The sequence below is a fragment of the Rousettus aegyptiacus genome, unplaced genomic scaffold, assembly GCF_014176215.1.
Source record: "Rousettus aegyptiacus isolate mRouAeg1 unplaced genomic scaffold, mRouAeg1.p scaffold_m13_p_15, whole genome shotgun sequence".
Classification (NCBI taxonomy): domain Eukaryota; kingdom Metazoa; phylum Chordata; class Mammalia; order Chiroptera; family Pteropodidae; genus Rousettus; species Rousettus aegyptiacus.
In genome coordinates, this window is record NW_023416290.1 from 40,925,815 (window position 1) to 40,997,903 (window position 72,089).

The 72,089-nt window shown below is 36.6% G+C and overlaps 1 long non-coding RNA gene and 1 pseudogene across 2 annotated transcripts; both read left to right on the forward strand.

The window, feature by feature from the left end:
• Window positions 1-27,335: 27,335 nt before the first annotated feature.
• Window positions 27,336-52,371, forward strand: LOC107517845. Of its 2 annotated transcripts, XR_001598671.2 has the most exons (4): window positions 27,336-27,445; window positions 38,382-38,561; window positions 40,868-41,135; window positions 51,317-52,371. It is a non-coding gene; the product is annotated as an uncharacterized LOC107517845 (long non-coding RNA). The 2 variants fall into 2 exon arrangements; XR_001598670.2 differs by lacking the exon at window positions 51,317-52,371 and having other exon boundaries at window positions 40,868-45,216.
• Window positions 52,372-57,813: 5,442 nt separating this feature from the next.
• On the forward strand, window positions 57,814-57,922 carry LOC118612289 (annotated as a pseudogene).
• Window positions 57,923-72,089: the final 14,167 nt, after the last annotated feature.

A 72,089-nucleotide genomic window follows, 5' to 3' on the forward strand; every position in this document is an offset into this window, starting at 1 on the left:
ATTAAATTTTATTTAATTCTCAGACATATATCTTAAATAGTAAAATGGAGTGCGTTTGTATATCATCATCATTGAATTTAAAAAACTAACTTTTGAGATGACCTTCATCCATTTCTTATTATTTACTGAGTATCTCTTTGAACTAGATATTGTTAGGTACTAGTCACTAAATGGTTAACTGACTCCAGCCTTGCTCTTAGTGTTGTGATGTGGTTTGAGAGAAAAAATGATAGGTAATCATAATAAATATGCTATGTAGGAGAAACAGAGTCAAGAAAAATATAACCATTTGAGTCCCAGAAACCCAAAGGAAGCCAGCACAGTGTGAAAGGGAACCCTCCAACCTACTTTGAGAGTTAGTTTTGGCTCCCGGAAGAAATGATATTTAAACTGAGATCTGAAATACAAGCAGGAGTTGCTAGCTTCATGTAAGAGGGCCTTATATACCCCAGTCTGTTGTTCTGGTTATTATTATTGTTATTATTTTCAATCTCTGTGGGTGAGTACTAACAGGTAGTTTTTGTCTTTTCTCAGAAGGCACACATAAGCGTAATGGGGAAAGAGTTTAGCCCAATGGACAGAAGTCAGGCAGGAGCCCCAAAGGCCAAACTCCTCGATTAGGACATTTGCTTAGCAGTCCAGCAGCATCTTGATCCCTTTCCTTTGAAAAGAAAATGCTTATGAAAAGCTTTTCGAGCCCCACATCCTGCCACTTAGGGATGTGGTTCAGCAGGTTTGCATTAGACTCATGTTCCTGCACCCAGTGGATTATGGGAGGAAAGCAGAAGAATTGTTATGGAGGAAAATATACTCCGATGTGGCTATGCTGCTAACGAAGACCAACAGAAAACACATGAACACCTTTGAACACGGAGGAGGTCCTTTGTGGTCTCACCTAAAGGGTGGTCTCATAATCTATGAACATCTCTTTCTGGGCCTTCGGGCTCACTATGAGCTGAGGTTACAAAGCTATGTCAATTGGCCTCACAGTGCAGTCCACTTAATTGGCTGTGAGAAGGTAGGCCCCAGGTCAGAGGAAGAGGTGGCCTGGATGTGCATGGCCTGCTATAGCTGTCTGCTGTACCTGGGTACCTTGTTCCACTGTCAGAATGAGCTCCTGATCTTGGCCATCAAGGACATGGCAGAGAGGTATTATTACAGAGCCCTGTCAGAGGCCCCACACATGGAAACGCCCTTCGATCAGTCTGGAGCTCTCAGAGGGAGTAAGTACTGGGACATTGAAGCCATGTACTTCCACCGGCACCGCCTCCACTCAGAGTGCCTTTTAAAAGAGCATCTTCCAACCTCAAATGACTCCGATCATGCAGGGAAAAGGTACAGCCATCTGAAAAGGCATCAGGGGAAGAAGCTGTCTCCCAGCCAGAGGTGATGTTGGGAAAACAAAAGGCTGTTAGTTAGCTTCCTCTACCTTCAGAGCCTCTTTGAGCCTCAGAGGAAATTCAGAGTGACCAAGTTGATGACCCCATGCCAGTTAGTCCTGGAAGACTTTCCTCTGTCTCTCCTATGGTCATGCCCATCTGACTTGAGCCAGGCCTCCACAGAGGGGAAGCCCCCAAGAGGCTATTTGGTTCTCCCAGACCTTCTCATCTTCCATGGTGGTTCTTTGCCTCATGAGTATGAACAACCTGAGGAAAACAGGCTCAAAAAAGCACAGGCCAGTGATCATCCTCACCTTGACCCTTTTCTCTTATTTAATTCAACACATGAATATCCGAATCCAGGCTGAGCTCTAGAAAGGGAAGCTGACTCCAGAGATGGCCAATACCAGTGATAATAGACACCAATGGAAGGTAGAGACCGAGACACAAGAAAACTTTGCAGCTCCCTGTCTTGGGCCCTGGCACAGCAAATCTCAGAAAAGCCATAGGTCATCTTATGTATCTAGTGAGAGTTATGTTTCATAAGTGAGTTTTCATTCTTGCTGTGACTCAGATGAGACAGATGAAGATGAAAATACATCCTCAAGCTCATGGGTCTACTCATAAACAAGTAATGAAACTTCTTATTCAGATACAACCGATGAAGAGAGAGCAGTTCTCTGAATTCAGAAGCAATGGCAGAGAGGGGCCAAATGCATATTTAGAGTTGTCTATCTCAGGGATAAGCTGAAGACATGTAAACCTCCCAGTAGTCTCCCAGAGCTCTTGAAAACAACTTTTTCCGCTAACGGCAGCCTCATAGAGACAAAACCTCCACACAAAACATGGCTGACACTTGGTTCCTGCCATCAGGCATAGCATCCTCATGCCTCCAGCTGAGCTGAGCCCTGCCTCCAGTAACACACCAGGCAGAGGACAATGTGAGTAGCTTTCCCGAGATAGAGCCCCCCCTGGCTCCTGCTTGGGGCAGAATGCCTCCATTAGCTAGTCTTGCAGTAATCTCCAGACTATTCAAAAAAACTTGCAGATCTTCTCTGCAGAGGGGCTGATACCCACCATCAAGGTGATGCTGACTGGCTCCACACCAACCACAGCCTCCTCATCTCATGTTGGTGGAGTCCACTTAGCCGGTGTGACCACCTGTCTGTCATCGAACCTGCTGCCCTCAGTGGGACACCTAAAGGAACCAGATCTAAGCCTGTCCTACCATCTCCATGATTTGCTGCAGAGCTCTAAGGCACAAATATCCCCAGGTCCCCGCAACTCTCTGAGGATGTTGTCCTGTGCCAGCCCTCTCTGCAAGGTTCCCAATGGAGAGTGGGCTTGGAGCAGGACCCACCTCCACTCAACTCCCAGGACGAAGCTGCTGTGTGCATCAGTTTCCACAGAAGCTCTAGCCACTTTGACACCACACTTCCTGGGTATTTCCTGAGGTTTGACTCCAACTTGGGGGTCTTTGTGAGCACTTTGTGTGCTTACAGGACCAGAAAGCTTGCCTCAATGGTTTCTAGAGAGAACTTCAAGAATCAGCTTTTCCAAAGACATAATTCAGCTCTGGATTCGGTGTGAGGTAGAACAACCGGAGAAGACACTCAGGGTCTCCAGATTCAGTTGGCTCTGACCCTTTACCTGCTCCCTAACCCCTGGAACCTCTGTGAGCATCTTCCAACCATCCAGTGGCTTGCTGCCAGGGGTAAGTTTTTCCTCATCATTCCCAAGATTGTGGTTGACATATTGGATCTCATGAGGAGGGAAGGTTGCAGAGCTCGGCAGCCATCACCTTCCTAGAGCATGAGCTGAAGAGAGGGAACCAGTCCTTTGTGTCTAAGAGGTTTGCGAGGCTCAAGATGACCAGGCCAGAATCTGATGCCTGGGACCTCCATAACACTTCTGGCTCCTGCAAAGATCTGCCAGACTTGTCCAGGCCAGTACATCTGATCCCAGAGGTGTGTTCACTATCATCGCAGGCATCTATTTGGACAACCCTAGCAATTTTTCATATCCCCCTTAGTTCTGGGACAGCAGTTGAAGCTGGCATGGAAATCAGAACACCTGATGCTTCCACAGAGTGAATAGCAGTCAGCTGACATGGCCACATCTTCCTTCCTCCTTCAGCACTTGTATGTCCGACTCAATATGGTCATCTGTCTTGTCTGTACCGAATGTTCAAAGTAAACATTGTGTTAAATGTATATTTCTATCTACTTTAAATGTATCAGCTTCCAGAGGCCTTTATGTTTCCTTCTTTGTCATCTTGGTTGGATATCATGCTTTTCTATCTGAAAAAAATATCAGGATTAAACTAATTCAGTCTTGGAGTTCTTAAGGCAAAGCAGTAAGTTAAGGAAGCACTTCCAAATTCATGTCATCTCAACGGAACCGCAATTTGCTTAGCTTGATTCTGTGACATGACTTTTACTTTTAAAGCTATTTTATTGTGATGGGACCATGCCGTTTCTAAGGTAGGTCTTTGTCATCTGTGAAAGCTCAACAAATGCAAAGTTATATTTTAGGATTGAGTGAAGGATTTTATTGCAGTTCCTGGTCAAGTCTTTACCTCATTCTATACTTTCTTCAGGTTTCCACTTTTGGCTGGGGGCTAGACCACTATGCTGTGATTTTATTTACTCTCTCTAATGTATGTCAACAATAGCCACAATAGCCACAAGGGTTGGAAACTTTGGTTCTGCTTCACGTCATTTGGGAATAGGTATTTTGTGGCACGACGCTGGTACTTTTTTCCCTCTCTCTGCTCAAAATTTCTAGCCTTGGCTACCATATCATTACCTTTTGCTTTTTTGTCTGGCTCCTAAATGTCTTGGAACTTCTAGTCAATCTCCTACTTAGCATATACTCCAGCAGTAGCTCTTTCCCTGCCATTAGCAGACTTCTAGTGTGTACCTTATAAATACTAGACATAAGTTAAAATGAACTTCACTCAGACTGGCATATGTTAAAAGTATTAACATCAGCCTCCTCCCCTCCACCCATCCCCAGTGTTCTTCCCTGATGAACCATCACGTTTCAAAGCCAAACTTATACTCTCTCAGGATCCCAAGTTCTTGGGACATCGGAGTCCTCCTCTGTCCAGGTGCACTCCTCACCATCTCAGCATCAGATCCGGTCGCTCCTCTTAGAAGCAGAGAAATTCAATTCTGAGCTTCATCCTCGCTCCTGGGCTCTCATTTCTCAGTTGTCCTAAGCTGAGACTTTGTGTGCCAGTTACACTTCCTGCCATTTCTGCTTTTCTATACTTTAAAAATATTTTATTATATTTATTAAAAAAATTTAGCAAACTAAAGACAATAGAAAAAAGAAAAACCCAAAGGTTGCTTCACCCTAACTTTACCACTTTTGTTGTTTTGAGTTATTTATAACTCGTCATGCTTCCTCTGCATACGTGTTTTTCTTATCTGTACTTATAGTCTATAAATATTTTTGCAGTCTGCTTTTCTTTAAATTATAAACACTTTTTATATTATTACACTATCTTCATTATCCCTTTAAGAGTTGCTTTCTATCATTGTTTGCTTAAGCAGTTATCTTTCTTTTCTGATATTTTTGGTACTAATTATTAATAATTATATGATGCAGTTCTTTGTATCTGTTAAGATTAATAGCTTAGGATAGATGACCAGAAATTGATTTACCAAGTTAAAAGGTATAAATATGTACGTATATATGTTTTATATTGCATTACATTTATGTGTGCATATATATGAATGTCTACCTATGCACATAAACATAACTTTTTATGAGACATTGACAGATGGTTTTCCAAGAAAAGAATTTATTTCCAAAAAGAGACTAAGCATTTTATGTAGTTTTATAGCTTATATATTTTCACCAAGTATATTGTGATCATTTTCTTGCATGTTTATTTTTTAAAGATGATTTTTAAAATGACCATCATATGGATATACCATAACTTAACCATTTTTAGACATTTGTTTCTACATTTTTCCTTTAATAAGTAATGTAAGTTTTTGTCTTTGATTATTAGAATAAACTCCTAGAAGTAGAATTGTGAAGGATCAGAGTACATTAAGGCCCCTAATGATACTAAAAATGATACTGAATAATAATGACAATAATGCTAAATCGGTCTCTGAAAAGTAAGAATTCTTACTCCCAAGAAGGTGAGTGTGTGTATTTCACTGCATTTAATTCAGAGAATTTTGCATTTCATTTCTTATTCATTTGATAAGTGAAATTCTCATTGTACCACTGACTGAAGATTAAAATTAATAGCTTTGCATCCATGTTATACATTTCAATTGTTTTGCTCAAGTCCTTCTTCACTTTATAATAGGAATATTTTGTTTTTCTTATTTCTTATTGTTATGATCTGCAGCCACCCGAAAGCACGCGAGAATGCAAATGCAATTGGACCCTAAATACAATTGCCTGAATCAGACAGCTGACTGTCCCTGTGCTGTCCCTCTGTTGTCTTGCTTTCTGCCAGACACAGTGTTATGTTCGCATGAGGGAACAGATAACACTGATGGCTTCGGAAGGGAGATAAAGTAACTCAGAGCATGCAGTGGAGCAAAAGAGAATAAAATAACAAGAACAAATTATTTTTTTAAATGCAAAAAAAAAAAAAATTGATTTTCTTCTGAGAGATGTTTAGTTGCTTTCAAGTGTGAAAATAAATGGGCATTCATCACTGTGGAAGATCTTCCTTCTAGAAGCTTGAATGGGAGGTTCCAAATTACATTCAGGAGCTTGTAGTCTGAAGAATATGAATGAAGTGAGAGCAAATAAATCTAGGGCAGTGCTTACTAACTGCCAACAGAGTAGACATTATAATTGTGTCTCACAGTGGGTTTAGGTTCTTTCAAGCCTAGGACCAGTCCCATTCTCATTCATATCGTTAAAATGGGTCATCTCAAATTTCTTGGCAGTTATGGATGCTATATGGGATGTTCTCTCAGAAAGCAGCAGTGAGAGCAGCAGCTAAACCACTATAGTTCTGCTCATTTAAAAAAGCATTTTTTTTACATTGTTAATATAAGAATGTCCAAACCTGTAGAAAATTTTTATGAGTTTATTAGAGTTGATTTGAGCTAAACAACGAAAACAAGATCTCAACGGTTTGACAAAATGGTTCCCAGAAGACAGTCTGCAGTTTATTTTATACGTTCGGAATTAAGGAGGGAACTAAGGAAGACAACATGAACATGTAAGAGAAAGCAAGGCGGGAAGGAAAATCACTATGATTGGATTACGGGATAATTAACAGGATCATGTGCTCTGTTGAGGGTGGTCAAGCTGCTGAGGGGTCTGAAAAAGAGGCATTTCGAAGGCACGTTAGTCAGATGCACAGATGCAATGGACAGGACTTGCTTCAGGCAAAGACAAGCCTTTTACTAAAGAAATTATATGTCTGGGGCGTGACTACCCCATGATCTGTCCCATTAGAAATTTATGGTCTGATCACCCTGTGAGGTTACTTTCAGTGAGGTTTACTATAGCACCTCCTTTTCGTCTACAACATGCAGGAATCGTTTCTCTGAGAAAGTCTCTTGCTGTGTTCTGTGATATTTCTTTGCTTTCTCTCGTAGGAATTTTGAAACTATATGTGTTCAGCTGACAACCCTGAGCCGGACTTCGGAAAACACTGAGAAGCGCCAGGGGGCTGGTTTGAAGATGCCATTGCCGTGAGTCGTGACACATGTCATTGATGTCTTTTGCATGGCTTGCGGAATCCTGGATACGATCTGAAGAATGCTTAGTCTATGGAACAGCTATGAAGCAAAGAGAAAGAGAGCATATTATTATTAACAATATGATTTTCTTCATATGGTTTACTTAAAGGCTTAGCACCATTGAAGTCTCCCCCTGCCTGTAGAACCACCCAGGCAAAGCCCTTTAATGTAACATGTTAGACTACTTATTTATTTTTTCTATTATCCCAAAAGTGTTTGTCTTCTAAAAGTACCACTGTCTTTCAGCCTAGGCCTGTGGGATTGTGGACAAAATATTGTGTACTAGCAGACATAAATTTCTCTTCTTGTACTTTTATCTTTTCTTCATCATTGTATATAGGAATGTATAAAGGAATGACATACAAAGCAGCTGGTCAATTTTAAACAATATAGTGCCTAAATCTTAGCATGAGGCTCAGCTGAAGAAAATAACTCTTGGAAGATTTATTACCACTTGAGATTCTGATAAGGAGAGCACTCGGTTTAATGCATAGAGTTTATCTCTACCCCATGATCTGTCCCATTAGAAATATTTGGCTATTGCTTAAATGGCTCTGGCCATTTAAGGAAGTGGGTCTTCTAGGAACAATTGCTTTCTAATTCTCTTATTTCCCTAGAAGGTAGGAAGAACTGTATTTTACAGATGAGTGAGGTAAAATGGGTCAAGTTAAGCATCTTTCCCAAAGACTTGCTGCTATTAAGTGACATATCTGAGATTCATTCCAGTATATTTGGCTCCATATCTGTCTCAGGGAGATCAGTCTCACTTATAAGCTCAGCAGGCATAGAGCATCCAATAACTAGGCAGGAAGAGGACATTTCAATGAAGGTCAGTGAGATCCTAGAGAGCAGATTGTGGGACACAGAAATAACCCTCACTCTTCCCTGCCACGCCCCCCCCCCCCCGACTGCCCTGGTGATATGAAAACTTCGCCTTTATCTAAATGCTTCTAGGGAAGAAAAAGTCAGTGGAGGGGAGATATAGCCCTGACAGGGAGTTTCAACTCTGACTTGAGAGGATATTTAACTGAGAAAAAAACTGCTTTAAATTGGAAGACATTGAGTTAATTTACTAGGCAAGTTTTATACTTTGGGTGGAATAGGCAAGTTTTACACTTTGAGTGAATGTTCAGACAATCACTAGAACTAGATATTTCTTTTTTATACTTGAGTTATAGTGTGTAAATTTCAACCTGACTATAAATGTGTGTTATATGTGCTTTCTAGGCAATCAGAAACTTTATTTATTCTGGTTGAATAACATATTTTGACCGTAATACTTTCTTTTATGGATGTAAGACTCCTATTTCCATCTGTCGCCTCTACATATCTGCTGGAATTTTCTGTACACAGTGTCTGAAATTCAGCATGTTTGGAAGCATTTATTATTTCTACCTGAACTAGTCTCTCTTCCTTGTAGTCTTTATCTTGATAAGTGGCATTTGCTAAGTTTGAAATACTGGTTGCATTCTAATTGTCTCTTCTTTCCTTCAACCAAAACATTTAATCAAAAGTACACACACACACACACACTCACACACACATATAGACATTTGTTCCAAGGAAATGGCTTAGCAACTGTGAGGGCTGGCAAGTCCGAAATTTGTAGGACCAGTCTACAGGCCAGAAATTCTTGCGCAGGACTTGATGCTGCCATCTTGAGGCAGAAGTTTTTCTTCCTCAGGGATATTAGTTTTTAAGGCTTTTATGATCTTTCCACTGATTGGATGAAATCCACCTATTATTGAAATAATCTCTTTTGCTTTAGTTGACTAAAGTCCACTGACTGTAAATGCTTACCAAATCTATAAAATACCTCTACAGCAACATTAGACTAGAGTTCCAGTCAATAACTAGATACTATAACCAATAGCTATGCAAAAGTAAACATTATACATATGCAATTTCTCAACAATATTCTGAGTGTATCAGTAAGCACCTCTCAACAACTTACTAAGTTCTCGTTAGTTCCAGAGATTATGTTTGCTGCTGTTGATGCGTGAAAAGTAAGACATATTTCCCGTCCTTGAAGAAATTACCGTTCTGGAATAGAAATTGACATCTAATCAAATGTCTAATAATCACTGAAGTGTGAACAAAGTGTGATGACACTGGAGAAAAGATAGTGATAATGTCATCTAGGGAGTTTGCAAAAGACATTTCTACTCAAAGTATCTCTAAACCTACTGTTTCAATCCCCTGATACTACTGTAATACAAGTTTAAGTTGGGAAATTGTTATATCCTCCTGTTATATCTTTCTACTTACACTTTTGGTCCTAGCTTACTGCCAACCTTACCACCAGAATGATAATGCTTTTATATACCTAATTATGTTTTTCTTGGTTAAAATACCATGACTCTTTGCTGCATATGGAGTCCAAATTCCTTAGTATGGTGTAAAAAATTCAAGACTACATTTTTATCTTAAATGACTATTTCAAATATGTTGTTTATAATTTTCCATTGGATCTTTGTGAATTGGGACTGCACTAAATAGTTCATCTCGAGGATGTCTGTCTTGATTTCACTGCCCACTGTTAGTACTTTCTGGCTCAGGAAATGCTAACACACACCTTTCCAAAGAAGCATCTGAATTTTCCTACTGAAAAGTCATACCCAATGTAAGCATTTTCTTCTTTCCCTGATTAAGTCACTATAACACCTTGTTGAAAAGTGTGGGCTTTGAGCCAGCTGTTCCTGCCCCAGTCACATTAAAGCCAAGATAGTGGATGAGTTTTTGATTTTTAAGAGTCGATTTCCTCACGGAGTTGTCACACATCGTAAATGAGCCAATATGTATAAAGCATTTTGCAGGTTGCTGCTAGGCACATAGTAGTACAAATATAGCTATGAGCCACGCATCTTGATTTATAATTCTACCTAAAAAATCTGAATGGCTTGTTCTCTGTCAAAACTTTCAGGAGATGATCTTAGGCAGAGTAATTCTGGGTGAGCATTTAATTCTGTTTTCAGTATTATAAAGAAACTTCTGCCTCTGACTTGGAATAAAAGAAAATAACTTAAAATCTGATGTCAAATTAGAAAGACTTATGATCATTGAATGAATATTGAATGTTAGAGCTGAAAGGACTCATACAAATGATCTAGGATGATCTCTTCTCTTTAAAAAATAAAACATCTGAGGCCTAGAGAAGTTAAGCAATTTGTCCACAATTAAACAGCTAATGAACAGCAAGTTAGAGAGCTCCAATTTGGCTATTCTTGGAAAAGGAAAATGACACAACTTTTTTTTTCTTCTTTAATCCATTAATGCAGTAGATTTATCTAATAAATAGAGGAAACTATATTTTTCAAATAAATTTAAAAATTGAATTCTATCTATACACTATTTACAATATTAAAGACTTTCAAGAGTGAACAAAATATTTTGCAGAACTTCACTGCTAATTTGTTTTCATTCTTTATTTCCTAATAAGATGGAGGTATATCAAATTGGGTGAATTTATTTGCAACTAGTGGACTCTGATTAATTTATGTGGTACCCAGTTTAAACACTCCCACTCTCTGCTCTCTGGGGGCTAATGTCAGAAACAAAAGCTGGCATTAAACTCAGAGCAGATGTGCAATCACTTCTTCCTCTCTAGCTTGGATTAAGCTTGGTTTTTGGATCACTGTCTTAAAACACAATGACATTCAGAATAAGATGGTTCAAAATCCTGCCTCAAACAGAATGATCCTTCTTATATTTCATTGACTGGAAATTCTGGAGAGCAGACAGATTGGGTAGGCATGTAGTTAATATTATTTCTTTTCTTTGTGTGGAATCGTGTGTGCCGTCTTCATAAGGAAGTCCTTTCTAATGGCATACACCTTGCACATAACATTCCTTTTATGGGTCTGACTCCAATTTCACTTCCATTTTTGGGGTCTATAATACCTATTTCCCAACTGGAGTGTCTATTAATTGTGTATGTTCTTTTTATTCTGAGTCTTCCAGGCAAGTTTAAGCAGGCAGTGAATGCTGGAATGGGTTCCCCAAAGTTTAAACGTGCTAATGGTTCATAGCATCTGTTCAACTTGGTGGAGCACCGTTTTCATTCTAGCTGAGCAGATTCCAAAGAGTCTTCTTACAGTTTTCAGTTTGATTTCTCTGTTGTGATTTGGCTTAACTATTTCTATTTATTACTCTTTAAAAGAGTAAGGGACAACAATTCAACAGTAACAATGTGAGTAGTATTCTGGAGGAGCCACAGAAAGTCATAGAAAAGTCAAAATAATGAGTTGCAAATAGGGCATCATAAAATTAAAGAGTAACTCTATTTTAAGTAGGGATAGAATGAAGATATATTTTAGCCAATTTGAATTTATGAAATAAAGTCACTTTAACATTAGAAGGTTGTTCAAATAATGTAAAAATCAATGAAAGGATCACTCACACTAATAATAAATGTCAAATTTTTGAGAGAAAGATGCTTTTAAGAATTTTTAATGATGTTCTCTTTCAGCAGGAATTATCTTTTTTCTATCTTGATAAAGTGTCTCCAGCCTCTCTCTGGGCTTCTCCTGTAGCAGGAACTCTGGGTCTGAAATGAGATCAGATTTTTAAGTTACTGCTAAGTGAGCATCATTTAGCATTTTCATTCTTCTAAAAGAACTCATCAAGTAATTGCCTTCTAATCGCAGGCAAGCAGGATGGCAAGCAGGATGAGGCATGATGAAGCTAATGAAAATTTAAAGTAGTCTCCATTTTCTGTTGGCTTGGAAAAAGCTTATGGAAGCAATGACACACCCCAGAGAAAATGATGAGCCTTCTAAAATGATTGAACAAAGACATGCAGAAAGCAAGATAAGTCTTCTGGCTCCTCAAACCAAAGCCTTTTCTCAAATTCATGATCCTAGTTTCTGGAATACTTTTTGTTTTTCTTTAGGCTAGGTGGCCTACACAAGACAAATTCAAAGGCAAAAAGTCAAAGATTAAGATCCCTATATCTGCTTGGAACTGATCTTGTCTGTAAGTAGCCACCTGATACAAAGATTTCTATGAAACTTTCACTAGAGCTATCTGCTTTCAGATGCTTTAGCGGGTCTACATATTTCTGAACCCATCCTAGGAGATTTTCCTTAGCTCTAACTTCTAGTCCTGAAAAATACTTAAGTTTATTAAAGAATTAAGGACATTTTCTTAGTTTGGGTTTACCCAAAATCAGATGATGAGGCAGAAAAATAATTTATTATTTTATAATATTATATAGTAGTTCACCGTATTTGGGATATGATCCCAGAAAGCACAAGAGAAGGTGTGGGGAAATTGAGAGGGAGAAGGAGAAAAGCCAGTGAAAAGAGCATGATTAAGTGGCTTACCAGTGTGGACAGCTGATGCTCACTACCTCTGGGTTCTTTTGAGAAGTATGTTGAATATACTTCAATATCGTCTCACCAATGGAAGAAGAAATTGGGTTATTTATCATCAATTCTCATCCTTCATTGGTGCAGTTACGTGGCATTTTGGGCTACTTGGCATTCAAGATGAACAAGCTCTTGTGGCAATGGAGAAAGCCCTTAGAGCTCCATCTCTCATCCTAACCATCTCCCAAGGGCCTACTTTCAAATAATATCACATTTGGGATTAAGTTTCAACATATGAATTTGGGGGTGGGGGTGGGGGTGGGACACAAATATTCAACCTGTAGCATTCTGTCTCTGCCCTCAAAGTTATGCTCTTCTTACATACAAAATACATTAATTTCACTCCAACAATCCCCAAAGTCTTACTCTAAAGTCTAAAGTCCAAAGTCTCATTTTCGATAACATTTAAATCAGAGACATGAGTTATGATTTATCCTGAGGAAAAACTCTTTTCCAGCTGTAAATCTGTGAAACCAAACAAGTTATGTGCTTCCAAAATGCATTGGTGGGACAGACATAAGATTAACATTCCCATTCCAAATGAGAGAAATAGGAAAAAAAGTGTTAAACTGAAACCCAAGGACAAGTCGCAAATGGCCGTTATGAAATAAAATTCAACTGAGTAAATCTGAGACATATTTGGCTTTATTAAGTGATTCATGAATTGAGCAGCTTCCCATCTAGTAAATAGAAAAGGTTTGTAAAAATGGAAGTTTTTTATAGGAAGAAGGGTAAGGCAAGGGAGCTATTAATGAAAGAAAGGAAAATTTTATTTTTAGCCTGGAAGGGACAGCTTTTTTTTTTTTTTTTTTTTTTTTTTTTTTTTTTTTGGTGGGAGGAGGGTGGTTGTGTGGAAAGGGAACAGCAAGGGCTTTATCATTCAGGTTGCCTCTTCTTCCAATGAGGGAAGGGAGTGGGCTCACTTGGCAGATTACTTCATTGGTGTTGAGCAGAAAATTCCAGTCTGGTTGATTAAGATTACATTTCTGAAAGGGGTTGAAAATGCATTTTAATTAGGTATTAAATCTAAGTTTGGTATCATGGGCTTTACCACAAGTGACACCATTTTGGGGCCTGTAATTTTCTCTCTAACACAGCCAACTAGGTTTGCCCAAATGAGGCAACTGCTTAAGCTATAGGCAATCAAATAATATTCTTACTTTGGTTCTGCATCTTCTTTAGAAATAAAGTTTTCCTGTAGCCCCTATCAGTGGGGTGATTCTAACTATCTCTGGTTAGGTGCTTCCGGATTCAAATTGATTTTTGTTCAAATAAACTCAAAAATTTTAATATGTCTCAGTTTATCTTTTAACAAAAGACAGAAGTCACAGGTCCCAAGAAAGTGCAAAACCTAATAGAGCAAATCTCATTTAACCCATAAGCTTCGAAAATAATCCTCTTGACTCAATGTTCTGCCATCCAGACCTACAGAGAATGATGATGCCACTTACACAGCTTGACAGGGGCCATGGCTCTCTACTGGGGCCCTGTGGCTCTCCCAGGTTGGGGTTCCATGCTCACAGCTCTGACAGGTGGTCCTTTCCTTTGAAACCTAGGTAAAGGCAACCATGCCCCCAACCTGTGCACTCTGGACCTTGGATGGAAGTGATAGTGCTGATGATCTCGGAATTGCCTTCAGGGTCATTCTTTCATTGTTTTGAACAGAGCCTGGTTTCTGTTGAGGTGACTGACCCATGCTAATCTCCTTATCAAAAGGTCACTTGGCCACACTCTTAGTGCTGTTCTGTTTTGCCATATACATAGTCTGAGAATTTCCCAAATCTTTAAATTCAAGTTCTTGCTTTTTGATCAACAATTCTATCTTAAACTAATTTTTCCTTTTCTCACATTTCACTATAAGCAGTTGGGAGGAGCCAAGTCACACCTTCAACACTTTGCTTAGAAATCTCTTCAGCTAAATATACTATAGCAGAGCTCACAATTTCTACCTTTTATAGAACACTAGGACGTGAACACGATTCAGCCGAGTTCTTTGCCAGTTTATAACAAGAATTACCTTTCCTCTAGTTTTCACAAATATCTTCCTCATTTCCATCTGAGAATGGCCTAACAATCTATATATTTTTATCAATATTTTGTTAAAGATGACATAGGTATTCTCTAAGTTGAGGCTTTCTCTATAGCTCTTCTGTCTTCTATCTGCACTCTCACCAGAATTGTCCTTAATAGACTATTCCTGACAACATAGACTTTTTCTAACATAAAATTTAAAATTCTACCCGTTAACCAGTTTTGAAGCTGCTCCCACATCGTTAGATATTTTTTAAACAGCACCCTACTTCTTGGTACCAATTTCTGTCTTAGTCCAATCAGGCTGCTGTAAGAGAATACTACGTAGTGGGTGGCTTATAAACATTTCTCATGGTGCTGGAGTCTGAGAAGTACAAGTACAAGGCACCAGCATGGTCATATTCTGATGAGGGCCCTCTTTCTGGTTTATAGCCAGCATCTTTTACCTAGTTCTCACATGGTGAACTAGGCCAGGATCTCTGTCATAAGAATGCTAATTCTGTTAATACAAACTCTACCTCCATGACTTACTTCTTAAAGGCCTCATCTCCTAATACCATTACCTTTGGGGGCTAAGATTTAACATTTGAACTTTGGGGGACATAAACATTCAGACTATAGCAGTGTGCTTGCCCTCCCCTTAATCCCTGTTGTTTTCAAGTCTCCTTCCTCAGGTCTTCTCTCTTTTCAAGCTACAAAATCCCCTGGTAATTTAACCAAAGCTATTGTTTTTGTCATCTGATGACTCTAAGAAATGCATCCAAAGCCCAGATGCTTCCCTGATATCTAGACTTAAACATTCAGCACACTGTTGGATATTTTTATTTTAACGTATCATTGATTCTTCAAAACCGTCAAGTCCCAAGATGAATCAATTATCTTTATTCTCAAACATGCCTTTTTTGGGGGTTCCTTATCTGAGAGAGTGATACCATCTAATTGCCAAAACTGGAGCCATAATGGATTCTTTCCTCTTGTCACCTCCCACATTCCAGGTCACTAATTTCTATGAATTCCATCACAACGGAGTTGGTAACCCCTTACTGACACATTCTTTTTTGCTTTAGTGAAGGGATTGTCATTCAGGCTGTCCCAGGAAGCATAGTCAGCTGGCAGCTCTCTGATTTCATTTGACTTTCTCATCATTCAGAGCCTTCTTATCCTCAGTACTTTACCAAGGCAGTCTGTATCTTTCCTTCAATGAGTGCAGCCATCATCATATCCAAGCTCTAAGGCCATCATAGGAAAGTCAAAGGAAAGTACTCATATTAATAATATTTTATTTCCCCAATCCAACACCCTAACTATTCAAATCCATGCTTCTATTTCTTATGTTAGTTGGGTACTACAGCCTTGTTTGGTGAATAAGCTATTTCTTAACATAGGATATTCTAAATCAGAGTAAAAAGGATTTTGAGGGTATAAAAAATGTAGTTATTATAAGTTATTTGTGACCCTTTAAGAGACTACAAAGCATAAACTTATATAGGATATATTTGTGGTGCTAAAATTTCACGGGGGTTAGGTTGATTAGGGAAAACGTGTCTAAGAAAGTCCTTATGTAGGTGATAAACATTGAGAAACATTGGTCTAGATGCTACAGTATATGAGATGTTAGAAAAAGAGAAGCATCAAGGGTCAAGAACAACCCCAAGGAATTTGGCTCGAACTGCAATATAACATTACCATTTACAGAATCAGAGAATAATGAGGAAAGAGGACATTTCTTAGGAGATCAGAAGTTTAGTTTTAGACATATTAAGTTGGAAGTATCTCAAATAGTGATGTTGAGTATGTGACTGGATATGTGAATCTGGAATTCAGGAGATGGTCTGGACTAGAAATGCCCATTTATAGTCCCACGGATGATACTTAATGTTCAGATACTGGAAGAGATTTCCTAAGAATGAATGTGGATTAAAAAAAAAAAAGCCCTAAGGGCTGAACCCTGTTGTACTACAGCTTTTAGTGTGTAAATGGGAGCTGAGGTTTATGGATTATGAAGAATAAAATGGATTATGAAGAATTATTTAGCAAAATGATTAAAAAATACCATAGTCAAATGTTCCTTGGTCAGACAAATGGGGCCAAAGCCAAAGAAAATTATTATCATTGGTGTTTGGAATGCATAGGGCTTGCAGAGTAGATTTATTAAAAAATTGAATTTTCATGTATATCTGTAAGCTATAATAACTACCTCTGGAAGCCAGTTATAAGAATTAGAAAATGTCTAACTTATTATTTTATCTGAAGAAGAGTTGAATTTTGTTTTATGCTTCACAAAGAACTTGTTTGATGTATATTTCATGAGCCATGGATGAGAGGGAACTTTTCATATTGGAATATATGAAAGCTTCTAATCAAACATTTATGTCAGCAAGAGTTTTCCTTTGTGGAAGAAAGTTAATGTGATAAAAAAGTAAAAAGGGCATAACAATGCCCTGAAGATGCCAATCTATTTCAAACAAGATAGACAACAGGGAGCGGTCCCAGTAATGGACACATCTAGACAGCGGGTTGAAGTCAGGAGCCTGGGCCATCAACATAGCCTTTGAGCATGGCTTTTGCAACAGTAAGGTTATTTCCACTCTCTCAGAGAACGCCGAGCCGTCTGTGACATCTGCTTATAACACAGTACATGTGAGTGGTTGCCTTTAAATCTCTTCAGACACTTTCATATTTCAAACAATAAAGGAAACAATGGAGTTTGGTTTGAATGAATGTAGGATCTAAGATGAGCAATTTCTGAAGGGGAGATAGGTGTTTTAAAACGTGTTCATTTTATTTGGTATAACGTATTTGTTGCCAGCCTCTGTCTTTTCCAGCTGTTCTAGGCTGAGACTCCCGACAACTTCTGGCTATGGACTCATATTCTCCTAGGAATGTGAATTAATTTTCACATGATATGTACATGACTTTAAAACCTCCATCAAGTCTCTCTTTTTCCTGCCCTCCTCCATGTTCTAACTGGCTTATTGGAGATTGGAATAAATCTGACGTCCTAGTAATGACTGCTGGGCTCTTGATTTCAACTTCTTTCCCTCTGTACACTATGACCCCGCCCCCTCCTATGCCCCACTATGCTCTTTTCTGCCCATAGACTTGGGATCTGGGGTGCAAGGGAAGAAATCTGGGTGTCTGAGTAACTCGGAAGGCTAAGCATTGTCACCCATTTCCCCCTTCCCACTTTTTTGGTCCAGTCCCCATGTCTGGGTGTTGACTCATGTTCCTTTCTCATTCTGTCTGAGTCATGCCTCTGCCTGGTGTCCCCTCCTCTCTGGAACTAGAGTCCTGATCTTAATATATATCATTTGACCAGTTGCACCAGTTCCCCTGAGATTGGACCATCCTTCTGCTTGAGGGACCTTAGCTCATATTTATAGATCTCCCACAAATCAGCTATTTCTGCTTGACAATCAAGTGTTCTATCCTACCTTCCCGATTGGAGATCATGGTGCTAATCCATTCCAGAACCTCTGTCGTGAGAGTTGGGTCCTGCGACCCTGTGTCTCGACGGCATGGGCGTCCCCTCTGGAACAGACTGGGAATCTGTTCCGCACGCTCCCTCCCTCTTGTTTAGAGACCAGTGTTGTCCTTATTCCATCTCCCTCCCCATCTCCCCACGGTCCATCTGGCATGTTGTAGGTTTTCAATCCTTAAGTATAACACAATTTCAAATTCCTGTCTGAGGCTCAGGTTTACTTTCACTGAAGTTGTGTCAATTTCATGAGGCTTTCTTAAGTCAGACACTTTTTTTCACTTTTACTTTGTTCTTTACTTAATTTATATTTAGTGAGTATATTCCCATTCAGAGATAAGATACATATTTACTTAGAGTTTCTTCTGTTTTATTTTCTCTCTCTCTATTTTTTTTATTGAGGTAGCTTGCAACATTACATGAATTTTAGATGGACAACATTATAATTCAATATCTATATACACTACAGTATCGCGTTAAGAACATGATAGATCTTGCATGTATCCTCCACAAGGATCGACGCACCTTTCTCTGCACTTTCTTCCAATAGAAGTGAACGATTTTATCTGGTAAATTTAATTTTGTATAACCTTGGTCCTCTTACTGGCTCTGATGTGATTACTTTTCAGAGAGAATTGAAGCTCTCTAAAGACAGCTTGTCTGAATACCTGACTTTATCAAACCACATTCGACCATTACACGATAATATCTTAAGAGTGATATGTAATTTCTTTACAGCCTACTCTCAAAGTTACCTACTTCAAAAGCACGGGTATTCTTGTTATTCCCGGAAGTGAGAAAAAGCTAGCTGTGGGAATACTGTGCCTGTGTTCTCTGATCCCCAGAACCTTTAACATAATAATGATGTTTGCATTTATGTATCCTTTTTTGCATATAAAAATTTTTTTCCACATTTTTTTATTTTGGTAGCAGTTGGCAAAATAAAAGAGTATAAACTTTGGAGTTAGACTTAAATTTTAACTATCCTACCTTCTGTGGACCTAAGTCAAGTTTCTTAATCTGTCTGAGCTCATTTCCTCAATTCAAAAATCCGGGGCGGGGTGGTGGTGGGGTGTTGCTACTTATTTGGAGAAGTTGGGGGAATTAAATCATGTAATGTATGTACTGCTCCTGGCACATAGTAGGCTTTCAATACATCCTGGTTTGATAGTAGTCTTGGAAGATTAAGAGGATTGGAATAATAATCAATATAAATAACTTGCAAGGACATTTTATATGTGTAGTAGGTATTTCCTCCTCACATATTAGTACAAGAGATGTTATTTTGGTTCAATTTATCAAATAAAATTTATCTCTGTGCCTTTACTCTCTGAAAAGGTGAGAAATTAAATCACAGTCATGTGTTTTAATGTCTTCTCACTCCTTGGATTCCAAGTTTGGAGAGGGGAAGAAGGATACTTATATACATATCGAAAGATTTGGGACATGAAATGGCCTTTCCTGTTCTTATAGCTCCTTTTTTTTTTTTTCTGGAAAAGTTACATTCTATTTTTCCCTCTATCACCTACCGAGCTCTGCTACTCTCTGCAGGCTCAGAAGTGTGTTTCTGAGATCTTATTCATCGATCAGACATGGTCACTGAAGTTCTTTGCTGATCAGTTCTTGACTTCCAGAGGTGTCCCACAAGGCATTTCCATAGGGACATTACCTGCCCTCATGGTATCTCTACAAACCCCTAGACTCTACTCCATTTGGGGAAACTTCTCTTCACTGATCTCTTGGCAACAGTTTGCATCTCTGCTTACTCCAAGAGTTTTCACCTCGAATTGAATCTGTGGTGGAACTCTTGTTAAAGCACAGATTTCATTTTGAAATCTCAGATTGTCTGAGATAGTGGAGCCCAGAAGCAGAGTACCAGGTTTAGTTACTTTTGGAGGAAAGAGAAGGAAACAGTAACACTCATTTTTTTGAGGATCCTGTATTTGTGAAAATAGTACATATATTAATACAACAATAAAATCATCTTGCAATGATTTAGTTTTCCCGTCTTGCCTAGGTTGCAAGTTCTTCAGTGACCACAGCATGCTTACTAAAGCAAGAGATAGGCCTTGGCCTCCTACTTTGTTAGGAGCTAGTCCTTCCTAGACTGCAATACTGCTTCGCTGTTGAGGGAGAAGAGGTCCTTCGGTGACTGGTAGTTCTAACCAAAGTCCTCTGGGAAGGTGTTCACTCATCCCTGGTCTCAAAATATCCTACATGTACCTGCCTGACATCTCCCCAGACCTTCTCAGGACTGATCCCATCATGACTCGCTTCTCTCTTCTGACCAGTCATCATTAGAAACTCAGCTGCTCATGTCATGCATCATTGGGACTCATCACTGTACTGCTCCAACAGCCTTCTTCACCCGCCTTCATTGTCTATGGCAATTTTCGCCTCTTCACAGAATTTCTACTATACCTTCTGCTATTAGAAAAATTCCCTTTATCCTCATCCTTTTTTTGTCCATTCCCATTTGCTTTGTCTATTTCTAATAGAAACCTGGCCTTCCCTTCATGCCACTTACTCTCATTCAATCCTTTTAAGTGGAGGATGCGTTTTCTTCTTAACGTTCTTACCCACTTACCTAAAAGTGGGGCCAATATATTTCCCTTTACTCCTCCTTTTTTCCTATTGGTTCCAATAAAATAAAGTCTAGGAAATGTCATCCAATTTTAAGTTGTCACCTAAATCTCATCATTCCAGTCTAGGGGTCATGGGAACAATGAGACTGGAGTCCTTAGTGCTTATTTCATTGGCAGGAAAAGAAAAAGCATCTGTGCTCAGGTTGTCATAGGAGCCGAGCCTGCATTTAGATCAAGAAGTGGTATCATATGTCAAAACAATATTTGGCAAATAAAATGGATTTTGAGTACAAAATGAACCATTTGTGTGTGTGTGTGTGTGTGTGTGTGTACACGCTTTCCATTAGCCTTTCTATCACCTTTGGAAGCAGCTTCTTGAACACTTAGATAAAAAATATTAAATTTTTGATAAATTTACTCTGTTAATTACATAACTTCGTTCACAGGCAAACAAAGCAAACAAAAGGAAAAAAGAAACAAAGCAGGAGAAGATTACAAACAAAGAAAACACATTATATTCTATATGTTCCATACCAAATATTAAGACCATGAGGAGGTCTGGTACCGAAAAGTATATTATTATGAGTGATTGCTATATGCTGAATTTATATTTTGCTAAATGTTGTTTAAGCACAATATCAACATTTCCTTTTTTGAAAACTTGAGCTTACTCTCTGAGTAGCAAAAGAATAATTTCTACAATGCAATTTCAGTAGTGGTTCTGTTTTCTCAGTTGAAAATTTAAAAATTAAAAACATTTTCTTGATTGTTTGATGGGCTACAAAGAAATCTTTTTTTTTTTTTTTTTAACCTTTTCCTATTCTGAGAGGTCATGGTTTTGGTGGATCGATTATTTTCAAGACAGTTCCCTGACAGACACTGGCTTAAGATCTCAGCATGGGTAAAAAGAAGTAGGAGCACACTTTGCCAGCAGATGGAAGCCTGCGGTAATCATCGAAGTCAGGTTCCTGTCGCCAGGCACACATCACCCAGATGATGAAAGTCCCTTTTGTACATCGTGCACCATTTCCAGAAAGCATTAGTTAAAATTGGCTAATCTTTGCTCTGCACGCGTTCTCTCAACCTGATTATGTTATTTTCTTGGAAAAATATGAGGCACTAGGATCAAAACGTTAGACTCAAAATGAGATGTTTTTCATATTCATAATCTTTAGGTCATTGCCACATTCAGAATTTATATTAGATAAAATTTTAAAAGCCCATTTTCAATCCGAGCTGCTCCATTTTCGTCGAATTTCACACCACCATTTCTTATCCCTGTACCAGCTGCCTACAGGAAACACAGAAACTTAATTATTGACAGACTAAATATTTGCATCCTGTGAAAACTAGAATATTCCATAATTTAAGAATTTAGCAAATATTTTCCCTAAAGCCAGATTTTACACTTAGTTTAAGTTGCATTTGAAAATAGCAGTATAATTTTTTCAAACTATAATTGGGATTACTTATGTATTTATTTTGAGGTCAGAACATAAGTTATTAGCTCTTCTTCCTTTTTAAACTGTTTATTTTCTGTCCGCTTTTGCCATTTTTTCTCTCAGGTGCTATAAAATATCAGGTTGCAAATTGCTAAGATGCTACGTACTATTTTCTTTCCATATATGAGTAATTTCTATGTCATGTGGATGTATTCATGAAAGGCCCCCAATTAAGGTTATTCTATGCAAGAAAAATCTCATTTCAGAGTGTTCATGATCAGAGTTTTTTCTCTTGCTTAATCTGCAGTTCTCTGCGAAAGGTAAGCTTGCCTCGCATCTCATTTGGTGTAAACGAGTTAATTCTGTCTTACAGGGCAGATTTCTCTAGGGAACTACAAACTCATATGCTAATACTTTGAGAAATGTAAAATGCTGTGAAAACAGAAAATGTGATTGTTGTATTTTCTGATAGCTTAACTTGCATTTTAAGAATTACTTTTGGGAAGTCCTCCAAGTTATTTTTGTCATGGAAACAACTCTGCTTGATTGACACTTCTTAACGTGGTACTTATGCATCAAAGCAAGGCTGTAGAAGATGGTTTCCATCCCTGAGAGTGGGAGAGGCTGGAGTCTTTTCTATGTTTTCTCTGGTCAGTCCATTTCACAGCAGTGGTGTGAAAAGAGAATGGGCTTAGTGAAAAAAGGCATGAGATTAAGAAACAAGGCAGGGGGCCATTTCCGTTCTGTTGAGCCTCTTTGAGACTCACTTTCCATATCTGTAAATTGAGGATGAATATATTTGTGTCACCACCTTTTGGAATTAACATCATGAATTTTAAAGTGCTGCACGAAATTGGTTATTACTAAGATTTATTTATTTTCGACGTGTTGTTTCTCATCAGAGAACCATGCATCCAAATTACATGGTTTCATAATTACTTTCACTAAACTGCATTTTAGTATTATTTTGTTAGACAAATTTGAGAGATATTACAAGAAAATCAAAACCGTTTTCCATTTGCTTTACTGTAAGAAAGTAAATGAGGAAATTGTTTATATCTCACATAATGTCCTTTTTATTAAGAGGTCCTAGGGAAGTGACACACATTTCTCAGAATATCTGTGTTTCTTTTAAGCACAGGTTTTTATTTTTATTTTTAAGTCATATACTAATTGTGTTTTCCTCTTCATACTAGTTTCTAGGCAACTCTGAGTTAAATCCATGGTTTATATCTAGCAAAGTATATATGACTTTATGATACATATATTTTAATCTCTCCACTGTCTTCAACTTATTTCTGACTATATTTTCCTTTTCTTCATAATTTCCTCAATCTATTCTCTTCCTGTGCCACACGTATTTTGAAAACTATGTGAATTTTGAAACAAAGGGATACACAAATATAAAAATTATTTCTTCTACAAGATAAAACATTTGAAGTAGATAATAATAAATGATAGCATATATTGAATACTTACCATGTGCTAGGCCCTATGATAAGTGCTATATAAATAGTATCTAATTTATTTTTTCACCATGAAAAGAGTGCCGTCTCTTATATTTTACAAATGAAGAAACAGGCTTAGAGAGTTTAATCCAGTTTTCCAATGGCTCTGCATTGGTAAATGGAGGAGGCTGAATTCCAACACAGATTTATTTGACTCCAAAAAGTTCATGCCGATTAGTCGTTATACTCTACTGCCTTTTAATGTTAATTATAAGATGTAACAAATGACTATCATTATTCTTGTAAAATTTTCAAAGCTTTTTGATGTAGTAGAACACTTAATCTTTATCAAGGGTATATATAATTTAAAAAATAGTAGCTGTTTTAAAACTATTATTCACATCTTTGCTTGAAAATTGGATAGAGAAGATCTTTTGCCAAATCTTGTCTTTACTGCCGTGAATGGTATAAAGATCTGTTTTCATATGTGACTTGGTATAATACCCAAGAGAAGTGTATGCCTCTTAATGACATGGAGAAACACATCCAGTAATCCTTTTATAGAACATAGCAAATACTTTCTAGCAATCTTCTGCTATGCTTTGTTCCTTCAAGTTGTACTTTAAATGCCTTTGCAATGCTCTTTCTTTTCATGACCTTCCAATGTTATTACCCATTGCCACATCTTTCAGTTTAGATCTGTTTAAATGGAAAGGTTCTACCCTTTCCTTTGGTATATGGTAACTGCCCTTAAGAGGTCTGTTTCTTTCCAGTTTCATAAATGTGGTTGTAAAAAAGGTTGAGAATATGTAGGCCACCCACAGTTGATAAAAAAAAAAAAAAATGGTTAACAGAGAGATCCTGGCTGGCTGGGGTAGTGGGAAGATGATGTTTGATTTCACAGCAAGGATAGCATTATGGAGCTAATAACTTCTGAACTGGGTTTGTGTAGAGGGGAGTAGGTATCTTGAGGATGGGGTGCTTTTTTCTGGAATGCTTTTTCTTCCCCAGCAAAGCCATGTAGAATCCCTCCTACTGCCTCAGAGCAGGTTTTTCTCAGATGAGAGAAAAGCAGTGTTCAGGAAGCTTGGAAGATACAGTCAAGTTAGAAGAATCAAAGAAGACAAGATCTCCACCATTTTAGTTTTTGTAAAAATCTGTTTAGTAACTAATGGAACTGGAAGCAGCTGGAACTATAAACATATAATTCATAAAAACTGTTAGCTATGATTTTGAGCATTATACTCAGGAAGAATGAAATGCTTTTGCACGTGTGCTATCATTCCGGTACAGATGTATGTGGGACGAAATCAAGATACAACACAAAAGAAGGTCTGTGGAGGATGCTGAATTAGACTATAAAAAACAGGTGATAAGAAGAAAACCAGCAAGAAATTTTTTCCTCAGCCAAAGTTTGCTAGAAGTTTCATTAAATCTTTACTGAAGTAGAATTAGAAGTGAGTTGTACGAATTTGTTTTTATTTTTTATAATCTGTTTTTGTGCAGGGCCATTTTACCTACTGCGTAATATCAGTACAATTCCTAGGACTATAAAGTTTCAGAGGCTCTACAAATATATTCGCCATCTGAACAATTACTTGTTAGCTCTAGAATGTGAAAAAAAAAACCCTTCAAACAAAAAGGAATTAATACTTAATGAAATATTTACAAAGCATAACATTTTATTACTTGGTTAGTTACAACTTAACTCGATTGTTATATCTTAGGATAGAGATTAAATAACAAGACAAAAATAAGATATTGTTTCAAAATAGACTAAATAATGAAAATCCTTTCTAAGACTTTTACAGTAAAATTGTTCTTAATGTGTGATGTGGGTGTTTACAAATATGCTTGATATGATATGCAGGGAGATCTCTAAAATTAAAATTAAAATCAGGAAGGTTGTCATGGAATAATTCAGAAGATGTTTATGTACGTATATATTTAAATTTTCTATTGCTATGTAACAAATGCCACATATTTAGCAGCTTAAAGCAACACATGTTTATTATTTCACAGTTTCCCTGTGTGAGGACTAAGAGCATGAAGTAGGATTCTTTGTTAAAGGTTTAACCAGGTTAGAATCAAGGTGTTGTTTGGGTGGGCTTGTGATCTTGTTTGGGGACTTAATTAATTCAGTTGGTTAAGTCAGAGTCATCATGAGAGTGACAGCCATCATCTTTGTCATATTATGTCATCTAGTCAAGAGAGTAACTTTCTTATATTCTGTTAGTACTGTGGGTTCCACATCTGGCTGTTCCCAGGTCTGGCTGTGATCCAAACTCGCGGCTAGAAATAGGACCCCAGGTTTAGAATGTTACATTAGTGTAGTAGGGCACCTGTGCCTAAAATATGGAAACATAATTCAGCTAATTGTATCACGCATGTGTGGCCGAATACCACTATTGCACTCTGATATGTGGGGAGCCATGCGGTCCCCTAGGGAGTAGAAGGGGAGCACAAGGAGGGGAGCAGAAGAGGAGCAGAAGCAGAAGCGTGCTCTCCACAATAGAACTGCACTGCCTGCAAAAGAATTGCATTCCCCACAATAAACTTGATGCCTTCCATTTAGTTCTCACGCTGGCCTTATGGAGAGTTACCTTTAGGATATGTCTGCCACAATGTTTAAATTTAACTTTTTTTTTTTTTTTTAAGATTTTGTTTTCTAGTATGGGTTTAGTTATTAATTATTTCTTTAGTTGTTTTTATAAAGTTCTGAAATAAACAACTCTTCCACTTATACCAGAGATGGATATTAGAGCTAGTTGGGCATATATTAGATATAGAATTAATGAATTTCAGAGAAGATTCTTTTGACTAGAGAAGAAAAAAGAGATCAAAATTGAGTTCAGAGGAAGATTTGTTCCTGTTAAGTGTGTCTTGTGTCCCCCAAGTACTCGTGCTTTAAGTGTTCCAAGAGATTTCTTGGTAAACTTTAACTGGGAGTTTTGCTGGAGGGCATAGGGCAGGTTCAAAGGGTTAGACTGAGAGTGAAGATGGAGAAAAAGTCATCCGTTAGGACTGAAAGTAATATTACCCATTGGTTATAAGTTTATTCTGATAACCTTGCTGACCACAAATATCTGTCTTACTCCTGCTTATAGCTTCTCTATTTCTGTTTCTTTCATTTTTTCAAATCTCTATCTGTTCCACTTGTCTTTCTTGCTCATAACTTCTCCACAGTTTGGCATTTACTTTTATTATTTTAACATTTTAACTCTTGGCTAAGGTTCATTTCTCATAGTTTATGTCTTAGTCCATTCAGTCTGCTATAATAACATACCAGAAAGTGAGTGGCTTATAAACAACAAACATTAATTTCACAGAGCTCTAGAGGCTTGGAAGTCCAAGATCAAGGCATCGATAGATTTAGTGTCTGGTGAGAGACTGTTTTCTGATTCACAGATGGATGGGTTTATCTTCTTGCTTCGTTCTCATGCAACAGGAGAAAGGAGGGACTTCTCTGCGGCTTCTTTTATAAGAGCATTAATCTCATGATGAGAGCTTTGTCCTCATGACCTGATAACTTACCAGAGGCTCCATCACCAAACGTCGCATTTGGGATTAGATCTCAATATATGAATTTTAAAGTGACACATATATTCTGTCCATAGTGCTGTGTTATTTTATCCTTTCAGAATTATTATTTTCTTACATTAATGTGAGCGTGAGTATGTGTGTGCAGGTGCGTGTGTGTGTATATGCATGTCTATGTAAATATATGCTTGTATGTCTGTGCATAAACTTGATGTATTGTAATTAGATGTCCTTACATTTGTGTGGTTCAGTATGTATGTCTACTGTCACTCGAGATGGAAGAGTAAGGATCACCTGACTCACAGTTGGAGTAAGTGATTCTTGGGAACTGCTTGCCTTTGAAAAGTCTGGAAACTGGGGCAGAGGCTTTATTGGAGAGGTTTTGCCTATCGTTAGGACTTTGCAGATGGAACAGGATTCCCGAGGATGAAGTGAAACCTGGTAAGTCTCAGAAACAATGGGAAGTTTGTGTTCTTAGATGAGATTCTTGTGTTCTTGAAAGCAATGAGGTTTCGAGAGGCAGAAATAGACACCTAACGATGTAGCAAATTTTTAAACTGAAGGTGAGAACAGCTCAAAGGGACAGTCTGTGGGTGGTATTATTAGTTTTGAACCTACCACTTTTGGACTCAAGCTATGAAACAATCCTATATTGATAGCTAGTTTTATTTGCCAGCACCATAAAACATAAAAATGGCTGTATATGTTCATGGCTTCTAGTTACAATTCTTACTCTGAAGAAATAACCTATGTATATTTAGAAAATAGTTGCTTCTCTGTAGGGGTGATTTATACCACAATCATCTGAAGAACTTTCAAATTCAGTATATTTTGGTGTCAAAACAAATAAAGCTACATTTTCAATGGGTGAAAATTTCTGGTCTTCTCCATTTTTTATTTTCTCTTCTACCGGTTATTGCAGATACTTGAAGTAGGCTCCTCAGCTGAAAACTGGTGAATACAGAGTTAGCCACATGGAGCGTTCATATGATTTCTGCCATCTGTCTTTAAATATAACACTCCAGCATGCGTCTCTAAATAACATAACAAGAAAATCTCCACCTGAAATCATTAATCAAGCTTACGTCTACATGTTGATTATGGAAAGGTCAAGAACTAAAGAGGAAATAAGATAATTTATGTGAGGAAAAGATATGAGTATTATAAAAGGAAAAGTGAAAGAAAATAGGTAATTAATTGACTAGCAGGAAGGAGATGGATAATTTCCAAGAATAATATATTCCTCCCACTCTAAAGCTGGAGACCTTAATTTCCTCTCTTTTCTCCATAATTACTGGGAGAACCTCTTCAGAGCTAATACATTTTATTGGTTCAGTTAGAAAATATTCATTACTCTGGACCTACATAAATCTAATTATATTTGTTTTAACTCTTTATTAAAATTTCATATTCTTAGATACCATGCACGTTAAATTACATTATATTTTAAATAAACTTTCACAAATAGGGTAGAATTGCTCTACTTTTGTTGTTAAATTTGTAGTGAATTATAAAAGCTGTAGAATGCATTAAAATTAATTGTATGCATATAGAATTGCCTTTTGAATATATATATATTTAAAAACTAGTTTAATCAAATTAGAGCTAAAAGAAACTTTATGAAATGATTTGAGCAAAAGCAATTTCATCCTAGAACATCATAAAATGAACAGGATTCAAAATTAATTAAGCACCACTCTTACTTGTAGGGAGATTTCTAATTAGAAGTTTCTTCTGAGAGAGTATTACATTTTGTCATCAAATTTCAGTCTTTTAATATGTTCTAGGTATAGACATTCAATTAAAGAAATCCATGTCCAATATCTTCATTTAAGAGAGTAGATTTGTACCTCTCCAACTGAGTGTGATTCTGGAATATCCCCAATTGTGTTTCATTTCCCAAGGGAACATTACAATTTAGCAATTTGCAAGCTAGATAATACTTTTTAAAAGCAAAAGTGCTTCCTCTATACCAATACTTTATCTTTTCAAGACTCTGTAGAGGCTACAAAGGTCAATCTTTATACTACTTAGACTGAAGTTGATAGTTATGTAGAGAACAAACATATTATCTCATTTGAGTTGTCTTCATATTTTGAACCATTTTGTCTGTGACTAGAGAATAAATGCAGAAGCTTAGCTTCACTCAGAAGTTTTATATGACATGAGAGGATATGTAAAACTAAGTTTAATAGCAATACTATTGCTGTTGTTGAAAGAAGAAAATCGTACACATGAAACCATTAGAATTTGACACTGACGATAAATCTAGAGTTGGAAAACTCTAAGTTGTTAGACTGGTGATCTATCAAGACCGGAAGTCAACTATTCAGTGACTAGGTGTCACTGAGAGAAATACTCCTAGCCCTAGGCAATATGGAGGGAAAGATATCTTATGGAAAAGCCCTACATAATGCCAAAAATGAGTCATAAATTGATCAGGAGCAAATGGAAACTTGTGATGAGTTTCTTTACTAAATTAAACTGATTTCTAAAAAAACAAATTTACTTCCTAATATCAAAGTAGTTTTCATAGTTGATAAACTGGGAAACATTAGAATATCATTGGAGAAATACCTGAAATCATCATAGATTAGATAGAACCAATTTAAATAAACTCCATAAATCCCCTCATTGGGCGTTTTCAAAATTTAGAATATTATTATATTTTTTATGTTTGCAGTGAAAATAGTTAAGTGCAGTTTTTTACTGTTTCCCCGAGTATTATAAATTGATGCCACAAAGGTGAGGGGCTGGCCTTTTTCCATTTACAAAAGTTATGAATAGGAATATGTTTTCAATTCTTTGTTTCAATATGGGAGAAGGAGAAATAACTTTGAGTAAATGAAGAGAATTATTATGTTGCTTCAATGAGACAGTAATTATAAAGGGGAAATAAAGATTTTGGGATGAGATTAAATTAGCTATGTGGCTTTACAAGTAACTTGAACACTTTGCTTCTCAATTTCTTTATTCATAAAATAAGAATAATAACACCTCATTAAATAAGTTGTTCTGATGTGCATAAGGTTTGCAAAAATCATTGTGGGAAAATAATAGATTTTTATTATTATTGAGATATCCAATTTTCTTGAGTTTATTGGAGAAAATTAAAGGTGATTCCCCTGGATCCCTTGAAATTATAGACAAAGAAATTTCAGTTGCATCTTATTCTCTGTATGAAAGAAGATGAGCATGGTTGAATTTTACAGTGAGGAATGAAGTTCGGAGCACTTTGCCTTACAGGCATTCTGTTATTTGGGCCATTTTGTCATCTGGCTTGCATTGTGTTTCCCTGTCTGCTAAGCTGGTTGGGCATCGTAGCCTAGCCTTTATCTGTCAGGGAAGTAAAATACAAGGTGAATTCCCAACTTAAAAGAATGATCTTGGGATAAAGTTAATAGATTTATTCTATCTAAGGACATTTTAGAAGCTTCTGGCATAATATGAAAAAGATATAAATAAAATACTGAAAGATGGTACTTTCCATTTCATTTGTCTCAGTGGATACATAAGGCAATGGTAACATAAGAGGAGTGTCTAATTTGCTTTACCATTAAATAAGAAAATCTAAGATTTGGCATGAATTTAAGGGAAAAAGATAGGGGAGGCTGTTTAGCCAGATTTAGTTTCTAGCAGTGGGTCTACCTCAAGATATGGCAAAAGTTTTTTCTTTGTGGTCCAGCGAATACATTAGGAACTAAATGAGAGTTTGGAATCAAACTCCAGTTAACTCTCCTTGTTCATTGGGCATATGAGGTATATGCATCACTGAGGGATGTTTTATGGAAAGATGCTTATTAGTTAAAGACAGATTGTGAATTTGAGATCTTAGGTTCCTTATATCTCTGTATATGTATTTATAAAGATACATTACTTATCTGTAAAATAGGGTTTATAATGTCGACTTAACTTTTTTTCTTACCTTATATAATTGAATGAGACTTGTATGTTGACAAGGTTTTGAAATAATTGATTATCCCATACAAGCCTAAGGTTAATAGCAAGAACTCTTGTGAAAATTGTACAAAGAATAAGATAGAAAGAAGCCCTCGTTTACCATTCCCTAGCCTTCTGCTTATCCCTTTTTGTTTTCTTTTAAAATAAGAGGAATAGGAAATGGATTTATATTAAACATGTTTCTCTTTTTAGAGCTTGCTTTCATTGTGATTTCAGTGACGATAATTCAACTGGAGTTGAAATACAATATGTGTAATTGTTAAAAGCAGGGATTCTGGTGCCAGGCTGTTGAGGTCAAGCCTTGTCTCTGCTGCTTACTTCAGTCTTTGACAAATTATTTAGCATCTCTGCTCCACAGTTTCCTTTATGTCATAGGGGCATAATACTATAGAGTCATTGTGAGGATTAACTTAATTAATTCACGTGTCATACTGAGAATAGTACCTGACACTTCCTAAAATCTCAGAAATTGTCAGCTCTTTTCCTTCTTCTTAATCTTACTACTGGAAAGGTAAACATTTATCTTTCCAGGAAATTTATGACAGCCCCAGGCTGATCAACTGATTTTTGAAGTTATAGGGAGAATGTGGAAAGATATTTGAAATTAGTTGCTTAATATTTGGTGCCTTCTACTCCAGAATCATGGCTTCTGACTCAGAATAAATTATTATTATATTTAATAATAATTATTAATAAATTATTATTATATTTAATGATTAATTCAGTTTTAGCGGGAGGTATAAGAGTTATATTAGAACTTGTTTATGTGATAAACTAAAATCAAATTAATCAAAGGACCTGTCCTAGCAAGAGACTGCAACAGCTAGTGTGGTATTGGATGCTAAAAATGACTCAGGAGTGTAGGACTCCTTGATATTCTTGCTCCGTCTGGTGCCTCAGTCTATTGTGTATTAAGTATGAATTAATCTCTGTAGGAAAGAATTGAGGTTATTAAACATTCTTCCCTTCCATTAGAAAAGTCAGAGCTTTAGCTTCCTTATTGATATTGTGCCTAGCAGAAAGAATTAAAGCTTTAAAATTAAGCAAATCTGTTGCACTTTTTATAGGCAGATTGTACATTGGGAGAGAAGTCCTCCCATACTTCTCTTTTTGTCTTCTCTACCTTCATTCCTCTGATGAGGCATGTGCCTCATAAATACACATAGTTTAAAGACAATAAATACTCAATAAATAAGAAATTTGCATTACTTTGAGTTGTTTATAGAATTAAAACAATATTGTTATTTATTTATTTCACCAATAAATATTTATTGTGGTTACTTTTCTAACCATTAGGATATAGTGGTGAATAACATCAAGGCCCTTACAATGAAATGAAATTGAAGACATAAAGAATGATAATTTCAGAAATTAATCAGGTTTGTGAAAGAAGTTAAACAGGACAATGTGATAAAGAAAATAGGATGAGACAAGAGAGAGACAGATAGATTGGATCTTGTCTTCAAAGAAGAATCCAATAATACAAAAAGATAAAAACTATACAGGCTATATTCTTTGACTACTAAAAGTTAATGACAACTACAAACTGAATTAAAATTAAAGAAAAAAATTCTCTTAAGCCATTAAGGTAACTGCAAGGGCATTTAGGGAAATCAAAATTGTCATTATAGAAAGCAAGAAAGTAATGAAAATAACAAGGTCACGTAAAAGATGCTGCCAAAACTATATTCGGAGGAGTATTCATGACCTTTAAAGCATAGCTACTTAAAAGAAAGAAGAAACAAATTAAAAACCTTGTTCTTTGGCTTACACAAGAAGAATGAAAACAATGCCAAGGTAATTAAATGTGAGGAAAAGATGGTTTTTCAACAAAAGTGTTGAGTTAAAAAAAGATTCTTGATTCACATTTTGTTAACAGCTAAAAAATAACGTAAAGTGGATCATAGACTTAAAGGTAAAACCTAAAAACACAAACTTCTGAAAAAAATAAAATAGCTTCCCAGGTGTTTACAGAAACAAAAACTTATTATACCGTAAAACTTAAATATGTGCAGTTTATTGTATGTCAATTTTACCACAATAAAGCTATGAGAAAACAGTTATGTTGTGAAGATGTAATGTTTGGAGCTGCTGCAGCCATCTTGTAACTATGAGGGCTAGTTTCAAGGCCAAAGTCAATGAGCCAAGAGTGGCCAAGCTAAAAGGAAAGAACCTTGGTTTTTAATAATACTGATGAACCTTGAAATAAATAATCTTGAAAGGAGCCTTTCTCTGTGATCTTAGTATGTGAAATACATATTTGGTTGTCATTTTGAATTTGTATTTTTCCTAGGCCAAAACTTTCTAATTGATTAGAAAATACAAATTGCCCCTGAACTGAACAGGGCATATAAAATTCTTTCCAACCTAGGTTTAACCTATATTTCCAGTCTGATTTCCTTCCCTATCCATGTATTCAAGCCTCTCTAAGCATCAACCAATTGAATTTTTAACCATCCACAGAAGTTAAGAAACCTAGGCTCAAAAAAATATCTCCATCTTTCTTCACCTGGTAAAGTTCTTATTGTTATCCTGAAAATTTAGACATCATGTTTTCTGTACAGACTTCCCTAATGCCCTTAGGAAAAATTCTCTCTCTCTCTCTTTTTTTATTTTAACTCTCTTTTTTTTTGCTGCCATAGAAAATTAGTATCTCCTCAGGTACAGGAGTTTTTCCTTTATATTACATCTGTATTGGCATTTGTATTTACGTGAGCTTTGTCAGGGTGGAGAAACTGTTTTATGATTCTGTTTTTCCTACTGTATTCATTTGATGTAAATACTAATTATATATGATACAACTGTGAAAAATGAACTGTTGGATGTAGGGTTGATTAGTCTTTAGTGTTATTAGGCTCTCATGCAGAGCTCAATAAACTGTTCAGCCAGGCAATAAATGACAGACAAGTGTCTGAAGGCTGTGAAGGTTTAAATTCGTCTAGGCCCCAATAAGAAAAGGAACCATTAGTGATAACTCAGACAGAAGAAATAGTGACAAAGACTGGCCATTTTAGTTTCTAATCATCATTTCTGCTTATACCTCACAAGAGAGAAATATCACTGGTCTTGTTTAGTGTGAATCTCCTGTATACTGTCTCTTTGGAAAAATTCAAAAGCATCTTATTTTGTGAGTTGATTCCGCCTTCCAACTCATTTTGAAATATCAGCAATAACACAGCCAGCATTTGTTTATGTGTCGGAACTATTCACAGTTAATTTTAAAAGCAAACATGGCAGTTCTGCATTTAATATATATTATTAGGAAATGTGTCTGATATCGTAATTTTATGAAACAAAACTAAGCATTTCCTGTCATCTATGCTGAGATATTTTATAAGTGGAGATAGATCCAATTTGTTAAAAAAGTTTGGAGAAAATAAAAATTCATAACTTTTAAAACTACATAAGAGAGAGAAAGCAGGGAAGATAACAGTTGGCTGTTGTTTTGATCATTAAATGCTCCTTCAAGGATTTTGTCATTTTGGGGAGGAAAGTCATTTCAAGTCTGTGAACTTCAGATTCAATTTCTCTATGTCTAAAGTGAGGAGAATTGTACGGATGACTTCTAAGACCTTTTAAGATCTGACCTAAGGTGGGAGATTCACATTTTCTCTCTTCTATTGAAGAGACATCTTGCATTTGATCCTCTTCGTCTTGATCTTAATTAATCATTAATAGTAAAAATAATAACAAAAATGAAAAATTATATTTGCTTCATCATTATGGTTAGTTTTAGTAAGTGGCATTAAGAGCAAGTTGGGATGGAATAGGGAATGCAGGGAGAGGAATATAGACTGTAATGTTCAGTCTTAACAATTTTTCATCTTATGGTTCTAAGAAATTTAAGAATTGTACATAAGATGTCAAAGTTATGTATAGTACAGTGACTCTGGGAATTCTAAATGATCAGTGTACTGCTAAAAAATATTTCTCCTCTTGGGGACTTTTCTCATGAAAACCAATGCTTTCCCATAGTGATATATTTTACATTTGGAATAAACTGCACATTCAGGAATTAGAGAATTACTAATGGGCTTCCGATGCCTTTTTTTACTGTTAAGACGTTGTATTCAACAGTAAATCTTCTAAGAGAGTAATAGAGTGATGTTTGTTCAGAAGACAAATGATCTAGGTGTGAGTTCCTCTCCTGACATTTCCTCCAGACTTTAACAGTTTTTAACTTTCCTGGGTCACCTCAGAGACTGGACACATGGGAAATGGGATTGACTTGTACCTTACAGCCTCAGCATTAATAACCTAGGATGAGATTTGCATTTTAGGGTAAAAATCAGAAACGCCTTAGCCATAGAATTGCTTTATCACAGTGTTTGCAGCAAGCGAAAGATTTACATGGTGTTTCAACTGCAAGTTAGAAAGATCAAGATGATTGAAATATTGTTTAAATTCAGAAATGATACAAAACAGTAAATGGCATTCTTTATTCAGTAGGTCAGGTAACTTACAAAAGCTGTCATGAGGCAACATGGAAAAAGTATTCGTCTAGGAATTAAAAAGCCTGAGCTTTCCTATAGGACCGGCCTTTACTTCAATAATTAAGGGACTTTGGGCTGTCTGGATGCCTGATTTAGGCGCCAGCTCTTCATCTGTGAAGTGAGCTTGTGGAATTATAACATAGTTCAAGTCTAGTCTCTTCCAGTATTGATAACTCTCCCTTTCCTTCTTGGGGATCATTTTGCATTTGACTCAGAGGGGATGGAGATTGATGGAAGGTTCTTCTTATTATTAAAAAATGATTTCAAAATCAGGAATTAAATTATTTGAAACAATCATTCCTTGACCACTATGTCCCAGCTACTGTTCTAGGCGTTGAGGATACATTCTTATCTTCCTGCTTCCTGCTCTTAGTTGGTTTGGGAGAGTGAGGGCGACTGTATAGGAAGTTTGTTTCAAGACAACTTTTGTTTGTTTGTTTGTTTGTTTAGGGTAGGAAATCAATGCAAAAACCAAGAAATTAGTGATTCAGATATTAACTTTGGGGAGGGTGTGGTAGAGACATATAGTATTTTGGAAGTGTCAAGGAGGCCATTAAAAATTAAAAACAAAGAATTATTGTAGCTGCTTCACATTCCAACTCCTGAATCTCTCCTCTCCCTTCGTGTTATTATGTGGTATCTCTGATCAGAGTTTCCCAAATGTCTAGAAATCTCACTAAAAAAAGAGTGAACTTGCTGTCTCTCTCTTTCTCTGTCATGTGAGAGCACAGCAAGGTGACGGTCTGCCAGCCAAGAAGAGAGCCACTACCAGGAACAGCAGTGGCCAGCACCTTGACCTCGGACTTACCAGCCTCCAGAATTATGAGAAAATAAAATTCCGTTGTTTAGTTCACGCAATCTGTGGTATTTCATTATGGTAGCTCTAGCAGACTCATACAGTCCTTTTAAATCTCTTATTGTTTTCTTTTGTTTTTCTTATTGATTTTTTTAGGAGTTCTTTACATAATTGGGAGAATGCTTGATTGTTTTATAAGTATGTCAGATACTAACTCCATGTCGTGTCTATTCACTCTCTTATGGTTAATTTGGATGAATTAAAAATTAATAATTTGAATGTAATTTATGTATCTTTCTATTATGATTAGTTATTTTGGAGTCTCATTTCAGATGTCTCTCTCTACTCTAAGGCCATGTTTTTCTATGTTGTATCTATCATGCCATCCAATAGAGTAGCTGCTTGTCATGTGTGGTTACTGAGTACTTAAAATGTGGCTAATCTGAATTGAGAAATGCTGTAAGTATAAAGTACACATTTCAAACACTTAGAATGAGAAATAACTATGACATATCTCATTAATAATATTTTATATTGATTACATATAGAAATAATATTTTGAATATATTATGCATACATATTATTTTTATGTGTATATATGTATATGTCTAATATGTTATGTGTGTATAAGCCTGCAGGTGAAAATTTACCTGCAATGGTTTGCATTTCTTTCCACTCATTTTTGTACAATTTGATTTTTTTTCTAAGACTCTATTTCTGGTAAATTTTTCATGCTATTTCGAAGAAAGTATGGTCCATATGTAAAACTCATGGAATTATTAAAATTATGAATTACGTTCGGTGTTAGGTTGGGCTCTCCAGATGCAGAGTCTGAGATGGCAAGTGACTTATCGAGGGATCACTGGAGCATGAAGCACATCACAGAGATTACTCTGCTGTGAGGACAGGAGGCTGGACTTGTGCACCCCTGTATCAGTTGGTGGTTGTCCACAGGATTCCTATAGGCACAGGAGGTGGGGCTGTAGTGTGTAACTCTCTGGGTAACTCTGCTTTCGTGGGTTGAGGACAAGTCTTCAGAGAAGGAAACAGCTGTAAACTATTAACAGACAACACTCCCAGTTGCTGTGGGATGGGCAAAGGGCTCTGCTGAGCACCAACCGTGTTTTCTGCATGTGCAATGGTTCCAAGGGTCAACCAAAAAGAAGATGTAGTTTCTCTTTATATTCCTCATAACTGGAACTTAAATAAAGCAGTCTTTTCAATTGTGAGTAAGTAAGTGAGCAGCTTACAGGGAGGTTACAGAAGACTGTTGTATTCAAAAGAAGATACCTGCCAAAACAAAAATCCTCTGCTTAATAGCCGTGCTTCCCATGATGTGAGTTAATTTTATGTTTCGCAGAAAATAAGTACTATGCATACAACCTGTATTTAGAGGTGTTTATCAAGAATATAACTAACTTCTTCCCAGAGTAGTATAGTCTGCTAATTGTCCACCAGCATTCCTTTTATATTCAAACCCCAAAACTTTGAGCTGTAATGGAGGTTGTCAATCTAGAAGCAGAAGCCAATGTAAAAAGTGTTAATAGGAAAAGCAACAGCTGTTTCAAAGAGTGCTTCATATGCCATTTTACGTAGAGTGTAAGCTGCTCCCGAGACTGAAAGGAATTGGCAATACAGAAAAATTTAGTAACACAGCCAATCAAAATTCAAATATAAATTTCAACTTAATTCAGTTTTGCAGCAATACATTAGCAGTCAACGATCAATACTACTCTGGGTTTGATGGAGGACCAGAATAAAGAAAGCCCTTAGTGGATCTTGCAGACTTCCTTCTACCTTTATTACAAAATCCATGTACCAAATTACCTTTTTATTTTAGAGAGCTTTTTGTTTTTTAATGACATATCCTGAGTCCTAATATGTACAGTAAATATCCACTTATAGTTAAGCTGTGTTTAACTTCCGTATTTCAAAATATAATGATGATACAATGTGTTCAGAGGAGAGAAAATTTATTGCCATAAAACACAGATATTCATTTTTAAGGAAAGATGTGAGGTTGTGCTTTAAGAGTCAAATGACCTAAAGTCCTGTCTTAAAATAAGGATTTGATTAAATAGACTTGGTTACTTGTTTCTTTTTAAACCGGGAATCAAATTTTTTATAGATTGTTGCAGAATAGAATTATAGATGTAGGAGTCAGGAAAAGTTATTGCTGAGCTCTCTGGCTGCAGGGAGCATAATGCACTGATGTCTTCATCTCCTGCTCCGAAGGATCAACACTGCGTGTGATCTGAGGCCACACTTGTCGTGATCTGCTCTTTGCAAGTGACGGAGCGTGATGAAGGTACTACAGCAAACCCATTTTTTCAAGATGCCAGACTCCTCCTTCATGTTTTGATTCAGGAACTCCTGCTGGCTTGGCTCAGCCTTTCTTGGAGCTGTGCTGCTATCTGAGACTTCTTTCTCTCCTCTTTACTTCCTTACCTTCTTCCATAAGAGTCACGGTCTGAAGGCTCCCTCTACTTTCTCCTGATTTCTCTCCCAATAAATCTCTTGCATGTAGAATAGTCTCTTATTGGTACGTGCTTCTCAGTGAACCTAAACTAACACAAGTGAGAGTAGTCCAACAACACTGGTGGTAGGATGAGGATATGGGACTAACTCTCCAAGCACTTGGTAGGCAAAGAAGATACCATTCTGAGCAGAACATCCCTGGTATAATTCCGTGGCCCAATTGCTAAATATTCTACCAGTGGTAACCTGGGAAAACATACCAGTGCAGGGAAAGCCCTTGCAGATGTGTGATGATTCGAACGCTTGAGTTATGGGAGGAACAATGTTTACAATGATGCCAGCATTGGCTTGTTAGTACTAAGTTGTATTGCCATCTGCAGAGGGATGATGAGAAAGTGAGAGCTGTTAAAAGATAAATGTGACAACTAGGGCGTCTCTTCTGCAGCTTACAAAGAGTCTTGTGTCTTCTCAGTAGAAGAGCAGAGACAGCTGTACAACAAAATGAAGATTTGACAGTCGCAGAGCTCCAGAGCATTTTAATGCTCATCGTCTAATACAGTCTGTTATGCTAAGTTCGGCATTCTGGATTGGAAACCTGGAAATCTGAAACATTGGGTGGAGCACACGGGTTGATATTCCTAAAGGATTTGCTTTTAAGATCCTCTGGAATCTTCAGAGGTTAAGAAATTTGTCCGCTCTTCCCTAGAAGGTCTCATCCATGTAAAGTAACAGGTCTCCACCTCAGGAACTGCTTCTAGTTCCTTTCCTGGCTTCCAAGACATTTAAGGTTAAGTCCCAGCAAATCCCAGCTGCTGAGACTCATAAGGGGAAGACTATACAGTAAAGGCATTATAAGACTTAGTTGTAAGATACCGAACAGGAGTCAGGGGGGAGTATGCCTGGGATTGGATTTCCAGGGTGCTTTATCAAAGAGCTGGAATGTAAGATAGAACAAGCGGGAATTCATTTACTTGGGGGTACTTTTTCTAGACAAGGAATTTAAATCCCTGGCAAGAATCACAGGAAATGAGATAAACTCACTGCTCAGGTAGCTCTTAGAAGCTTAGAAGAATTGAAGGTCAATGCTGAGTCATCAGTCTGACATGGTTCTAAAGGACACTAAAAGGTTCTAACAGGTCACTTGGTAGCAATTAACTACGTTAGGCCACTCTGTCTTGGAATGGCCAGAATATAGGGATATTCTGGGTATGAATTAGCGTTTCTCGCCTGCAGAGCCTCAGCCAGCGCTGCCCTCTTGGGGCTATGGAGTGATCCATAGACATCGAATCCCAGCCAACATAGCATCTGACTAGGGGACTCGCCTCCTAGTGAAGAAGTGATGAGGTTGGTCCACGGGACACACAGGCTGTACTGCGCATATTGCACCATGGTGAAGCAGCTGTCATCACAGAATGCTGGAACACACTTCCAAAGGCATCGCTTCAGAGGCAGAATGGGTAGCATCTTTCAAAATACAATACATACATCAAACCAGAGACCTCTATACAATGCTGTGTTCCCAGTAAGAATACATGGGTCTTGGAACAAAGAAGTTGAGATGGGAGTGGCCCTGCATGCCACCATTTATAATGCCCCAATGGAGACTTTGTGCTTCCTGTTCCTGCAACTCCAGACTCTCCATGGTTGGAAGTTTGGTCTCCAAAGGAAGCTTACTCTTGCTAGGGGACACAGGAAGTTTTCATCTGCTGTCAGGGCACTTTGGACTCTGTGCCCAAGGACCAGAGGTAAGGAGTCACCATCAGAGCAGAGGTTAACTACTCTGATCAGTGGGAGGACATAGGGCGCTTTTATACAATGGGGCAAGAAGAAATACGTGTGGCACTTAGGTGATCATTGGGCACTTCTTTGTACTCCCTTGGCTTATTGGAACCATGAATAGACAAGTTTCATCAATGTGACCTAAGAAAAGTATGACTACTGAGGGCTCACACCTCTCAGGAAGGAGGTTTTAGATCATGTGACCAGGCAAGCCACCGAAACCTCCTGAGATAAGAGATAAAGGTGCAGGGAATTTAGAACGGAAAGTGGAGGAGGGCGAGAAGGACTACCAGCTGTGACTATGATGAACTACGAGGACGAAGTTCTGGTTCCTTCCACTAATCTTTCTCTTTTAAGTTTCTCTTCAGGGAGAGCACTCGCAGGAACCGTGGGAGACTGTTTCCAAAATCTTCATGGAGAAGTAGATCTGAAAGGTACAGAGGTGAACTGTGGCCCCTGTGGAAGCATGCTGCTGAGACCTTCTGCTGCAGGGAACACAACTGACTGATGGCCCGTGCTGCTGTCCCCTGCATCTACCACTGTGTTTGTGCTGAGACCTTGCTGGTGGCTCCTACTTAGTGACTGAGCATAGTAGAGGTTTTAAGGCTGGCTCATTCTGATACGGGTAACCTACGACGAAACATTCTACGTATATATACACATATATATGTATATGATAGAAACATCTTAGTTTCTATCATTTCTTTCATAAGAGCTTTTAAATATCAAGAAACATCAGTTTCTTAGTTTAGGGATTGTGATCATTTCACAATATATAAAAAGAATCGAATCCTTATGTTATGTCGTTATGTTACCATTATGTATTGAATCACCGAAAACTAAAATAATGTTATATGCCAATTATATCTCAATTTAAAAAAACTCTCAGGAATGTCACAGTTAAAATGAGCAGAGACATGAAAATTGAGATATAAATGGCTAATAAATATATATAAAATATATTTTTCATAATCAAAAGGATTTTAAAGAACTATCTCATGATTAAAAGCAGCATAAAAGCAATTTTCTTACCTTTCAAGTTTGCAAAAACTGGTTGTTAATCCAGTGCTTTTGAGGATGTTACGATGAGGGTAAGCTCACATGCTATTTTGGGGAGTTAATTGTTATTTAATTGTTGAAAATTTGAGGAAGACAATTTCTACTATTTGTCCAAATTTTAAATGACATTTTCTTTGATCTGATACTTTTATGGCTAGGAAGTGTTCATAGTCGCATAAGTACAAGGGCATGGAACTTCACAGTTGTTCGCAACAGTGAAAACTTTCTGGGGGCTAATATTTATTGAGTGCTTACTTTGTGTCAATCACTGTTCTAAGCTCTTTACACACATTAGCTTATTTAATCCCCACAGCAATCCTATGAGGGAGGTAGTTTTTTATTCCATTTTACAGATGAGGAAACTAAGGTACAGAGAAGTAAAGTCACCCTTTCGAAGTTTAGTTAGTGGTGGACATGGAATTGAACCCAGTCTTGTTTCAGAATCCATGCTCTTAACTGCCATCCACATTACTTCTTGATAAATTGTGGCACAGATTCACAATTGCTTAGCCACGATTTTGAAATTCACCCCTGATAACTGCAAGCTCTGATTATAGCACACTTAATGGAAAATCTGACGTAACTAAAATCAAATAGCAGCAAAATCCGAAACAAACTGACATGAAACTATTTTTAGTTAGTATTTATACCACTTAGTGACATATTAATTACTGTTTTGCTCCAGAAATATTAATGTATTTGATTACAGGGTGATATTCCATACCCTGCTGGGGATGTTTCTTAATATATGGCACATACATTGTATATGGAAAAATGCGGCAGATACTTAGGAGAGAGACTAAATCGGTAGTGATGGAAAAACAAGAAGGGGTGAAGGAAAGGAGGCTTGAAGAGGGACTTACAGATTAATAACTTGCAAACCTGTATGGATTGAGGGGGTTCAGAACAAATCACCCAAAATGTGCCTCTGTGGTATGTGGATTGTTTTAACTAAAAGCAAGTTTATCTGTGGGCTTAAAGGAAACTTCTATCCCTCCATTATCTACCTAGAAGAACTTGAATTAGGGGAGTTGTCTATAATAAGAGACGATCAGAGATAACCTTTTTGGAACCGCCTATATAGCAGAGCAAACCACTGACTACTGAACATGTCCCCTCCCTGCAGTGACCTTCCGAAGCCCCAAGGTGCATTGCCTCACCCCTACCTCAGACTGTCTAATGAACCCATTTTCCTTTTCTGTCTGAATCTCTCATGCATGTAGGATCTCTGAATCTCTTATGCACCTGGGGTTCTCATACATATGTACTAATTAAATTTGGTAGTTTTTCTCTTGTTAATCTATCTTGTGTCTATTTGAATATTAGACCAGCCTAAGGGAACTTGAGGGTAGAGGAAGATTTCTCTGGGCCTCACAGGATTATCAAGCCATTCATTGAAATAAAGGACATTGCAATTAGAGGGTTTTGGAGGAAGCATGAGTTCCGTTTGATGTGCTTTTGAGATGTTGACAGGGGATACCAAGTAGGCAGCTGGGTATGTTGGTGTGAAAGTCAAAAACAACTCTCTGCTGGAGGGTGGAGTTTGTGTTTTGGAAATAGGAAGTGTGAAATGCTGTTGACAGATAAAATGAGACAGAACTGGTTTAGCCATTTATAGGTTATTGATAACTTTAGTATAAGCTGTTTCCATGGAATGTTGCTGACAATCTGAGCTGAGAAGTGAGTGGCAGGGTTAAAATGGAAATAAAAAACACAGGCGGCACTTTTGAGAAGTGTAGTTCTTAAGAGTGGGGAGGAAAAAGTGATAAATGGAAGAAACTATGAGGATACGGGGAAGATTATTGGGACCAGAGTGTGCTGGAGAGCAGAAGATGGAAAAGGTGTAATCTATATGCATATTTTTTTGCACAGATGGGGTGGGCTAAGATCTAGAATGCTGGTGGAGAGATGGGCAGGAAGAGGAACAGGTGTTCCCGTGTTTTAGGCGGAGAGGAGGCCTGCGCATGTGCAGATTCCATGTACACAGTCTCGAAGTCTGGAATCGAGGAGATGAGATTTCATCAGATGGCTTCAAGTTAGCACTTCCTGTCATGAGTGCGGGCGTGGGGTGCACATGTAGGTTTCATGAGACAAGAGATTTGTTAATTGTGGCTGGTCTCTAGAGAGACCAGCAGGACACTGTCATGCAGTTTTGAGAGTGTTGAGATGAGAGTTAAAGGCTTATTATGGGACCAAGTCGCAGCATTTTCTCCAGCAAGACTTTCACCTATTAAGGCTGCTAGTGTATAGGAGTAGAAACATTCCCTACAGACAGGGCTATGATCCTTCAGTAGACCGCTCCACGTTTAAAGAAAATTGTCAGCTGTCCCCTCAAAAAGTATGGTTGCCCAGGTCTAAATAATTATTGTAGCCAAAATACTAAAACAAAAGAGTGTAGAGTTTAAACCACGTTTGAGCTCAGAGTCAAGTGGTCTTGATTAGAGAGCCACTTCTACATTTATCTAGCTGGGTGTCCTTGGGCGAATCATTACACCTTCCTTTGGCTCAACTGCCTCATTTCTTAAAATGGATTAATTAATGGACAACACTTAAAACAAAATAACACTTGCACAGAGAAGTGCTCAAAAGATGTGAGACCCTGCCCAAACCCTAATGGTTAATAAGTGAAGGAGTGAATGAACTAGGCAGTCTGGCTTCCGAGTCTGGGCTCACATGCCGTTTTTTAAATGTATAAATACCATCTAAAGAATTCGGGCTTTTTGAAGTGTGCTCTTATATTTGCAGTTTGTTTACTAAAAGTCGATGAAGAATAAGTACTTTATAACATATGTTCTGTCGGGATTGTTCCGGGTGATTTAGTGGACTGACATTTCTGTGACAACATGCTACAACTGGACCCCACACAATGTGGTGGCTTTGAGGCAGAGAGAAGGTGGGGTGGAGGAAACCAAGGTCTCTGGTGTCTGTGTTTTTTCTTATAAGGGTGCTAATCCTTTTCATGAGAACTTCGCCCTCATGACCTAGTCTCCTCCCATAGGCCCCGCCTCCTCATTCTATCACACTGGAGGGTAGGATTTCAACTTGTGAATTTGGAGGGGAACACAAACATTTGGTTCATGACACTCCTGCATATTATTTGTGAATTAAAAAAAAAATTGTTAAATGGATAGCTCATTTAACGGGAAAGGGAACATACCCAGAATAGTTGTGTCAGGGTTCTCTGCATTCTTTATTCCATGTGGCCTTCAGTATTAGTGTTAATGAGTGGTTTTATTGTTTCTCTTAATTTTTTTTTCTATGTAGGTGTTATTATCTCTTTCTGTGCCTTTGCTTCACTGTTTTCCCCAAAGAGTGCTTTCTGACATTTCTTCTCTACCAGCCCCATCAACACACACACAATTCTTGGTATTTATGCATATTTCTAGTTAATCCTTGAACTTTTAACCTGATTTTTGAAGATCTGTGTTTCGCTGTAAGATAATTGCCTGCTTTTCAAATGTTGATATTGAATGATGAAACCCTTGGTTTCCTAGAATACTCAATGAATGAGTCATTCTTTTCTACTTAAGAAGTCTTCTACAGGCATCTAGTAAACACTTTGAATATTTCATGTTCTGTGTTTTAATCATTTTGAACAAAATATATCATTAGTTTTATTTACTTATAAAAGCTTATTTCAGTTTCCCATAGACACAACCTGATCTTCACCAGTATTATAAAATTCTGATTATTTCTTGGTAATTTGCTACATCAATACAATCTTCAAATTGAAATATTTAAATTTATTTTTTGAAAATGGTGACAAACTTATCTCTTGAGAGAAAGTCATTATTTGACTTAGGATAAACACCATAATTATATTTTTCTCACCCTTATTTTATTCCACAACTCATAACCCATGTTTATACCCAGAAATGTGTTTCTTTAGGATGTGATATTTTATTTTGTTATGTACCAGAAACAATTTAAAATGCAGCAGGAATGATATTATTCATTTAATATCAATATTTGAATCTAATGAAAATGCATTCAATTTAAAATCATTTGGCTTTTAGTCTTTGCTACTCTGTGCCTAGTTTCAGTCAAGTCTCCCACCCCTCACCCTCCTCCTTCCCACCAAAAGACTAGGATTAGAACCAGTTTGTTTTAAAAGCTATTGAGAAACAAGATTTCACGTTAATGTTCAGTACTGTGCCCAGTATGCGGCAAGACTCTATAGTCATGAAAATCAACGTTATCATTAATGTCTTAACACCAATAATTTGAGGAAAGAACAACCCTTAATTTTAAAATAAAAGTGAATCAGCACTAAAAATGTTGCTGCTGCCAGCATTCTTGTACATGAGAATATTTTCAACATATTTTTTTAAAACTATACGTTATGAAAAATTGTATTCAGAAGAAATGATAAAGAAAACAAAGAAAAAAAGAAAGAATATTTGTGACACCATTGTAAGATAAACATAGGTAAAATTTGAGTATTTTGCCATTTCAAAAATTGCTATTGCTCTAATGAAAAGGACATACTTTTATTACCTTTACTTACTATTATAAACAAAATTGATTATTTTCTGGTGACTATCTAAATCATTCCAAAAGTAATTTATTGAGTTTCTTTTGCATGTAGTGCTCTCCCCAGTGTTATATTTAGGGAAGTATATGGGTTTTAATTATTATAGGAAAATATTTCAATATTCATTCCATGTGGGGAGATTATACTTTTTCTAATACAATGATAATAAATATTTGTTTTTGCGAGTAGTGTAAAATATAGCACTAAGTACATACGTTTCTACTTTAGAAAACTTTATCTCAAGAATGGAGGATGAATCTAAGTAGTGGACATATTTTTCTGAGTTTACTAAATCCTTTCTAATTTCCACAACTGTTTCTGACATCATTAATCACCTCCTCATTCTGGAATCCTGAGAGTCTCCTGAATTTTATTAAAATAATCTTCTTATTTACACTTTTATGTCCTTTTAGTTGGTCCTCTTCCTCTTATGTTTTAAACTCAACTCTTTCCAGGAATACTCTTTGGTCTTCTCTAATTTTATTTATTTTGCACATTTATTCTCAGTGATTGTTATAGCATAAATTCCATAGCTTTAAGCTCTACTCAACTACAAAAAGAGCATTTTATAGAGTCTTGAATATTTTTAATAAAAAGTTATAAAGAATTTCTATGTATCTGTGGTAGGTGGTAGGGAAATAAAGATGAAAATGGTACAGCCCTACTCATTATCATCTCGGAGCCTAGAGAGAAAGACAACTGTGGAAACAAACATTCTCCTACAGTGCTTTATAAGGGCTAAATTATGAATACCAAAAAATGCCATAATGGGACAGAGGAGCGAGTCATCAATTCCACTTTTATAGGAAAGGCAACTTGAATCAGAAATGCACCCCCAGCTAGCTTCCATCAAGGCAAGCATTTCCAATGACCCCCTGGCTACTCATACCCACGAGTTACAAATAGACACATTTTGCTTCAAACCCACTTTCAAAAAAATCTTTCTCATGTGCCAATCTGAACCAAAAACCGTGAAAGTTATCAAGTTCAAAAATTATGATTTGAAAAAGATCCTTAGACTCTTGAAGATTTTTGAACTCAGCACCTGCCCTTGTCACAATCAACAGAACCTTAGGGAACTTCAAAACACAAGACAAGGAACCTCCTTATTACAAACATGTTTGGGGTGTGTGTGTGTGTGTGTGTGTGTGTGTGTGTGTGTGTCTGTCTGTGTGTCTGTGTGTTTGTATGAGCACGTGCATGTGCACACGCAGTAGGTAGGGAGAGTTGGTGTTTCAACTGCAAGTGTGGACAGATGGTGAGCTTGCCTGGTACTTAAATAGGAAATTTGGGTGTTAGATGGATTGTGAGCCAAGTAACAAAGAAGATTAAAGCAAAAGATCTGGGCTGCTAAATGCTCCAAGGGATTCCCTAGGAGCTTAGGAAATTTCTCCCTGAGGGGATCTCCAAACTGGTTTACCCTCCCCCACTTTCTGTTTTTCTACTTTGCCTTTTTACTCTTTAATTAACTCTTTAATTTTCACATTGTTTTGGTTGTGTTAAACATTGGTCTCCTTCATTTAAAAATATTATTTTGACAACTCATAGTTTCTTTATTTTTTCAAAAAATTAATGATTATTCATCATTTTAATCAATTTTTTCATTGGCTTTATGTCATTTCTAAATGTATATGGCTTTATGTCATTTCTAAATGTATATTTTACATTATGTTTTATGAGTGCTATTTCTTGCTTTTTCTTGGTGAGACTTCTAGAATAGAACATTTCTCCCCCATGCTTCCATTATTTTTACTTCAACTGGACAGAATTCTTCTTTTGCATATATAGGTTAATTGTGGACACACACACACACACACACACACACACAGAAACGATAGCACCAAAAGTTAATGGGAAATGGATGCATTATATAGACACTGTTTAACTCTGTGTAAATAAATAAAACGTCATTCCTACCAGGCACAGGGGACATCTCTATTTGAATCAAACCCAATAGTGAAAGGTAAAACAATAACAGTTAATAAAAAAAAAAACAGTCCCCTACATTATTAAAAAAAAAAAACTTTATGTTTTCAAAGTGTAAACCATAAGGCAAAGAATCGGTGAATTGAAATTATGTCCAAATACAATATTTCTTTTCAAAAAGGGATACCATGGACAAAATGAATAGATAAATGACACAACGGGAGAAGGCATCTGTAATGTTTAAACCCATGAAGGTTTTAAGATTTCTTACTAATTTAAAATATCCTATCTTCAAAAATCCTGTGTATTTTAACAAACCCTTTAAGATTGAATTTTCTTCTCTTACTATATGTGTATATTGTTTTATAATTTTAAAAATGATTACTGTACATAAGGTCTACAAATGTATAATACTAGCAGAGAAAATATACATTGTGTTCTTAAAGACGTTGTTCAAGAATTATCTCCATCAGAACCCAGTTAATTGGTTTGAAATGCAGATTCCTAGTCCCATACCAGCTCTATTTAAACACACTCTGGGGTTGAGTGATTCTTTTTCACAGAGTAGGAAGTGAAAATAGTTCTTTTTTTCTAGTTATCTCTGTAGTGAGGGAATAGGATTAGTTTCTTCCTAGCAATCTCCATAGGGATCCACAATTCCTCTAAAGGTTGATTTTGCAATTTGTTTTCCAGAAATTCTTACCATGCTTTGGCTACTGGCATTTATTTAGATGGTGATTTAATTTTAATTTTCTCTGTATAGGAGGTACAAATGGTTTAATGGAATTGTGTTTCCTTAGAATAGGTTGAATTGTTTAATTTTCATGTGAGTAGCTATATGTTTTAAAATCTATATTCTGAACAACTTGTGTCTTTTCTCACAATATGCTCTACCATAAATGGTATTGTTGGTGGAAACATGAGCAGAAAAGTGAATAAAGTTAGAAGAAAAAAAAAAATCAGAAATTTGGGGGAATAAAGGTGATCATTTTCCCACAGTGAGCCTTCAGATCTTGGAGGTTCTAAATTTCCACTTCTTAAGGATAGATACCTCTCATTTATGTTAAAATTTGAAGAGTTGAAATGAGCTTTTCGTGCATTCCCAAAATCATGCTACCATCTTGGCAGCTACTTTTATGAACACAAGTAATGGTGATCAATGTTGATTTTAAATGATTAGTGAAGATTAAAGGTAGTCAAACTTTTTCTGGTAAGGGACAGAAGGTAAATATTCTAAATTTTGTAGGGGATATGCTCTCTATTTCATCTAATCAACTCTACCTTTGTAGTATAAAAGCAGCTTCAAATAGTACACTGACAGTGGGTAGGGCTGTGTTCCAATAAAACTTTATTTACAAGAATAGATTATGGATTTGGCTCACAGGCAGTAGTTTCCAAACTTCTGGTTTAGATATATACACACTGGTTCATGTTTGATTGTGGGAGATCAAGATTGGTTATTGTCCCTTTAAAATCAAGAATTGGAAGCTTATTTTGGTTGCAGAAAAATAAATGTCTTGGGATAGAAACTTATCTATATAAATAAAGTCGTAGTTTATTGAATGGAATGTTTACAGTGACAAATTAATGCCCTCACAGCATTTAAAAAAAAAAAAGATAAACTAGTGGGTTTCCATTTCCATGGAGATTTTATATAACACAATGGCCTTTTCACTATGCCATTTTAAGTAATTACCATTAGCACTGAGGCTATTAATTCAATATAATCAAGGAATGTAAAGGTCAGCTAACATCACACAGTATCCATCACTAAAATTTCCCTACATTTTCCCACATTTTATAATTGAATTTTCTTGTCAGACTTTTCAATATTATTTTCAGATTTGGCTGTCTCTACCAAAATAAAATGAGATTATTAACAAGAAATAGCATTCATTCACATTAAAAATTCCATTTACTCTATTTTTCTTGTTACATTAAGCAGAAGAGGCTTTCATTTATTTCCAATGTACCCTTGCTTGGTATGGGTGAATGGAAGGGACATCACTTATTGATCTCAGTCAGATTTAATGAGCAGCAGTTACTTGTTACCTTGTGTCCTTTTTGTCGCCTTTCTTCCCTTGCCCAGTGACCCAAATAACTGTTAAAATGGACTTGCTTTGTACATTCATCATGTCCTTAACTGATCTGACTGTGTTTGAAAGTCAGGCATTCTGAGCTTGCAGACCTTACTTGCACATGTCAGTCTATGCATATAATATTACATTTAAAACACAATCACTCTGTCACTCTCCGGTTCCTTAATAAGTGAAGTAAAAATTGGAAATTAATTTCCTCATATAATATATAATACCAAAAAAGTAAACAAATTAAGATCTTAATAGGGAAAATCCTTTAAAAATTGCTAAGGAGATAGACTTATTACAAAGTCCCAAATTTAAAAGCATTTTCTAAAGACCTCAGTTTGTCTCTGTAAAGTCTATGTTTAAAACATCTCAGCAGAATGGATACTAATTTTATGGAATTTCTTGGCATCTAGATGCTAAAATCTTTCTGGATTTTATCATGTCACTAAACTCTGAGGAGTTGTGTACATAGTGTATCACAGTATACTGACAGAGAAGTGGGTGATATATTCACTACCATCGTTCTATTACCTGCAGTTCGCATGATAACAAAGCAAACCTATCTTACTTCACAATCTTTATAAAATTTTACCATTCATTTCACAATCCCTATTCTCTCTTTTCATTCTCTTTTTTTTTCCCCTCTCAATTTTTATCGTTGGAGTTTAATCACTCATTATCTATCTTATTGGATTTATCTGCGGACTGGCTATTATAACATCAGCCTTGATTTCCATAATACTCCCTTTGCACTATTAGCAAAATGACTTTTTGTACTTGCAAAAATGATTAGGTCACTTTTCTGTTCAAAATTCTTCAAGGACTCCAAATAGTTTGTAGGAAGAAAATTTGGAATCCTAATCATGTTATCTTAGTCTAGCTTTATTGGAAAATGGAGCCCAAGACAAAGACCTTCATGGGCGTGGTTAATCTGGGAAGTGATTTCAGGGAGCCTTAAACTCCTCTGAGCAGATATAACCTCTGTCGTTTCTGGGTAGAAGCCTTAGGAGCTGGCGTTTCTGTCTTTCCCTTTCCCCTGCCGTGGTGACTAGTGACATATCAAATGACAGCTTGATGGAACAGAACCTTTACTAGCCACTGTTATTGCTGCATCTCTAGCTAATGAATATCTTTACTGACACAGATGTCATAAAAGACACAAGCTTTATCTTTTTCTGTTTTGCCATCTTCTGTTTTCAGCCTTGTACTTGTCACCTCCTGTTTTCAGGGTGGCTACTGTAACTCCAGGAACCATCTCGACATTCAAAACGGGTAAAAGCAGTACCGAGGAGTAGCATCAGGTGCATAATTATTTTCTACTGAGAATGCAAAAGATCTGAGAAGCTTTTCAGAAGACTTCCTGTTATGTCTCCTTGGCCAAGAAGACTGGGTTAAATGGCCTCTGCCAGCTTTGAGGGAAATTGCGGGCATACTGTCCCCCCCTGGATATTGGGAAGAAGTGAAGAAATGATGTTGAGAAGGCAACTGACAATGCGCATCATCAGGACACAATCACCATGGGAAAGTTCCTCTGTCCAAATTCAAAAGAGAACACTGAAAACTGAACGCCAATACTGAACTAGGCCAAACTGCAGCTGGACTAACTCAAAAATCTCCATTTCACGTCAATAATAAACGATGGAAAACTATCTCTGGGGTAATTCTCTCCACCACTCTGTGTGCCAACCCACGAAATTTATGAGCTAAGCCACATCTCCCGGGTCATTGTTATACAGTTGTATGGGCTTCAGTCAAAACCAAAGAGCTGGCTGCGGCACGGTGCATTGCTTCTGTCATTTCTTGTCACTTCTCATACACGAGGCACTTCATTTTGGTATGAAAGGGAATCAGATCGATCTGCTCATGATATTGTTCCACAAAAGAAATGTTAAAGGGATGTACAGATTTCTTTGAACAGTCAAGGGATTATGACTTTAATTATTATACAAGCCATTAATCTTTTGGAGACTTAAAACTGACTGGTGGTATGTTTCAGTATAGGGTTGCCGAGTTTTATATCCACACTACTATACTTTTATTTTCTTTCATATTTTTCATTTTGGGGATATCATATGTATTATCCTTGTCCTCCTTCTCCTTTTTTAAAATAAATGTCTTTAAAATGGCATGCCTTTTTTTTTTTTAAGAAGAGTTCCATTTTTAATTTGGATTTCTTGATGTACATTATACAAAATCAGCGTCACTTTTTATATTTTAAAATTCTCTCTTGATGGTATAATATGTTCAGCATATGTACGGGGGTGGTGGCTGAGAAGATAGGCATTTCAGCAACAGTTTTTCCTAAACTTGAAGGCTGTCCTTTGATTTGGTTTGAAAATATAGTCACTAGTCATTTTTTAAAGTTCCTTGAAGATCTTAAATAATACAGAAATGTCATGAGCCTGCTGATGTTTGTAGCTCTGGTTTTTTTCCTCAAGGACTAACTGATAATGCAAATACTCTCCCCTGATTCCGATCGGTGACAGGTTGGGCTGAAGTGGCTCTTCCCCTGCTCTGCTTGGTCACGAAGGTTATATATTAGAAGACTTGTTTGTTGTTCACTCACAAGTGGCTTCACTTCAACAAGGCATCCCTCAGAGGCTCCGGCGTCCTGAACATTGGCATTCTTTCCAGTGTCTCCTTCAGTCTACTGGTTTATCACAGAGGTTTGAAAGGCGTTGGTCCCTAGAGAATGTGAGCAGAGACTGGGTCTTTCAGCATCCACTCTGAAGCCCGTGAGGCCTGTGTATGACCAGATCTCAGCCCCGGGAATGTGTGAAACTCTTTGGACGGCCATATGAGATTCTTAAACGAAATTTGGAGTAAAATGCTTTTGTACTAATTACGCTGCAACTGATGTTAAAAGTAACAGAATGTCTTTTGAAATACTTAAAACTCGAAGACTCATCTAATTGCTTAAGGGCAAGATTAAATTTAACCGTTAAAAGACTAAAAAAGAGGATTATGGTGGTGTGACCCTAGCTCACTTGTTCGTTTGCTTATTGCATAGTGAGAGGTTAACTTTGCACGCCCCCCCCCCCCAAAAAAAAATGGTTTGGCCCTTAACTGGCTTCTGAGAGGGAACCTCTAAGCCTTGTAACGTCCTGTTGATAAAAATGTCTTTGTTTACTGAAGGAACTTGAGCCATGTCAGATACTCTACGCTGGCAATGCTACCAGCAGCCAATAGAACCTTGGACACCAAGGTTCGGGTGACTTTCCCTGCTTGGCAATTCTTCATGCTTGTTACCACACATTATTACTGGGAAGAGTAAGCGCTGCATGCATGACTGCTAGGAGAAGACAGCTGGAAGGCCCACAGGGTCTCCCTGGAAGCTGGCTCCATGTGCTTCTTCCCTTTGCTGATTTTAATCTGTATCTTTTCACTGTATTAAACTGTAATTGTGAGTATAACGGTTTTCTGAATTCCGTTGAGTCCTCCTAGTGAGTCACTGGACCACGAGGGTGATCTTGGGATCTCCTGAATTACACTCAGGTTGGCATCCTTTGCTACAGGGAATTTGCTCTCATCTAAAAATATTTGCAAACAATTCCCACGCCTTCCTCTCCCAGCCCCAGTCCACGATGAAGTCTCTTTTGTCAGGCTCAGAAATGCTGAAATTGGATCTTGAATGGTTGTTACACCTGCTTCACTGCTCCCCCACCTTGAAGGGGGAGGTGGTGGCTGGTTTCTGATGCAAGTGCTCCTTTCCTTTATCAGTAGTGAATGTGACCCTCATGCTTTCTATGCTTCATTGCTGCTTCCGTGGTCAGCACTAGGCAGACTTAGGAAGGAGAGTAAGAATGTTTCTATCCAGCCCCTCTCCTCCTTCCAAGCTGACATTTTACTACCTTGGCTTCTGTTTTCCTAAAAGACTGAGCTATCTTCTCAAATTACTATAAACTAACATCTTCTGCTGTTAGCTGGAAATGGCTTAAGACACTTCTTTTTGGAGCATTTTCTTTATGATGAGGAATAGAGAAGTTTGGGTTTCTGAAGGAGAGGCAGCACATGAAGGATTTAGAGATGAAGAATTTTTCAATGCCTGTTTACAGTGGCCCCACAGGGTAATGGGGAAGTAAGAAAAATGTTCTCTCTAATACAGCCCAATATTTCTCCTGAGAGTGTTCAATTGAATTGGGAATAACCTCTCTTCATTTTGGCCATTTCCAACGGTTCTCTTTCAAGACATATTGATATAGTAGCTTTCTCTGCACCCAGGAGAGAGATCTGAAGCATTTTACAATATGTCTTTGAGTAGGAATTTTGGAACCTTTGGCAATTTCGCTAGAACCCCCTGCCTAAGCTTCTTGCATCACCTGCCGTTAGTTATGATCTTTGCTTCACCCCAGATTTTTGCCTCTCTCCGGCTCTTTGAAATTAATCTTTATTTTGATAATTAACTCTTTAGTTGTAAACTCAACTTTTTTTTCACCTTGGATTTTGTTGTTACTTCATGTACCTCTCTGTAGCTCTTATTATACCTGTTTCGTTACATATCTTCCCCTCTAGGGTGAAAGAACTGTGTCTATAGGATTCAACCTGTGTTCTTGGTACCTGGCATAGTTCACAAACTATAGTAGTTGCTCAATAATCATTTGTCAAATGAATGAGAACTAAGCATCCTTCACTTTCATGCTCTGAACTGCCTCCAAGAATGTCAGTTTAGATTAAACACTTGGCATCTTCAGTTTCCTGGACTGAGCATTTTGAAAACTTAAGGGATATAATAAAAAGGCCTTTTTTTTTTTTTTAAAGCCTAATGATCAAAATAAGAATATCAATGAAAGTTTTTTTTTTCAAACAAAAAAATGGCAAATGGTCAGCAAATCTGGCAGAATATTTATTTACTTATAAGTCAATACTTATCAGAAAGATCAGAAGCAGAACAGTTGCTACGTACAACATAAAATAAAAATTGGGCCACTAGAGGCAGGAGAGAGGGAAACAGAGCTTTCTTACAAGTTGTCATTCTTAAATTAAAGATTACCTTCTATTTTCGTTGTGTCTCCACTGAGTGTGTTCCCACAGTTTTTTAATAGTTCGGTCTCAGCTGTCAGGAACATTTCTGTTAATTTTTCCTGTTCAGCGCACGTAGGAACCGCTCTGCCTGTTGTTTGCAGATACCGAAGTTGGCTCACTAATAATGTGACTGAAAACACCCATCAAATATAGCTGTAAAAATTCCCTTCTGTTTCCCGAAAATCTGGGGGATGTTATAAGATTCATCTGCTGGGATAACAAACCATATTAAAAATTAAATGTAACAACAGACCTGTTTGGAGATCATATTTCTTTGTCTACTTTAGTAGATTGGTGTAATGAAGGGAGGATAAGCTGTGATTATCTTTTTGGCTTCATTATTATTGGTTGCATGGAGGGGGGATTTACATGTCGTTCTGACAGCATAAACTACACATGGATGATCAGCATAGTAAGACAGACAAAGATTACCCTCAAATCTTTTAGTGAATTTAAATATCTCCTGTTTTCAATAATCTTTTAAATTTTCTCCATGGGGCTTTGTTCATTTGCTATTGCTGCCATAACCAATTAGGACAAATTTAGCAGCAAATGATAGTCCAACAATATTGCAGGTCAGAAGTCCAGGTGTGATGTGGCCCGGCTCGATCTCCGATCTGTGTTTCACAAAGCCAAAGGCAAGGTATTGGCCAGGTGCATTCTTTTTTGCAGGCTTTAGGAATGACTCTGCTTCCAAGCTCATTGGGATTGTTGGAAGGTTTAGTTCCATGGTGCTGTAGAACCGCGGTTGTTGGCTGGGAGTTCTCAGTGTCTAGAGGCTGCCAGCATTCCCTGGTTTATAGGCTCCTTGTCATTATCCTTCCTGCCAGTAGTGGCGGGAGGGTCAAGTCCTTTATGCTTTGGTTCTCCCTGATCTTCCTCCTGCCTCTTCTCTCCTCTGCCTTATCTTCTGTAGAATCTCTCTTCAGATTTCAGTGGGAGAAATTTCTCTACTTTAAAGGGCTCAACTGATGATATGGGGCCCACTTGGACAGTCCAGGTTAATCTCCTTATTTTACAGTCTGTAACCTGATAACATCTACAAATTACCTTCACAACAGTAACTAGGTTAATGTTTGATTGAACACGAGGTGTCAGAAATATTGAGGCGGGGGGACGTCTTCAGAACTGTGCCTAACACGGGGGCGGTGAGTGGAGTCCCACGTGGATGGACAGTGGCTGCAGCCTCACTGCTGACCACACGTGGGTCAGCGCGTGAGTTACATTGCTCCAATAACCACTGTGCACTGAGGTCATGCTAGGAAGTAAGTACTTTATACCTGTGACCTACTGATCCTCAAAACAACCCTGGGAATGAGCGTGTTGTTACTTCAGTGATGAGAAATGTGGATCCAGAGATAAGGACGTTAGAAAACTTTCCCACAATCACACAATTTTCAAGTCATCAGAGCAGCTCTTTGAGCCAGATCTGATTGTCTTGTGGATCAACGCAGACGGTGTAGGCATAGCATCCAGCACCGTGCTGGAGTGGCGGTGATGAGTTCTTTACAATTTTAATGTCATTTATTCCCACCCTTTGTCACTGGCCCTCCCCACCTGTCCTATCATCTCTTCTCACTACTGACTCACTACTCTCACTCCTGTAAAAATATAGAAAATGCCACACTAACCCACAAAAAGGAAAAGGAGGAGGTAGGAAATTCCATGGATTAAGAAGTTACTATATGTCGAGCACAATGTTCGACGTTCTTCATTCTTTTCTCATTTATGTGCATCACATTTGAGGGTGACTGTAAGATAAAAGTGATACTTAAAGAAGATAGAGTGGTGTGTGGAGGAGGAGATAATATTATTCAATGCCCTTCAGGTACTGTGCAAGCATGTTAATAATTTTGTCACTTAATTTTCTTAATAATCCTGAAAATTAATATTTTTATTATTTCCATTTTAGAGATAAGAAAACAGATTCTGGAAGGAGAAGCCACTTGATCAAGGGCACAAGAATAATAAGTTGATGGCTTAAATTCCAAACACCATTCCAAAACTTAAACAAATAAAAGTTCCCTTTGAAGTAGGAATCTTGGACCAATAGGCTCAAATGATAATACTTCCATTGTTAAACATTGTGTTAGTTTTCTAAAAAGCTTTAAATTAACTAATTACTTAATTCAATCAACTTTTATTATTTAAATGCCTACTAAAAGCCAGGTCCTATACTAGGGATATGGTGATGAATGATGCATCATCTTCTGTCAGAAAACTTATTCTCTATTTGGGGAGAGAAAGCTAAACAAGTAATCGGCAACAGATGTCCGCAAAGTTCTGAGAGAAAAAAAAGAGGAGAACTGTGCCTAAAATAGGAAAAGACTTCAAAAAATAAGATGGAATTTGAGCTGGACTTTAAAGATAACCAGAAATTTAAGAAGTCAAGTAAATGATTGGGAGGGATCTTTTAAGCAACAGGAAGAATATATACAAAGATGTCAAGGCAAGAAAGTATAAATTTTTCATATAGTGTGTGTGTGTGTGTGTGTGTGTGTGTGTGTGTGTGAACTCACTCAAGTTAAAACATGAAAAAATTTTATTTTTTAAAACTATTCCCAACTTTTTCAGATATCTTTCCTGTTGAGTAGCGTGTGTGTTAATATTTCTGATATTAACAATTCTTTAACTTTTGATCCCTTTCGGTTATTTAAAAGTCAGTCCCCTATATTGTCTATGACCATGCCACTCTGAAACTGTCTAATCTTGGAAGCTAAGCAGGGTTGGGCCTGGTTAGTACTTGGATGGGAGACCACCTAGGAAGACCAGGTGCTATAGGCATTAAAAAGAAAGAAAGAAAGAAGTAGAAAAGTCAGTCCCAATAATATTTTATCTCATAATTAATTCACAGCTTCTCCTCTACTGCCTCTCCAGGGCAGTAAACACTGGTGGCAGGTGTCACATTACTCACGGCTTCTTTCCATTTGTTCTTATGGGTCATCCTCCCCAGGAAATCTTTAGGTTGTGGAGAACTTGGTTTTCTGGTCTATTCTTTTGGTTATTTTTATCTTTTGGAGGCGAGAGTCATCTAAAGCTAATTTTGTAAATAATTGGTTCAGTCAACATTCCCAGTTCTCCTTATACTCCATCTCATTCTGTGAAGTCTTTCCCATTTTAGGCACAATTCTCTTCTTCTTCTCTCAGAATTTTGCAGACATCTGCTGCCAATGACTCGTTTAGCTTTCTCTCCCTAAATAGAGAACAAACTTGCTGACAGAAGATGCGTCGTTCACTATCGTATCCCTAGTACAGGGCCTGGCACATAGTAGGCATTTAAATAATAAATGTCTACAAAATTAAGTAATTAGTTAATTCAATACAGTTATGAATGTATTTTTTAAACCATTAATAAAATATTTAACACTGGCAGTGTTGATAGCTTGAGTCCATAGGGCCCTGATGCCTGCTTTGAAAGGAAACTTTGTCTAAATTCTGGAACGGAGCTTGAAACTTAAAAGAGTACATTAGTCCCCTTCTAACTGCTGTGTCCTTGGGAGTAAACACCACATACTGTTTTAAGAAGGACAATTGATGTCATGTATGTCTCAACAATTGATTTTGAAGGAAATTCTGAAGACTATTTTGAGCAATGCCAAAACCATTACTATACATGTGTGAATTTACATGAACTACTTTGAATAAAAATGCCGATTTAAGTGTTTGCTAAAAATAAAGTTACATTAATATCTTGTCATAAACTCTTTGTTTCTGTTTCCCTCTTTCTGGGCGGGCTGTCTGAATGTGTGACCTGCTTTCCCATGCCCTCCTTCCCTTCTCCTTGATTTAATGCTCTACTGTCTCTATCTTGAAATTCCTAATAATTTTATCTTTGACCTTGTGTTTGGAGCTGAAGTTTGTTGGAGCAATGGAGCTTGGGCGTCGAGGGTCATGGGCAGGCTGAGAGGTCGGCCTGGTTGCTGGGCACTGGAATACATCTAGAAGGTGGGTGGAGACAAGCAAGAGGCTCTCATGGGCAGGGGTAGCCGGGCAGGACCTGGGCCCAGAATGGCAGCCAAAATGGTGCAGTTGTAGCAGAAGCAGCAGCAGAAGCCGCAGCAAATAGTAGAATCAGTGACGGCAGCAGCGGTGGCACCTGCCACAGCCCCAGGAGAGCAGTGGAGCTCCATGTGGCAGCTTTGTGGATTTGCCCAGCAGTCCCCAGACCCCAGACCCTCTCCTCGTAGCAGCTGTGCATGTACGAACTCTCTGGCTATAGCACCAGGATAGCAGCTGTAGGCACTCAGGCAACAAGCTCTGTCAGTTAATTATTGCAAAATAAAAGTGTACGTGTGGACACTGCCATAAAGCATATCAGAATTATTAGAATTCTCCAAAGTTTAGAATCTCTTGCTTTAAAAAGTGCTGCAGTGTCACAAGGCAAATAGTCACAAGCTAAAAATAGAAATTAAGTTTCAAGACTGTGGTATTTTATTGAAAAGAATATTATTTTTATATAAAGCTTCAAATAAACCAACTATTAAGGAAGACAACTTCAATACTTCTGTGGTTGTTACTGAAGATACATCAATAGATTGCATAAAGTGCTGTGAATTCTGTACAAATCATGAAACCCCTTTTGTTTTCTTGCACGTCCTCCACAAATTGCAAAAAAGAATCTGTAAGGAGACATGAAAATGGTATTGTAAACATTTACATTTAAAATGAAATTCAGACATGTGAAATTGAAGAATTATTTTTAGAAAAATACTTCACAAAAATGTTTTGTATATATGTCCCCAAAATTATCTTTTAAATAATTTATTAGAAATTAAACCCAATTTGTCACAGCCTATAAAATACTCTCAACAGCTCCGGTAAAAATTGCATCAGCAGAAAGTTCCTTTTCAAAACCGAAAGTTATTTTTAAAAATTTACAGTCTTGCATTTTCTAAGAGTGACTTATGTCAGTTTTGGTTTTATCAATTGAAAATAAAGTTGTTAAAAATATAAATTATGAGTACCTAATAAAATGAATTTGCAGAAAAGAGAGCTAGCAAGCTCAAATACACAATCAGGATATCATATTAATAAACTATTATTTGTTATTTTGTATAAAATCATGACACAAAGAATATATGTATATATATTTTGCAATTTGTAAGTTTAGGTTGTTACACATGTATCATCATTACCCCACAACATCTTATAAATAATATAATATTTTTAAGGATAAAAGATTCATGTTTTAGTAATTTTAATTTCATTCTTCCTTATGCTTTTCGAATAAGGGGCTGCATGTTCTCATTTTGCACTGGAATCTGCAAATTGTATAGCTGGTGCTGCTTTCCTTTATGTAACTTTTAGATTCCTCTCCCCATCCGTACATTGTTCTGTCTGCAACATTTATTACCCCTTTATAGATTTATATTTTTAAAACCAACTCTTAAGAAGTTCTTTATTAGACATAATTTACCTGTAATTGTGGACAGCTAGTGGATAGCAGCGATGGCTTCCATAATGAACAGCCTAGTTTGTGATTATAATGTCAGACTTTTTTTTTTTAACCCTATTGTACGTCAATGTGATACATTACAGTTTATAAAAGGTTAAAGAATAAATGCTCATCAGATTAACTTTAAAAATTTCTTGTCTTTCAACTTACTTTCTTATTCAAGAAACAAAACTGATTTTTTTTCCTGTTTCAAACTTTTTACTTATAAACTTCTGAAACTTTTAGAACCGAGTGAGCCACACTGACTGATTGGTAAGAATGCCTGTGACTTGGCTTCTTTCTGCCCAGTCCAGGAAACATCCTCTTATGATCTTTGTGTATCTTTATTCTATAAGTCTTTGTATTCTTATTTTTATCCTGTTAAAAAATTAAATGTTTAGACTTCTGTTACCCCACATAAGGAGTGTGAACCTATCTTAGTATACAACCTGTGAATTTACTCTGAAATTTAAATTTCATATTATTACTTAAAAGATATCCTTGAATCAGATAACTGAATTCCAATACTAAGTATACTATGTGTTAGCTATAAGACTTTGAGCAAGCTACTCGATTCTCTAAAAACAGAACTATGCATATCTATTTAATAGGTGTTGAAGACCAAAAGATAATTAGACTCTTGATAAGTATTCATTTTCTTCCTGCCACCCCCATTCTAAAGGCTATAGCATTTGATGACTAGTTGGGTGTGCTGAAAGTTAGGTTAGGGCTGGAGTCATTTTTGTGCCTTCCTATTTGAAATTATATTTGTTTCAGGGAAGTAATTTAATTATCCTTTGGCTAGTTTTATAACTTTTCACAAAATATGTACCTTCTTATAATAAATACCTTTGGCAAGAAAATAGAGCCAAAGAATAAATAATTAATTTTATAATTTATGTTACCATTTCTCTGATGAAAATAATGTTGGATTTATAATATCCCTTCTAAGACATAGCTGGGATAATTTCAGGACTTTATTTTTTTTATCTGTTCATAGGTACGTTTGTCTTGAAAACCACTTAGTTTTAATTATGTTTTTATGCCTGGTAATGTTAACACCATTTAATATCTTTAGTAGCTATTCTTGCTTATTTATTTTGTATATATGAAATTTCGAAGTCATCTAGTTTCAAAAACATTCTTCTGTTAATATCATTGGAATTTAGTTAAATTTATAGCTTATTTTAATAAAAATTAACATCTTTATAATGTAAAGCATTCTTATCCAATAAAATAACATGCCTTTCCATTTGATCAAGGCTGCTGTTGTATTTTTCAGCAACTTCGAAGGTTTCTCATGTAAGTCTCAGACATTTTTGGTCAACTTTATTCTAAGAATTTAATCTTTTGGATTGCTATTATAAATTGTGTCTTTGCTCCCATCACACCCTTCGATTTGTTGCCTTTAGAATTTATGAAAGCTCAGAAAAGATCTTGAGTCCAGTACCTTATGACCTATGGAAAAGAAAGAATTACTAAAGAATAATAATAGACACCCTCACAATAAAACAGCTGTCGAAAAACTATCCTCCACCATATATCCAGAATTGTCATTTTTTATGAGACTGGAATGAATTACCTAAAGAAAATTTACAATGTAATCTCTAGTACTAACCATGTTTGCTCTGAAACATTTTTCTTGACTGACCCAAATGATGGGTTCCAGATGTGCTCCATCACTTGTTGTCAGGCTAACAAGAACATGTGTCTTCTGGTCTCATTTATTTATTTTTGACACTAGAGTCAGATAGAAGGAAAATAAATCACTGAATAACTAATTCACACTTACGGTAGAATGTTTATTGTATGCTGCTAAAATCAGAGTTACTTTTTAAGTATCATTCTGTCCTAACTCATGAAATTTTTAGATGATATAAAACAGGCCTTAAAAATACCATGAGCCCAATAAAATCTAATAGTTCAGTTTAGATTTTGATCAAGTTTTATTTGATAGGTTATTTTTCAGGGCTAACTTACTAAAAAAAAAAAAAAGAAAGTCAGCAATATAGCGTTGAAAACTGCTAAAAGGCTTAGATGAAGACTTTGGTAACACTATCGAGTCAGGAGGAGAGACCAGCCAAATAGGGAGCATTTATGCTCATTTTTCACTTTCATGAGTGTGCATGAAACATGATCAGTTGTCTTTCAATATACACATGGACTTCTTGGTCTAAAGTAGATATGGACATGAGCATACATGGAGCATATGGCCATGAAGGCCCAAGACACACAGTAGTCAACATGGTGTTTTGGCCAAGTCCAAGGCTTCTGCTTAACATAGCTGCAATGAACTGAATGTCTACATCCTCCCCAAATTCATATGCTGAAACCCATTCCCCCAGTGTGATGGTGTATGGGAGGTGATTTGGTCATGAGAGTGGAGCCCTCGTGAATGAGATTAGCCCTTATAAAAGAGACCACAGAGAGAGCCTTCGCCCCTTTCACAATGTGAAGTTACAGTGAAAGATGGCTGTGTAGGAAGTGAGTCCTCACCAGACACCAAACAGGCTAGTGCTATGATCTTGGACTTCCCATCCTCCGGAACTGTGAGAAATAAATGTTGCTGTTTCTAAGCTACCCAATCTGTGGTGTTTTGTTACAGAAGCCCAAAAGAACAAAGACAATAGACTTATAGCATAAAGTTTTTGCCTATTTTTTCTTTTTTGCTTTCCATGAGAGTTTATGGAGAGTATTAGGTAAAGTAAGAAAGATATTACAAAGAATATAATAATAATACAAACAACGCTTATTGAGAATGTGTTGTTTCAAGGAAGTTTCATTAAATCTTCTCTCAAGTTTGTATTAATTAGAATAAATTTGAGGGTTATAAAATTGTTATACAGAAAATTAAGTCAAAATTAGCTATTAAATTTTGTGCAAAAATTAGACCCCAAATAGGACTACTTCTACTTATATTATGTTAACACATTTATTATATTTTATATGAGGAATGGAGAGCTTGAGGATGCTTGGTCTCACTGAGGTGAGCTAAGGCAGAGAAGCAAGATTCAATGCCAGAGTTAGAACTGCTAGCTTTTACTCTAGTTTTATTTTAGTCAATAATTTTTTTTTTCCAACTCTTAATGTATAGTTTGACTCTCTTGCAAAATTCGTTCTCTCTATAAATGTTAACAAAACTGTCAGCACTTAAAATATGATACTGGTTCTTTGACTGACAAATGATATCAATATCATTATCTTACAGGGAACTATGTATCTGGACATTTTAATTGAGGTATACGAAATAATTTTATAAGTAACTTTTACACAATGTAGCACAACTGTCTTTGTATCTGAAAAAATTATAAATTAGTTTTCATCTCTTTGTGCTTCTCAGTAAACATAAAAGCCATTATTACTTTCAGATGCAAGTGTTGTTAGATATTTAATTGAGGACAAAGATACTAGTAGTATTCTTATTTTGTATATGAAATTTTAAAATTAACTTGGCATCAGTATAATATATTTACTGTGAAGGCTTTATTGTTCCTCATTTGTAAAAAGATTCTAATCAAGTTGTCTCTGAAAGACCATGAGCAATGATTGACAGTCATGTGAATAATAATGGAACTGAAATTTTCAACATGGTTTTGTAATATATTATTCTGTGCAAAAACAAGATAAGTTTTCTTATTTAAAATTCTCTGTGAGTATGAGACAAACATTTTGCCAGTTTGTTGGAGGAGATATGTTCCTTTCTGAAAGCCTGCCTGAGAGTACGTCATCTGGTTGATTCAATAACGTTTGATCGGAGTCCATTTGTGTTACTGCTGATAAGTAAAATTTCAAATTAATTAAGTGGCTTCAAATAGTCCCTGAGTCACAATCAAGTTAGGTAAGCCAAAAGTTTAACATTCGCTATCACAATAGAGATAATATCACCCTGCCAATTTTTAGAAGGAATGGGTATATGATTCTGCCTTTTCTTTAATCTTCAGGACAAATTGGTATTTTTTTCTTAATGTGAACATACCATGGGAATTAAATGATATTTACATAAAATCTCAGCAGCTAGTTGAAGTGTAAAAAATATTAAAAATTAACTTATGGGTTGTTTTAACTACATTAGCAATTGACAAGGCAAATATTTCTCTGTACTGAATTAACATTAAAACAAAATCTTTTTAATAGAGCAAATAAGCTACACATTCTGGAAATATGGCACTTTACATTGCTCATTAACTTTTATAGAATCGAGGTTTTCTTTGGCATCATGTGGTTGAATGATTATTATGAATTGCAACTAAAAGTGAAAAGATAAGCACTTTTATAGTTCAAATACACGTTACCACTGTACTTCCTAAACATCATAGCTGTAGGGTGTATTAGTATGTGTGCTCCGTCTGTGTGTGTTGTGTGTGTGTGCGTTGGGAGTAGGGGGAGAATAAAGGAGAATGAGGGCTTTAAGAGGAAATTAAGAGCTAAAAATACATGCAAGAAATGCTCAGGGTATCTATATATGGAGAGGAGAAGGTCTATTTAAGAGCAGAAACAATTATTTAAATAGACTATTAGAAAATAGCTTTATTCAAAAGCAAACCACTAGCATGGTAAAAAAAACAAAAATCACCAACAATAACAAGCAACCACATTAATTTCATCAGAATTTTATTGATTTGATCTCTTGGATATTTTGCAAACTTTTGCCCTCCCCTTTATCCTCACTGCCAGTGGCCTGGCCTTTTATGAGCCTTCCAATTTTCTCTTCTTGAAGTCAGCTTCTTGCTATAGTGAGACAAATCCCGCATTCACACAGAGTTGGTGGTTTAAAACACAGTTTGATTCATCTCATCTATCTCTCTAAAGCCTTCCGTGGTTGGTTCTCTGTGGCCCTGTAACAGAGATTAAACCATTTACAGTCACAGACTCTGAATTCTCTCTTGTCTAATTGGTCATTAAGTACTAGATTATGCTCCTCGGTTGCAGGGTCACTACCCCGGTTAACTTCGGGATCTTCATTGTGTTTGACTTTTTAATTTACCAATCACTTTAATTGAAGTGCTCTTCCATCTCTTTACCACCTTTGGAAATTTTGCCAGTCTTTTCAGACCTTGCTCATAGTTGCCCACATTCTAGTCAGATCCCGTTACTGTCTCCTCAGTGTTTCCACGGTGTTCTGTTAGTCTTTCTGTTATTTCATTAATTATATTGTGTCACAATTATTTGTTTACGTCTCTGCCCTACAAAATAATGACTTAAATGCAGAGACTTTTACTCATCATCTTAGCCCTCTCCTACCTCTGCAGTGTCTATACCTTGTCTGTCAGATAATTAAGATCGCGGTGGTTATAAATGTATAAAGAGATTTGAATATATCCAGGTTTGTAGAGGTGTCTCAGAAATTATGCTCAGTTGATCAAGATGAAACCTATAGGACCAAACGATATATAGATGGATTGCTAAAATCTAGTTGATAAGCATCACTAAAGACATATCGGTTAGGTGAAATCACACAAATTTATTTATCATAAATTTTTTTTTTTGGTGTTTCTAAAAAGTTACTTACATTGCCAACTTTTCCTTTACTTTTTCTGTGGGAATATTCTGATTGCTAAAAAAATGTCATATTCATAATGAATAAAATAGCAGTTTTTTATATTCCTATCTCAGAATAACTCCACAGATGGTCTTCAAACTTTCCAAGAAAATAAACTTTGGAAAGAAATCAAACGTAAGAATTTTCAACCTAAAAATATACCTCTCAACCCAAACGAAGTTATGGATGTGAGGTAACTAGAAATGATTTGACTTTAATTTTCACTTTTGTTGCTACAAATGTTGTCATTTACTAGGGGAAGATATCATTGAATTTATGATTTAAAAAAATACACTTGAATTAGTACAGTTATTCGCACATGTTCGACTATTTCATTTTCAGCATTAAATCAGCCTCATCATAATCATCGCCATGATCCTTGTTAGCAATTCTCTCAATTATAGAGGAAGTACTATTTGTCAAGAACTTAAGTGGTGGTTTTACATATTTTTCTGCATTTAATCTTTAGACAGCTATAAAGGTAGTATGCCAGATATTGAAGGGGGCTCACCGAATAGCTATTCTAATCCCTTCTTCTCTTTCTTTTATATATTATAGTAGTTAGAGAGTGAAAGGTTAGAATTCTCAACCTCTCCTGTAGCTAGATGTGCTCATGTGATATGGTTCTGACTAGTGAGATATAGGTGGAAATTTCTGGGAGAGACTCTCTTTCCAAAATGTTTCACTCATCCTCTATGTTTATCTAAAACCCGACCTGATGCCTAGAAGTGCAACAGACACCTTAAAAATGTGAGGAAAAAAAGGAATGTAAGGAGAGACAAGGAAGAATAATCACTTGGGACATTAGGTAGGCTATTAAGAAATAGCATCATCCAAAAAGCAAGCTGCTTCCACGGTAAACAACAACATCAATTAAACAAGTTAATTTAATTGGAATTCTAGAAATTTGATCTCTTGAATAGTTCACAGAACTTTGACCTTCTCTCCTTCTCTATTGCCACTGATCTGGCCTTTACATTTGTTTCCGAAGTCAGCTTCTTCCTTGTGCTGACTTCATGAAACGACTTCACTCTCAGATTCTCAACCTCTCTGTTTTTAGATGTGGGGGAAAAAATGCATTCCTGTTTAGTTAACCCGCTGTGGTTGGGGTTTCCTTATATAACTCAATCATAACTAATCATAACTAATTCAGATTGATTCTACCCTTCCTATTTTATAGGTTTTGTAACTTGTCCAAAGCTGCATAGGTTAGAAGTGCTTTTAGCAAGATTGGAATTCAGTCCATCAGAATTTGAAACTGTGTTCTTTACATTATAGAATTTTATTTATTTATATATATTTTTTTGTATTAGGCTGAACCATTTAGAATTGTCAGTGGCAGTTTCATATGACTCGTCCTCATTGGTTAAGCAATGTAATAATAACCTGTGTACATACATACGCATACACTCACTCACTAGAATTTTAAAATTACATCACTATATTTCTTGGTCAATTGATAAAATTTACATTTGATTATTCAGTTGAATAAGGAAATACTATAATGACTAAATTATTATTTCCAAAGCTATTATTTTTTAGCATATAGCTTTAATGTTAAAATACCTGACACTGTGCCTAACACTAATAGGAGCTCCAAAAATATCCATTGAATAAAAAATATTTTGAATTTGATAACCTCCTTCACAGGTGACTTTTTTCTTTTTTCTTTTTCTTTTTAAAAAACATACATTTTGAAGGAGAAAAATTGTTACCATTAAAATAGTTACTGGTCCAATGGTCGGTTATGTTATCTCCCAAAAGCAAATTATTGGTTTTACCGGAGGTATTCTTCCCTTTCACTGCTTGATTGGACACACTCTTATTCTTATTTTAAAATATTGGCTCAGATTGTCCTCATTGTGAAGGCTTCTTAGCACTTACCTTAGTGTTACTCCATATCTTCTACATATGTCTGCATTAATTACAATCTTGTGTTCACTATCCCTACGAATTTGTGAGCTATTAAAAGCAAGAACTTTGTCTTCTTCATCTCTATATTCTTGGGCATTTAATAAATATTTTATCAATAAAATTTATTACTGTGATTCAAATTTATTTAATGCCAAGTTAAATGAACATTTTATAAGGAAGAATTTATCTGAAAACACATGCTTTAAATTTTTCACACAAAGGTTAGTGACAATTTTGGGGAATATGGGAAAAGCATTCATTTGGAAAAAAAAAGTAAGCGAGTTAAAATTTAATTTAGAAAGGATATTTGAATATTTGGTGATGTATAAAATAATTGAAAAGAGGAAGAAATAAAGAAATGAGTGGTAGCAAACATTTTTGGCTATAAAGGACACTCAGGCAAAGCACATCTGTTATTTCAATGTCACCACTTCATTTGTTATGTGAAAGCAATGAGATCTGTATAAAAGGCAGATGAAGGCTGCACATGAGCAAGAATAACAGAAAGAGTTTGATCGTTGTGAATATGGTTAAGTTTTGATCTGCTTTAGAAAGTTCTGCTCTGTTGCAATGTTTTTCAGTATAATGTCATCATCAATGGGATTAGGATACAGGGCTACGATCATGTAACTATGATGATAGAAATATTAGATTTATGGTGTTGGGTGAGGCAATCAGCTACAAGCCGTGAGCATCTCTCAAAATTCTTGCTGAGTATTTCACACTTTGGGGCTTATGCATTTAATACTGAGCAATCTTTGCAGCTAGTCACATAGGCAGTGAAGCAGGCCAAGGTAACTAGCATAGCTTCTGTGTAACTATTTGTTTCTCTGGGAGAGGACTGGCTTGTTTGCTGATTGCTACAATGTCTGCTGCTCACTCAAAAGGTGTTGGTGGCCTCTCTTCTGTGATAAAGTGTGTGGAGACAGCATCTAATCCTTCACATCACCTTTTGGGAACTGGGGCAAATGTGCTGAAGCTCATGCTGCTTGCTATGCTGTGAGTAATAAAGTCCTTTGTCTTCACCCCAGGAACACTGCCCATTTCTTCTGTCAGTACGCCTTGCCATGTAACACTATGGCAAGCTAAATTGTTAGCTTGCAAGTGAAGTAAAATCTCAGATCCTTCCCAGTTCTAGCAAGTCGACGTCTCCTTCATAAAAGCTGTGTTTTGTAGATAAATACAATTTTACATCAAGGTTGAGTGGTATCCAAAGAATCATCTGAATCCACAAACATAATTACTGGTTTTAAAAAAATGACAGCTGACATGGAGAATCTCGTGACAGATTAAAGTAAAGTAACTCTCATATTCTGATCAATCTGTAAATTTAATTTTTTTGCCACATGGAATAAACATAGTCTTACACTTATGTTAAATAGATTTTTGAGCTAAGTAGGTCATTTAAATCACTGGATTTCAGAGTATGACTTGCTGAATGTGATAAGTAAAAGGTGGAGCTGGTACCAAAGAATTTTCCTGGAGCATTCAGGAAAATTTCCTCATACATATATATAAGTCAGTAAATAGTTCTATTCAAAAAGTAACAGTGTGTTGAAGGACGGGCAACCCAGTGAGTAATGCAATAAAAGTAAGATGCTTTTATGGACACTGGGGGACATGATTATACATATAAAAGAGACGGTACAGTGTTCTGTTGAAGCATTAACACTGTATTCAAGGGCAGTCAAGTGAATAATGAAATAACAATATGATGTTTTTATGGCACCATGAGACATGGTTAGTTGAAATAGTTATTACATTGTAATCATTGTTAAATTGTGAGTTTTTTAATCCCTCCAAATGTTGCATCAAATATCCTAATATAAAAAAAATGTTTATGAACAAATGTAAAATTTGGGGAACTAGTAAAAAAAAAACCCGAATTGGGAATGAGGGTATAAGAGAAACACAAAAGTGTTAATGATTTAATCTTGCTAGCATATATGAAAAATACACGCCATAAAAAGGTGTTCACTAATTTGGAAACTTTCATGATTGTTAGAGGAGAGAGTCCAAAGTGGGCAGATCTATTTATAAACATTTAACAATCTAGAAGCAATAATTATCCAGGGAGATAGAATTTTAATTAAATGCCTAGAGGTGATCTAAAATAATGTAAGTAAATTTAAAATTTTAAAAGGAAATAATTGGTTATAATTACAAACATAGTTATAGATAATTAGATGGAATTTCGATAGTGATATAATTAAATGAATGGCACGTCCTTTGGTCTCTGGTTCATTCGTTCAATAATTGAGTTGTTCCAATATATTATCTACTGTTTCTGTATTTAAGCATATTCTGGTAGGAAAGAAAATATGTAAATGACTACCTACAATGTGCCAGATTTAATTAACTACTCTATAAAGGTACAAAGATGTTTCCAGACTAATTTCTGACTAAAGCAATCACAGAGGGCTTCATGGAAGAAGTAGCATTATTTCTTAAGAGTTGAAAATTCAATAGAATTTTTATAGACAAAGGAACTGGAAAGGACATGGTCCAAGGCACAAAGGTATGAAAGTGCTGAGTGTGTTCAGGGAAAACTGAATGGTTGGAATGTCAGTGGAGTATTGCATTTCGTTTTTATTGGCCAATCTTAAAATCTTTTCTATTTCACCTTAAAAGACCAGTTAGGCCCGCTTGCATTTACTGATACGGTAAACATTTGGCCTCTGTTCTACCATGTAGTTTAATGTTATATGACTAGTCTGTTATTGGTAGTTTATTTACTAATTCTGTCTCTTGGGATATATCTTTTAATTTTAGGAAGATTCGTATTTTTTTTTCTAATAATATTATCGAACAGAAAGAATTTGTCCACTTAGCACTAGCAAAGTCAGAGACAAAACACAAAGAATTGCAGTGGAGAAAGATTGGTGATTTTATTATTAATGGCGCCACCCAGGAAAACAGGAACCTAATGCTCAAAAGCCTGAACTCTCTGGTGTCCAATAGGTTACAGATTCTATAGGGCAAAATTATAAGTCACCACGGGTTAGGGTTTCCGGGTCATGCTGGGAGTCATTTGGTGGGATATGAGTTAAGGGTCATAAATCATTTCTTCAGGTCTTAAGGACAGTTCTGAGGTCTGCTCTGGTATCCCTCAGTCTGGTTTCAAGGAAAAGCAGCCAGGGGGTCATTCCAAATTATCCAGTAAATTCTCTTCGTTCCCTCCAATCCCTTGCCCTTTATATCTTATATGAGGTGATATCCTTTTATTCTCAGGTAATAGCCTTTTAATACTAAAGTCAATACCTCTCAGCTAATAGTCAATACCTCTCAGCTAATAGTTAAACAATCAGTGGATTTATTTTACTTTTTAACATACTCCCCGTTCCTGCCCTGTCACTCATTTTTGGGTAGTTGGTATGTATCTATATTTTCAAAATATATAGACATTATATGTTATAAATGCCCTTAATAATCATCATTTAGTAACAGTTCTAAAGGTGAATGTTTTTAATGTTCTTTGTTAGTCTTTTTGATTGTCAAAAATTTCTCTTATAGATTATTCCTTAGGAACAGCTCATGGGAACAATATTTTGTAAGTTATTTTACATTCTAACACTTTGTCTTCAGCCTTTATTCTTGGGGGTTGGTTTGACTAGATATTAAATCTTGGCTCACATTTTTACTTCTTGAATACCTTAAATATGTTTTTACAATCTTTTGTAGCCTAGAAAATTGTTGTTGAAAAGGCCAAATGATAAACTAGATTTTTCTTTTTTTGCAAAGTTCAACATTTTTTCTAGAACAGGAATAAAAAAAATGTTTTTTTCAAATAAACAAAATAATAAGAATAAGTTGTCAGAAAAGAATTGTGAGTTAAAGTCCAGTGTGGTAGGATTGGTAGATGGTGCTGTGGTAGTTACAGGACCCAGAAATAGGCCCTTTGTGCCAAAAGTCTTGAAAGTTAAGCTTTCACAACAGGGCGCAAAGGGGAGCAGAATTTACCCCTCACAAAATATGCGTCTTTGAAATAAGGTTTATTCTGGGCTGGTTATTTTGAGACACTTAAGACATAGGAGAAGTTGCAAAACCCAGTAGAAGTTATCCTT